General features: G+C 31.0%; 2 protein-coding genes across 23 annotated transcripts; one reads left to right on the top strand and one right to left on the bottom strand.

The window, feature by feature from the left end:
• Nucleotides 1-8553: 8553 nt before the first annotated feature.
• On the top strand, nucleotides 8554-21966 carry LOC143064133 (LIM and SH3 domain protein 1-like). Of its 4 annotated transcripts, none has more exons than XM_076236749.1 (7): nucleotides 8554-8664; nucleotides 12048-12142; nucleotides 12602-12696; nucleotides 13060-13144; nucleotides 14492-14678; nucleotides 21158-21210; nucleotides 21653-21966. In XM_076236749.1, exons 2-7 carry the CDS (start codon nucleotides 12074-12076, stop codon nucleotides 21824-21826), a joined length of 663 nt encoding a protein of 220 aa, XP_076092864.1. In that variant the 5' UTR covers nucleotides 8554-8664; nucleotides 12048-12073; the 3' UTR covers nucleotides 21827-21966. The 4 variants fall into 4 exon arrangements, with proteins under 4 accessions (XP_076092864.1, XP_076092862.1, XP_076092866.1 ...); XM_076236747.1 differs by lacking the exon at nucleotides 8554-8664 and adding an exon at nucleotides 9572-9630; XM_076236751.1 differs by lacking the exon at nucleotides 8554-8664 and adding an exon at nucleotides 9796-9818.
• Nucleotides 21967-26422: 4456 nt separating this feature from the next.
• LOC143064130 (LIM and SH3 domain protein F42H10.3-like) lies at nucleotides 26423-61629 on the bottom strand. Of its 19 annotated transcripts, none has more exons than XM_076236727.1 (16): nucleotides 61442-61626; nucleotides 49931-50025; nucleotides 48630-48714; nucleotides 47202-47306; nucleotides 43365-43469; nucleotides 42613-42717; nucleotides 41171-41345; nucleotides 40506-40565; nucleotides 39943-40005; nucleotides 39610-39672; nucleotides 35608-35739; nucleotides 35149-35205; nucleotides 31132-31221; nucleotides 30613-30710; nucleotides 29928-29972; nucleotides 26423-29132 (listed from the first exon to the last, which is right to left on the bottom strand). In XM_076236727.1, exons 1-16 carry the CDS (start codon nucleotides 61508-61510, stop codon nucleotides 28953-28955), a joined length of 1527 nt encoding a protein of 508 aa, XP_076092842.1. In that variant the 5' UTR covers nucleotides 61511-61626; the 3' UTR covers nucleotides 26423-28952. The 19 variants fall into 19 exon arrangements, with proteins under 19 accessions (XP_076092842.1, XP_076092843.1, XP_076092852.1 ...); XM_076236728.1 differs by lacking the exon at nucleotides 35149-35205 and adding an exon at nucleotides 33647-33661; XM_076236737.1 differs by lacking the exon at nucleotides 61442-61626 and adding an exon at nucleotides 61353-61374.
• Nucleotides 61630-62293: the final 664 nt, after the last annotated feature.

The raw sequence follows: 62293 nt of genomic DNA, 5'->3' as shown, positions 1-62293 counted from the left end.
AAAACTATACAAAGTCAGAGTTATTTGTGATATGACGTATCAATGGAAGGGTTTGTAGTTCCTAAATTTGTCTATGAAACAATCTTTTTTATCACAGAAAACGCCAATTTTTTAGTAAATATCCCATTGTAGAGACTGTAATCGATATTTGTCAAATACGCTTTCGCGCATGCTCAATCTACGTACTGTCCCTTTATGTAACAGTTAATGACATGTCAGCGCCAAACCTAAATCAAACTGATTGAAATATTATGTCTTCGTCATATGAAAATCAAGCACAATCCCTCCCGTTAGTGTACCATAATGATAATAACTTATGTGAGAAGAACATAACCAGTAGCATGTCAACTGGTTTTAGAATAAATGTGTTTATTTCCGATTCAAAGACCCTATGAGTGAATGAATATTGATCCCAAAACATGCCATCTTCAATTCCATTATATTGTCCACTATTTGTGAGCAACAAAAACAAATAGACATAATAGATAAAAGTGTCAAAGATTGTTTCTCTAATTCTATGAAAATATATCCCTTTCCAAACCAATTGTATAAAAACATTTAATCAACGTGTGGTTGCCGGTGATCTCAGAAGATGATTGGCTATGTCAAAGAGTCATAAACTTTCTCAGCTAATTGATCAAAATGTTCTAACAGGTTTTAAAGAAATTGACAACTTCATGGAAATTGTAAGGCGCTCGAAAGGGATTTTGTTTTAGAAAAGAAGAAAATTTATCTTTTAATCTTAAGAGAAACAGATTATCACATAATAACGCACGGATTATCGGATTCATCGAATCTCGATAGTTAAATTATGAATTTTAAAGTCCTCGCCGAGGCTCGGACTTTAAAATTGATAATTTAACTATCTCGATTGGATAAATCCGATAATACACTTGTATCAATGTAATAATCTATATATACATGTACATTGTTTTATAACCTTAATCACCCCAAGTAAATAACTAGGTCAACAAAGAATCAAAATGACGTATACACATTGTATAAACAAACCACATACGCAAAACTGAAAGGCAAGAATAAAAAAAATTACCATAGCACCATATCAATATGTTGTTATCCATTTGTTTGATGTGTTTCATCTTTTGGTTTTGCCATTTGATAATGGACTTTCCTTTTTCAATTTTCCTCAGAGTTGCACATGGTCATGTATTGCTTTTGTTAACTATTTATTCTGGAAAATGAGGATTTATTTATTAATTGTAATTTGATTTTAACGAGTATTCATATGTCGGTACTCTTTATCTTTTGTCTTCTTGTTTGAGTTTTGGTGCTCAAACACTTGAGTGTCATTTTAAATTTCCTTTTTACGTTTTCGCTCATTTTTGTATCAAGTTCTCCTGAGCTAAATGTAATTGAATGAAACACAAACTAATATACGTTGTGTTGATTTATTAGAAATAGGACTTGTATATGAGTTGCATGGGTCTTTTATTTATAAAAATATGCAATGCCTATTGTTTCAAAAGGTTATTGACGTCATAGCCAACTAACCTGTTCATTTACAGAAGTGGGATGGGTTACAATTAACACTTTAAAATTTTGTATCCTTGTTATATCTTTTGTCTTCTTGTTTGAGTTTTGTGTCGTTCTGATAAGTTAAGTCATCTCAAACTGATTTTTTATATGTTTGTGATTATGTTTATATTTCTCAATATATGTTTCGTAATTTCTGGTTATGGTGTTGCTGTATAGAATATACACAAATGTACATGATATTACAGAGGACTCATTTCATTAACGTTAAACAGTGAAAAATAAAAAGACAGATGAGTAAAATTCAAAGGGGGAAGTCCCTTATCAAATGACAACATCAAAAGACCAAACACATCTAACAGAAACAACTGTTATATTACTTGGTACAGGGATATTCTTATGTAGAAAATGGTTATTAAACTAAGTTTATAACTAGCTAACTCTCACTTGTATGACAGTCGCATATAATTTCATTATATTGTCCGAAGTGTGTGAGCAACAATAAAATACAGATATCTTAGGTAAAAATGTCAAAGATTGGGTACAACAGTCGACATTGTGTTATGATTGTAATCAATACAAAAAACAGCTACGTCAAAAATGAAAACCAAAAGGACATATGAACACTGTATAAACCAAACCACATAAGCAAAAATAAAAGACAAGAATAAAAAAAATAACCATAGCACAATAACGCAATGACAGGATATATAAATACTAAACCACGCCAAACGAATATCACCAATACTGAAATAAACAGTAACGGTCAAAGATATAAAAGACAGAACAAAAACTACACATTTTTTTGTGATTTGTGCGTTTTCGTTGATACGCTATTTTTATCACTAAACTTATTTCAAGCAATGCTAACATTTAAGTTGTTAGTCAACGATTTTCCTTCTTTGTTTCTGTATTTAAAGTGTTGTTTGTAAAGGACTATGTGTACATGAAGGATATTTTTTTCTCATTAAAATTCATATAAATGCGATCACAAAATAAACAAATATATATATATTATATATAATTCGTCTAAAGTTATACAATTAAAACATTTCACTTACCAGGTAATGCAGAAGACAGTATTCTGTCGGCAACATGTTGATTTCCTGTGTCTTTCAGTGCTGATATGAAAGTAAGTTCGTGTTGTTTTTTCCACACAACATCTAAAACTTTTTGCACTTGCTCTTTGATTGGGATGTGTGCTTTAAGAATAGAGTCTCTATCACACATTGGAATTACATCTTCTTGAATTAGTATGTCTACAATACCCTCAACATCTGTAGTGTTCTCTTTAATGAAAATCAAGTGCTTGGTCATTTTAAATTTCCTTTTTACATTTTCGCTCATTTTTGTATCAAGTTCTCCTGAGCTAAATGTAATTGAATGAAACACAAACTAATATACGTTGTGTTGATATTTTAGAAATAGGACTTGTATATGAGTTGCATGGGTCTTTTATTTATAAAAATATGCAATGCCTATTGTTTCAAAAGGTTATTGACGTCATAGCCAACTAACCTGTTCATTTACAGAAGTGGGATGGGTTACAATTAACACTTTAAAATTTTGTATCCTTGTTATATGAACGATTTATCTAACCTATGCCAATATAGATATACAGTTGTATGAAAAATATTGGAAGTAATCTAGGTCTATCTAACTTCATGTTAAAGCTCAAAAATGAATGTTAATACTCCTTTTACCCGTATCAAAATGTTTGCCCCCAGATCAACAACCCTCATTCCAATTCCCGATGTTGACAAACGAGATTAACCACATAATGAACACTTGTGCACCATTTTCATTAAAGGTCAAATTAAAAGGATGGATCAATACAGATTCAATTCAGTTGATTTGGTTACTTCCAATTAAAGAATACTTAAACGATTGGGGTTTTTTATAGCAAAGAAATAACACGACGGGTGCCGTATACGGTACAGGAAAGGCTACATTGACAACTTGTATAGGGGAGGGTTGATATTTCACTAATCATGTTTAACCACGCCTCGTTTTTGCGATTGTCCAAAGTCTGGAGCCTCTGGCATTTTTTAAACTAGTAGTTTTTTTTTCAATTTTAGTTCATTTGTATGTTTTGGAGTTTTGTATGACGTCCGTTTTCACTGAACTTGTACACATTTTGCTTATAGAGGACAGCCGAACCCCGCTTCCCTGTGCGGTATTTCCTAGCTGAGTTGATGATCAAATGGGGCCTTGGCTTTTTCTGCTCTGTGGTCGGATTGTAGTCTCTTTGACACATTTCCTTTCTAAGGAATCAGTTTACAACCAGTTTAAGTGTTCTCAATGGATGAAGAGTTGTCTCATTGGTACTCAAACTCAGACCACATCTTCCTATATCTATCAAAACCATTTTTGTCTGAAAATGAATCAAGGGTTAAGTGAATAGTCAGTAGAAAATAGGCGAAATCATTAAAACGTTAATTGGAATTAATGTAGTAAATTTACACTGGTCGATATCTTTCAGTAACATTTACGATTAATTGTTCGTATGATTAGTCAGCATTATCATCATCATCATAATTATCTGTTCATTGAAAAAGTTTTCTTTGACAAAAACATAAAATCATATAATGTGGTTATAAATACTTTGAATTCCCAATTTTTAATCAATTAACGGTCACCATTCTGTTGAATGAACAATTCTGTTCCACCACCGTTTGAAGTTAAAAGAGAATAAGTAAAGAAAACTTCTTACATATACCATTCAGAAAATACTCGTTATTTTGTTTAGACAGTTCTAAGTGTAAACGATTTGTCATAGAATCAAGAGCAAAGAATGTTTTCAAACAATTAATGTCCTTGTGTTAATTCTGTGGAGGTTTTTTTTCAAATGTCATGAATACTGTAAGCAGATATGCAGGACGAGCTTCTTTTACTTCGAATGCATTTTTAACCTCTTTCTTCTATATTCTGTGAATGTAAATTGATATTTGTAAGATTCAAACACAGAAAACGAGCTTATATTTTATGAATAGAAAAAGCTGTAGTTTAAAAAGGAAAAAATGTTCCTGTCAAATCTACAAACTCTATTCTATCTCATATTAAAAATTGACATATAGAATGTGTCTTGACACACTGCAGATATTTACTGATACTTAATTCTATGTAGATTTCTAAAAAGAAGTCATCTACTCACATTAGCTTATTTCAATTCTATGAACTAAATCAAATTCAACAGAACCCGAGGGAAACACACCAACCATATGAGGAAAACAATGAAACAAAAAAAACTATCAGCTGCAACAAAACAAACTGGTGATAATCTTTTGCGTTCATCAGTACTTATGCACCCCTCCAGTTATTTAGCTGTGGTAATCTTTAGTATTCTTGTCTTTCATTTTGCTTATAACAGGCTATTATTTAAAATTGGAATTATTATCAATTATGGAATTTGCATAATTTCTTGTGCTTGAATTTTTTAATAAATTCCATGTTTATTCTGTACTGTAATGTTCTGTGCTGAGCACATCACTTTCTATTATTAAGGAAATAGTAAATTTTCAATATAATGTACTGTGCCGTGCACAGCACTGTCTTAACATAATGCATTGTATGGAAAGTGTTATGAACCGCTCAATACTTATAATACCAAATAAACATGGAATTTATTGAAAATCTCAAGCACAAGAAGTTTTGCAAATTCCATAATTAAAACTAATTCCAAGTTCAAATAATAGCCTGTTTTATGTGCTTTGTTTATATACCGTTTTGTTTTTCTTTGTTCACATATATGTTTGTTTTATGATGAATATGATTATAGAACAACACTACTGTCATACAAGTGAGATGTTTAGATAGCTATATAACAAGGTTCAATCCACAATTTTCTACATCAAATTTAAAGACAATTGTGTGTGAATAATTACAGCATATCGCCTTCAATAATAGTCTTACCCTATGCCATCTGGTAAACTATGAAACCTCCTGGTACGATAAAACTTTGAACAATGATCGTTATTACTACAACAAAGAACGAAGTAAGGGAGTAATCATTTAACTTAAAGCGCTTACATTATTTCTATTTTTTTTCCGACGCTAACAATTTATTTATTTATTTTAAAATTTAACACTATAAGGTATGTGGAAAATCTTGATTCACAATATGTTTCGTCATTTGCTTGACCACAATATTTGTTGGCATCTAATTGGGGATCCGATTTTAATTTTTTTTTAGAAAAAAAAAAACATTCACATTCAACCCCTTTTTGAAGTTTAATTGCCGTTCCTGGCTTGAAATATGCACACACAGAAACGTTTGAAATTTTTATTAAGCTAATATGCTGACATAGTAAATCATGAATTGTTTACAAGTTGTCCAATCACCTTTAAAATCGTGGTGAGTAAAATTATTTGAAGTTGATTGTAATTGTTACATTTTCTAATTATAGGTTAGACAATACTTGGTCATTTTCATAAAACATGACCAAGTATTGTCTGACCAATTTAGAACATATTCACACTTTCGAGTGACCTTACAAAATTATCCTTTCCCATTGTAATTTTCAAACCTAAATAAGAGTTCACATTTTATAATGAACTAAATGTAAAACATAGGTAATCATCATTTCAATGGATGGAATGAAAAAGCTCGGACATAGTTTGTGAGGACAGAATGGATAAATTATTTTTCTTCTGCTACAGGTAAAATTTAATACTTTGTATCTTTAGATTTTTTTATTCTAAAAAGCAACACAATGTTATATAAATCCCTTTTTAAAATTTGACTTTTTTTTATAAATATAAAACTCTCTGTATAAATATTTAAATTCAGACCATTCAACATTAAATGCTTACTTTATATTGATAAATTTACATGTACATGTATTCAGTTTCTCCGAAAAAAAATATTTGCTTTATATATAAGCAGTCTGGCATTGTTTTCTTGAAAGAAAAAAAAATCCCTCAAATGTCAAGTATATAAATTAATTAAGTATTATTTTACCTACATCCTTACCTAAATTGTTTTTGTTTATTTCATATATGTGTAACTTTAGAAAATGTATGAAAATTTGCAAATTTCAAAACTTTTTATTTTAATCTTTGCTCTTTCATCTTTAATCAGTAGGCTCTTTTCCCATGGAAAATGCCTCAGGGGTTGTACATTTCGTTAGTGCAGTTATTAAGAGTTCACTTCCATAATTAACTGACAATGAATAGTCATTCATGTATAGCATTTCATAGTGCACGGAAAACCATGTACTATGAAAATTAGAGGGGGGAAACTGACTTTTCACTGGACGAGAAGGGGTGAGTATGTTCTAATTCGACAGGGTGTATTATTTTGCTGCACGATTAAATTCATAGCTTTTTGTGAACTTTATTTGTCAAACTATTGTCTTCTCAGAGAAGTCACGATTTATCAATATTTTTTTAATTTAACTTCGTTTTTAATGTAGAATTTATATTAATAGATATATCAGACACTCATCATATGAGTATTTATAAATCAACTAGTGATATAAGCATGTCTTTACAGAAACATCACTGCTATACATTTCCAGTATGGCACCTGACCAATCTATATTATTACCCGCTAAACACTCCGTTTAGATAACACAGTTGCTTCTAGCATACAAATCCTGATTGCTGAATACCAATTTATGAATCGCTAAAACAAAAGGTAATATAAGAACAGAATAAGTATTATCTTGTCATCCATATGTATAGAAACAAGACGCTCATATAGAACTTAATCGTTCACCTTGTAAAGATTTTTATCACTAAAATCAAAAGTTGGAGCCCTCTTTCGCATACTTAGTAAATAATTTGTTTTGTTCATTTGTCAATGCTTTGATATTTACGGTTTTCTTTTCCTTCTTTATAGTTCCAATGTATTGAAAAAAAGGAAAATATAAGGTTAAAAAATAGTCAAACAAGGAAATAAACATCATAAAGGAGTTCACATTATAGTGCATGTCACTTATTTGTAGATCTTGATTTGAGGATCAGTTTTTATAAAACAGATTCTCTCAATCAATTACAATTTTCAAGATAATTGTCAAAAACGAACAAAATTGATAAAGTTGTCAAAGGCAAATATTGCTCTATAGATGAAAACTGCAATGAAGACTTATTGGTAAACTAAGGTGTGCTTGTCATTTCTGGTATGCTCGATTTCTATCAATCTATAATAATTTTTTAGAAAATTCCCTAAACCTAGGAATTAGCAAATGTGTCTTTCAATAGGCAAATAACTCGTATTACAATAATAATGATAATCAAGTATGTTCAAGTTCACTTGTAAGCTTGATCTTGCTGATTGGTTTTGATATTTTCAAAATTGTTTTGATAAAATGAACTTTTGTTTATCTATTTATATGCAAAAACATTTTACATTTATTGTCTATATCAAAACAATATATACACAAAAATACCGAACTCCATGGCGGTCATTTCATATGTTACATGACAATGGCGTTTACCATTTAGTAACATACGCTTCAGACAAAATTTGGTTTATAGTCATATGAAACTAGGTGTTTGTAAATATTAGTTTAGCTAAAATTCATGAACCAATGCATGCATATGTATTAAACTTAGTATTACCAAATAATATATCATTTGGTGATTGTTTATCGCAAAGCTAATTAACTTTCGTGTTTGTTGTCGGTGGGGTTTGTGTTGCTTATTCTTTAGTTTTCTATGTTGTGTCAGTTTGTCTATTTTTTTTTTCATTTTTAGCCATGGCGTTGTCAGTTTATTTTCGATGAGTTTGACTGTCCCTTTGGTATCTTTCGTCCCCCTTTTGTCGAAGTTTACCAAGGAACATCGATATACTTTTCCCAGCCTTACTGGATCGTGACATTGATAAACAATCACGACAGGTCGATTGGAGTACGTGAACATAAGTGAATTGATAAAGTCATGAAAAATAATTGTTTAATATTGCCAGGTGTCCTATTTGACAATCTTTTCCTTAACAGCAGTTAAAATGATTTTGTGTATTTAATGTAATTGCTCAATATGTATGTATCGAGAAATAATAATAAAACGACAGTCACGTTAAGGAAGTATTAAGTGAAAAATTCATATTTTATTAGTAAATACCCGTGAAACAACAGGGTGTAAAAGCTTGAGTGTTAAACTTAAGATTAATATCATTTTACATCTTAAGTGGATTAAAATGTTTTAGAAACACACAATTTACATACAGTGAGTATACAAATATTGTACAAATAATATTAATATTGGTCCAGATTTATATGTTTGAGTGTATGAGTTGATTCTATATGGTAGACTCTTTTGGTTTTAATGAGACGTTTCGAGATTTCAAATGTTTGGCTGTGAGAGTTCCTGATGAAGGCAAATCCAGGAAAGCTCTTCGGACGCAAGAAATTATTAAACGTGTTGTTTTCATTTTTTTAGAGTGTAGGTTGCACTTTGTGAATACATTTGTTTCATAAACTACGCCTATTTTAGATGTAGATATAGAATATTCATAGATATTTTGTTTTGTTTAATATGATCTCTATGTTTCATCCCGTAGAAACAAAACTTGGGAATGTTACCAGTATAAGTAAAACATATATTGGCAGCCTTGAATTCTGCGTAGACCCAAAGTGAATGTATGGGTTGTACAGAAATTAAGTTTAAGTTTAAACTTTTATTAGTTCGGTGCATATAAATGTTGAAAATATGACGCACATTCCTATATTTTGAACTTTGAATAAATAGAAGTGCATATAAGCTTTTTACTTTTGGGTATAATTTTTTTCGAAAATTCATAGTAAAGGTGGTACTTAATGGTATATAAAAGATAAAATACATGAGTCGTACGACTTTGTACTCACATTTTCGTTGACCTTTTTTACTAGGCCATAGGGGTTAATGCATATTTTTCTTTTGCTTTCAAATTGTTTATTTTACAAACGAAAACTTGTAGCAAGTTGATCATGTTGTAGATATCTTTGTTTTACCTTAACTGCTAATGAACTTTGAACTCTGCTACAAGGAAATATATTCAATCAAATATCCTCAATTTCAAATAGATGTTTTCAAACATGGTTCACAAAACAAATAAAAAAAAATATCAAGTAGAATGTTAAATTTGACAAAATGTTTTACTTCCTTGGTTGAAATATTTGTCTACCTTTTCTTCCTGAATGCACGAATGTACCGGTAAGTAGGCCTTAGCTTGTGAATTAGGAATACTTCAAATAAAAATAAAAATATATAATGCGAGTTCAAACCCTCATGAAAATAAGTTTGCTTAGGTAATTAATCGATATTCACACTTTTTGCTCGATTTTGGATACTTCTAAATTGATGGACTGTCACGACTGGGTAGATAGATACCCAATGATTATGTAAGTCTTGCTTAAAATTGAGAATGGAAATGGGGAATGTGCTAAAGAGACAACAACCCGACCATTGAAAAAAACAACAGGTCTTCAATGTAGCGAGAAATTCCCGCACCTAGAGGCGTCCTTCAGCTGGCCCCTAAACAAATATATACTAGTTCAGTGATAATGAACGCCATACTAATTTCCAAATTGTACACAAGAAACTAAAATTAAAATAATACAAGACTAACAAAGGCCAGAGGCTCCTGACTTGGGACAGGCGCAAAAATGCGGCGGGGTTAAACATATAGGGGGATGAGATCTCACAAACACCTCTAGCCAATGTAAAAAGTAAACGCATAACAATACGCACATTAAAATTCAGTCCAAGAGAAGTCCGAGTCTGATGTCAGAAGATGTAACCAAAGAAAATAAACAAAATGACAATGATATAAATAACAACAGACTACTAGCAGTTAACTGACATGCCATCTCCAGACTTCAATTAAACTGACTGAAAGATTATGATTTCATCATATGAACATCAGGCACAATCCTTCCCGTTAGGGGTTTAGTATCATACCATCATAACATATATGAGAAGAACATAACCCGTGTCATGCCAACAATTGGTTTTCGAATAAATGTGTTTAGTTCCGATGCAAAGACCCTATAAGTGAATCAATATTAACGCCAAAATATGCAATCTTTAATGACCTGACAACAGTATCGTAATTATATCCCTTCTTAATAAGTCTATTCAAAGGTTTTGTTAGTTTTTGAGGTGAATACTGACACCTTTGTGCTTTATAAAGAATATTTCCATAAAAAATTGGATGTGAAATACCTGAACGTATAAGAAGTCTGCATGTTGAGCTATATTTACGAATGATGTCCTTATACCGATGATAAAATTTAGTAAATGTTTTAACTAGTTTGTGATATCAAAAACCCTGGTGTAATAATTTTTCAGTAATACATAAATTTCTCTCGTTAAAATCTAAAACATTGTTACATACACGAGCGAATCGTACAAGTTGAGATATATAAACACCGTAAGATGGTGACAAGGAAACGTCACCATCTAAAAATGGATAATTAACGATAGGAAATGAAAAATCATCTCTTTTATCATAAATTTTAGTTTTAGGTTCTATTTTTCAAAATGTCATATACATCTTGTAATGCCTAAACTGTTTGTTATGAATGTTACGGTTAATTCAAAATCGTGTCACCAAAGTTTAATCGTAATTCTAATTTTGGTGTTGTCTTCTTTTTTATACCTTATATCGTAAAACTGTAAAAGAAGGCCAAAAGAAACCAGAGGGACAGTCAAACTCATAGATTGAAAATAAACTGACAACGTCATGGCTAAAAAATAAAAAGACAACCAGACAAATCGATTGACTTAATAATTATCAACAGCTTAAGATTAAAAAAATAAGAGCTGTCAATAATGATCAGCAAGACAAACAATTCCTGACACGGTTTCTATTCAACATAAATATTCGTAATGCAAATATATCAGTGTTATGTAATATGCAACGTGAGCGAGACCTTTTTCTTGTCTTTATGTGTATATTACGTTTGTCTTTCATTGTTGAACACTTCTTTGTACATGAGTTGTAATAAACTTGTCTCATATTTTATTGTACGAAATTTCGCTTTATATATCGAGGACATAATCCGTTTTAATCATGTTGTCCTTTCTTGTTATTAATTTTATGTGCGTTTGTGCTTATCATTTATTTAAACTCTCGATCTCATGTTGTAATTTGTCTCGGTTTATTAGGACGGCTAAACGCTTATTAACAGTCTTTTGATAGATTTTTGTCTCATTGGCAATTATCCCTCGTACCAACTCTATTTTACAAGTATGCCTGCTTGAATAGCAATTTCTATTTATTTTGTTGAAACAAAACATTTTGTTTGGATTGCGTAATTTAATTGTTAAAGATATAAACCGTCAATGTATATAACTATTTCAGGATCTTGTTAATAAACGGATACATCTCTAAAGAAATTAAGATTATAAATATTAATCTTGATACCGGATTTGAAAAAGTCCAGTTTTTTTAAAAAGTGTATATCAATATTACCTTGTATTGTTGTATTGTTGTTTTGTTTTTGATAGTTGACAGCAAGTTGGGTAAGTTGATTGAAACGTTTAATTTACAAGAATTTGCATATAAGCAAAATAAGAGCTATTGTTTTCGAAGGTAGTCACTAAATGTTTATTTATTTATTTTTCAGTTAAATTTACAAGAAAGGACATTAAAATGAATCCTCCATGTGCAAAGTGTAAAAAGACTGTTTACCCGGTGGAAAAACTCAACTGTCTAGATAAGGTATGATATTTTTTAATGTGTACTCTAGTAACAACAATTGGACAATTTGTCATAAAAAATGTTATGTAACCTAAAATTTTCTCTCTACCTAATATTTGGACAAAAAGCAAAAATGTCGGACAAAAATCAAAATTTTCGAACAAAAAAGGACTGAAACCAACGGACAAAAGGCAAAAATGACCGAAAGTAACGGACAAAAAGCAAAAAGGACTGAAACCAACGGACAAAAGACAAAAAGGACCGAAAGCAACGGACAAAAAGCAAAATTGTCGGACTAAAAGCAAAATTATCGGACAAAAAGCAAAATCATCGAATATAAAGCCAAAGCGAACAAAAAGCAAATCCCGGACCAAAAGCACCGTATCAAAAGTTGCATCATTCACGATGGATATCGTAAGTATGTCATTATAGATTTATTTTATATGTACAGTATTTAATCATATAACGTGTTTGTTTCAGTACTGGCACAAAGGTTGTTTCAATTGTGAAGTCTGCAGTTTGAAATTAACCATGAAAAACTATAAAGGCTATAACAAGCTACCGTACTGTACAACGTAAGTTAAATAAAGGTTGTGAGATGTTATTTTATAATACATGCAGGTCTAAACTAAATAGATTGGTTTACTGTTTATTCCGGTGCATCGGTCGAATTCTCAGGTTCAGTTGTTTATTTATCCCTTCCCACATTATCTACTCATTTTTTTATTTTTTTTATTTCGAACTAATCCCAGATCAAACGACCGCGTTTTTTTTTATTAACGTACAGTATGCAAATGAATACGGTTTGCATAAAAAAAAAATTAATAAATATTCATATTTTCTTTTTTCTGCAGATCAAGTTTTTCAATTTCGAGATAATTACTTTATTCGGTTCAGTTAACAATCGTGATGTCATCTGTTTCTTTTTATCTAATCAGACATTACCCAACCACAAAGTTTACAGCCGTAGCAGACACACCCGAGAACAAAAGACTTCAACAAAATACGTCAATGCAGAGTAACGTAAGTCATAAATGGGTTTCTATAAAATCAAAATGTCCTTTAATAACGTAAATCGGTTTTATTTGATCTATGAGTCAAAGGTCAACCTACTTGTTAGAATCTTTAAATCGTTTTCACTTGAAACCATACAAGAACAAATGGGTAAAACCTTGTCGCTGCTTTTTACAAAATAAAACACTTTAGGGTTGACAGTCTAATCTATAATGAATGGGAACTCGTGTTTGTAGAAACTACCTTCGTGACACTATGCGTTTGTAAAAATTGGAATATCACAAAAGGTCATGGTAAACTAAGAATCGGGACTCAAATGAACATAAGAGTATTAAAGAATATTGCATCGACTTACGTTTGATTATTTGTATCCTAAGGTTATGTCTTGTTGGTGTTTACCTATTGTCTCTATGAATGATGCACTTAGAAGAATTCATGTTGTGTTTATCTTCCAAAAACAAAGTAAAATTATATTTCCTGTAATGTCGATTCCATGCCACGTTATTGTTCTTCATAATTTGGGAAATGTTTAGCGATGTAAAATGCGTTTTATGTTTGTGTTAAAAAAATAACAATAAATGTAGCACAGATCAAATTTATTCGTTCATAGTGTGTTAATTTACGTTTTTTGATTGAGTTAAGCCTTCCAATTGATATTTTATCGTCTGTTTTTCTATGTTGTGATGTTATGTTATTGTTTCAGAAAAAGGAAGAAGGTTTGGTACTATTGAAAAGTTTAATCCCGCTGCAAATATTTGCACCTGTCCTAAGTCAGGAATCTGATTACAGTATTTGTCGTTTGTTTATGTAATTTATACGTGTTTCTCGTTTGTCGTTTTTTATATAGATTAGACCGTTGGTTTGACAGTTTGAATGGTTTTACACTAGTAATTTTGGGGCCCTTTATAGCTTGTTGTTCGGTGTGAGCCAAGGCTCCATGTTAAGGCCGTACTTTTACCTATAATGGTTAACTTTTATAAATTGTTATTTGGATGGAGAGTTGTCTCGTTGGCACTCACACCGCATCTTCCTATATATATTTAAAGCTGCTGTATAAAACAATATATAAACCTTTTATAACTGGTGACCCTATCATTTTTCTTAAAATATGATTGTCAAAAGATCAATTTACCACGAAGAATTTAATCCTGGTTCGTGTTGGTCTTTGTAGTTTTATGTGTGCTGAAATGTGGGCTTCTCATCTGTTTGTATATTTAGACCCAACATGGTGTCTGCTTTTCTTAGATTTTTAGCTTTCGATTTTCGATCCCCTCGATATTTTATTCCTAATTCAATCCAACTTGTTAAATGAATCAAGTTTTTAATCGTACTAAGTAGAATTCTTTTCATTTTAAGGTTGTATATCATAAAGAGTTTGAAGGACAGAAGGGACAGTTTACTGCAGTCGATGACTCAGGGAAACAGGCGTTTACTGAACAATTACAGAAACCAGCCCAAGTCTCTCCATATCAACTACAATCACAACAACCAGCACAAGTCGATCCACCTCAACAGGAAACTGTTGAATTGAAACGTCCTCATGGTGAGTTATCTAGTGTTTTTTGTTGACCAAATAGGAAGCATGAAGTTCCCATTTACATATTTTATCAAAATCTTTTGAGGAAAGCCTAATGTTTTGTTCGTATGTTTATCTGCATGTTTGTCACAAATGTTGGTTAATGCATAATCTGCTTTGGCTTCATCCGACCTTTAATTATACTACGTTGGTCTCCATTCCTATATTTTACTATCATGTTGATTCTTGAGAAAACAGTCACATTCTTATTTTCACCTTTTTAAGATACAGTTGCCTTGACAATATAGGAGAAACTTATATTATAGTGTCAAAGACAAACTAAACAGATGTACGCGTACCGAGTAAATTTTCGCACTTTTCTCGAAAATTTGTCAAAAGAGTTTAAAAATGATCTTTTATTGCTGTAAACATTTTTCTTTTAGGGTGGCTCCTGGGTACAAAAATTTCAGCAAAAAATTGAACCCTTTATTTTTTTTTATTACAAATTTTATTTATTACACTATTAGTTATTACTTTATGATATCGTAAAAAAATCAACCCAAAAAATCGATTCGGTTTGGCCCCAGATGACTTTTAAAATGTTTATATCATTGAAAAAGCTCCAAATTATCTCCCTTTGGTGCAAAAATGCCATTTTTTTGCCTTAAATTTGAAATATCTTTTTTAACTCATCGGTGACCTATATGTTTTATTATTGTTTTCATATAAGCTGTACATAAACTAAATAATTATAAAATTTAAGCGATTTCTGTACTTAGGTTATTTTTTTATTTCGATATTACCTCTATTTCTCCTATTAGTTCCACAGAAAAAAAACATTAACAAAAATGTATGGTTCTTCCGGAGGCAGATTGATAGCTTAAATGAACGGTGACCCCATTTTTTTAATTCATTTTTCTTTTAAGTATATGATAAAGTTCATTTATAAAAAAAATATAGCGAAATCCTATATTATAAAAAAAATTTGATTTATACCCAGGAGCCCCTTAAGCTAAATGGAAATGTTACGGGTACAACGGATTTGAGTTGTATATCAAAAAACATTTACAATTTTTATCACTGCATATTGAAACTAACTACATAAAAATTGATCGAACCCGGTGATCCTATAAATATTAAAATATTATTAAAACAGATATGCATGGCTATAGCAATAACATAATACAATTTTTATAGAGTGCTGTGGACGCATTTTTCTGAGAGAAAAATCGCAACCTAAAGTGAAAATAAATTTTACGTGCTTACTGTAAATACCTCAACCTATCATGTAAAACAAAGTTATGCTAACGACATTCTATACCAGCATTTCAATCAGCCCGATCATTCCATCGTTTCTATGACAGTTTGCATTATCGAAAAGATATACCATAGCTCTAACAATCCTAATCTTCGGATCAACGACTCTCCGTAGACAAAGAGAGGACTACTGGATTAAACAATTGGGAACTGCGACACCTTATGGTTGCAATGACAAAATTGATGGTATAGGTATTCTATCTAGTCCTTCGTGTAACTCGGTGAATGTGATGAATATTTTCAACTCGACTCTTCGACGTAGACGCAGTCATGGTCATCGCCATTATACATCACCTTCTCTGCATGATGTATCTATTAATGACTTGCTGCCATTTATACAAAAGCCGTTAGGTATTCATCACATTCGCACGAAACTTTATTCATTACCCCTTTCAAAACATCATTCTCTGTTCAATTTATGTTTGGAATCCACTGTTACAAACCCTCATTCAACCCAATACAGCTATAATTTAGGATATTGCAAGTCACAGACTTTTCAAGCCAGTCCGCATTGGCAAAGATGAAAAAGAGAAAAGATCTTTCCTTAATCTTTCCTTTGCCAACAAGGGTATCGATGGCGTCAATTTAGGCAATATCCTTCATAATAAATTAGTTCAATCGAAAATACCTCCTTATTTCAAAGACCAGTCTGTACCAATCATTTCTTATACCTATACCAAACCTATTGCAACTAAAATTTTCAATTACAAACACGTTTTGCAGGATCTCGATATTGACTTCAAGTCTAAACCTCCTGATTGCACTTGTGCTAGTTCCCAATTCACATATAATCCTGCTGGCCACGTTATTACCGGTGACCTCAACATTGTTAATAACACTTCTCTAAGAAATGTGTTATCGAAAGGTCCGAAATATCGTGAGCCTAAATCCATCAATTGGAAATACAACTTTAAAATTTTGATGGATTCAGTTGAGGATTATGCCAGACCCAAATGTTGCAAAACACCTTTTATACCTCCATGACAAATATGTTGTTGTCCTCGCAGATAAAGTCCCAAACAACATCGTTTATGTGTGTAAAACTCATTACATTAACTGCTTGATAAACGAATTAGGTATTGACAATTCACTTGGAACATCAAAAAATCAACATATACCCTCACGACACTTACCAAAGAGGAAATCCTGGATAATCATATGTCTGTTCTGTGTTCCTTTGGAATTTCAACCAAAGATGAAGAACTGGATCTTCCATCACTGTATTGGATACCTAAACTACATAAGCGTCCTTACAAACAACGGTATATTGCTGGGTCTTCCAAATGCATGATCCACGAAATCTCTTTCTAAATTATTAACATCCATTTTATCAGCAATTAAAGACGGGCTTCAAAGTTATTGTGAAACTGCCTATTCTAGAGGGGGCGTGAATCAGATGTGGATACTTAAAAATTCCAAAGATCTTTTAGAGTACATACAATCTAACTCTCTTTCATCTTGTAACAGTATTAAAACATTTGACTTTTCTACTCTTTACACTAGTATTCCACATTCCAAACTAAGAGACAAATTGAAAGAGTTGGTATTTCTTTGCTTTATAAACAAGAATGGCCAACGTAGATACAAGTATCTTGTCTTAGGGAGGGATAAATCCTACTTTGTAAAGGACCACTCTGATTCTAACAAAAAATTCTCTGAAACTGATATTATCAAGATGCTTGATTTCTTGATTGACAACATATTTGTTACGTTCGGAGGATGTGTTTTTCAACAGACTGTCGGCATTCCAATGGAACAAACTGTGCCCCTCTACTTGCCGACTTGTTTCTTTATTATTATGAGGCTGACTTCATGCAGGAACTTCTTAGGAAGAAAGATAAAAAGTTAGCAGTATCCTTTAACTCTACTTTCCGCTATATAGATGATGTTCTTTCACTAAATAATTCAAAATTTGGTGACTATGTGGAACTCATCTATCCCATCGAGCTTGAGATAAAGGATACCACAGATACAGTAACGTCGGCCTCATATCTTGACTTACATCTAGAAATTAACAATGAGGGTCGGTTGAAAACAAAACTTTACGACAAAAGAGATGATTTCAACTTTCCAATTGTGAACTTTCTATTTTTAAGTAGCAACATTCCAACAGCACCTGCATACGGGGTATATATCTCCCAATTGATACGATATTCCCGTGCTTGCATTTCCTATCATGATTTTCTTGATAGAGGGTTGCTGCTCACAAGGGAGCTATTAAACCAAGAGTTCCAAATGGTGAAGTTGAAATCATCCCTTTGTAAATTTTACTGACGTCATCACGAGTTGGTTGACCGCTATGGAATTACCGTTTCACAAATGATATCGGATATGTTCCTTACGTCGTAACTACAATCCCCTTCCCTTTCATGAATGTGACATTCCGAATTAGACTATTTACTGAATTTGATATCACATAAGCAACACGACGGGTGCCACATATGGAGCAGGATCTGCTTACCCTTCCGGAGCACCTGAGATCACCATTAGTTTTTTGGGGGGTTCGTGTTGTTTATTCTTTAGTTTTCTATTTTGTGTCATGTGTGCTGTTTTTTGTTTGTCTTTTTTCATTTTTAGCCATGGCGTTGTCAATTTGTTTTAGATTTATGAGTTTGACTGTCCCTTTGGTATCTTTCGTCCCTCTTTTACTGTATCTTAGAAATTAGCAATGGGACAAATATTGTTTTCGATATTCAGAAGCAGTTCAATGAGTTCGAAAGGCATACAAAATGTCAGGAAAATTGTGCATTTAACGAATTGAATAGGTGATAAAATTATGATCTGAAATGAATAATTTCACCGACATTTTTTTGGACTAGTTAAAATCGTGCATTTGCTAATACAGATATAAAAATGGCAGTGGCTATTCGTCCGGCTAGCCGGACAAATAGCATTTTTACGGTTTTTCGCTATTTGTCCGGTCAAAAATATAATGATGAAGATAAATCATCGTGTTTTGAAGGTTTTAAATAAAGCACGAGTTGTTTTAAAATATATTGTCTAACATCGTTTTATGAAAAAGAACTCATTCTAATAAAAAAAATAAACTATACATTTGATTCAGATTTTTTTAATTCTAATATTCTAAAGGATTTTGGGTATTTTTTTTTTTTTTGGGGGGGGGGGGGTAATGATTTTCTCTTTTGTTGTTCTGTCTATGAATTTTCTGTACGGTAAATAGTCGGGCCAATCATTACTGGCTTCATCTATGATTCCAAAAGATCCCGAATTTATTGTTTCTATGAAGTTTGGTTAAAGTAAGGCCCCTCATATGATTATGCACGATTCTTCATTTAAATTGTTCGACGATTTTTAATTCATAGGAAATTAGAGAAAAGGGCAGGCATGTGTAACCTGTCCCCAAAAATAGGATTGTGTTTTCGTTAAGATGTGTATTAGATACAACAGAAAAAAGGGGGGATACCCCAACCCTGGTGTCTTATTCCCAGTCCAGGCATATCAGTATTTTCATAGATCTCCGTTGTAATATAAATTGAAAATAATGCATCCAAGCAAGTTTAATATAGTATTTTTTCCGAATGCGTTTTGCCTCCATAAGGTAAACGGAGGTAAATCATCAATTTCACTTTGATTTCAGGCTTATTCCTCACAGTTAACATGTATACGCTATTGTTCTGGAATCACTCCTATAGACATTTCTTTAAAGCAATCACATTCTCACTGGTTTTCTCTATGACATCTTTAAATATAAATCACGATCTCCATTTCTCAAAACGTCCATTGCATACGCGCATGTGTTATCCGACACCGCGTGTGTTATCCGACACCTCATCCGGGACGCTTTCCGATTAGCCTGGTGTCCTGGCTAATCTTGTCAGTATAGCCAGGCGTGTATCAATATACTGCCTGTTAATGATTGGTTAATACTTATTTTGTCGCGCAATGTTTGTTTAACAGCTGTATCCAATCAATTCTTGTTTAACATCAATTAGTAAAAATTAGACTGTAATATTTTTCTTTATTAATTGATGTATAGTGTTATCATATCTAATTATTAGTATGGTGATAATTAGTCAGCAGAAAAGGGTTAATTCTTATCAGCAATCGCCTGGTGAGAAAGTTAAAAGTTTAAGATTTCACATAACCAAGGTGTGAATTGGATTTCAATTTTGCTGGTTTACATCAAACATCAAATTTATGCAAATATTTATTCAGCCTCACTTTAGATTCAGAGTCAACTGGCACTGAATCGATCACATGGTATTTGTTCCCCACCTGGCCCTTACGACGTGCAGCTAGATTGGGCCGGATACCAGGCTACTTTCCGATAGGCTATAGGCCGCTAGAGGGCGCAGAATTATTCGAGTTACGTCACATGACATTTTTGTTGCTATTAAAGATTTGCGCATCCGCAGACGAATGGCCGGACGAATAGAGATTTTTAACTATTCGTCCGGCTAGCGGACGAATAGACACTCCGTATAAAAATTGCATCTTCTTTTTTAATACAATGGTGGATAGTTGTCTCATTTGCAAAAATTTCACATCTTTATATTTCAGAGGGTGGTAAAGGGTTATTTTCGTGCAACGTGACCGCCGCTTTTTATTTCACGTTTAACGTGTTTTTATTTTATTATTTGACGTTCAGTCGTGCAAGACGGGTGCCTCGTTCAACGTGTTCTGCTTATTTAATTTTACGTGCATCGTGATTTTCAGTCTTATTTTGCGTGCTCGGCATTTTTCAAATAAGATTCAAACACTAGACAGGGATCGTCAAGAAATACTTTTTTTTTAAAGCCGTAAACCAATTATATCATAAATGTGTATACTAAATCGGGAATATCAAGTAAAACAAAGAGTTAATATATACAAGAAGGCAGCACCTCAGTCACAAAAGGTTCAAATTAAAGTATTTATTTTTCGTGCAACGTTCATTACAGAAATTATTTCACGTTCAACGTGAAATTATGTCTTATTTCACGTTTTTATCGTGCAAGCACACACACACCCTTTTACCACCCGCGTTTCATATTGATTAGATATAGTAAGATGTGGTATGAGTGCCAATGAGATAACTCTCCATCCAAGTAACAATTTATAAAAGTAAACTATTATATGTCATAGTACTGACTTCAACAATATACTATTGTACATCAGATTCCTGACTTAGGACAGGTGCAAACATTTACAGCGGGATTGTTTTGATTGATTGTTTTGATTTATTCTAGCACCAGAACCAGAGCCAGAACCCACACAAGACATTCAATCTGCCGATGATGACGTAAGTTATTTAATGATAATTTTTTATAGTTTAGTTTATAGCAATAAAAAAAGAGAGAAAGAGATATATACTACAATTCAAATAGAGCTGAAGACAATATTGTTTGAAAAATTTAGGAATATTTGATGGATGTTAGCAAACTTCCATGGACCGCTATGTATCGTTAAACTTAATGAGAAAAGACGTAGGGAACGACCATTTAACATCAAGGGGGATGTTAAGGGGAGGGGTTATGTTTTTTTAAAGTAAAAATAATATTCTGATACTCGATTTGATGAAGAAAAAAATATTATGGTCAACCAGAAGACAAAACAATGTAATCTGAATCCAGATTTGCCCATAGCTTATAGTGTTTAATTTTAAAAAAAAATAATTTGATTGATCGAAAAACTAACAAAAAAATATTTGGAAAGCTGATTCTTGTTCTCTATCTTAACTTCAGGCTATATATCGTGCTCTTTATGATTACGCAGCAGCCGATGATGACGAGGTTAGCTTTAGTGAGGGAGATATCATTACAGATTGTGAAATTATAGATGATTCTTGGATGACAGGTACAGTGATGGCTACTGGAGAACAGGGAATGATGCCATCGAATTATCTGGAAAAGATTTAACAAACGTTACCTTAACAGATTTTTATTTGTGTTCAGACTTTAATTCAGTAGTTATTTGTTAACCTATTTTACAGTTCAAAAGTATTTTTGTCCTATGTCCACAGCAAAAAAATGTGCTTCAAAGATAAATGTTATGAGAGCTTTTGTAGTCTCAGATAATTTTTGTTGACATCAGCCAATCTTAGCTTCAATTTTTCTTGGATGACATATTGCTTTTTAACAACTGAAAGTATTTTCACGTTATTATATCAATAGCAAGAAATATCTAATTGCACAATATTGCGCAATAGCAAGAAATTTTCAATTGCGCAGTTTTTATGACATATTCTTTAAAAATTGCGCAGTTTTTATGACATATTCTTTGAAAATTGGAGTTATCTTTCTTTGTCTAGAATAGTAGTTGAATCAACTTAAATCATTGTTTTATACAATATACAATGTATAATATATTCACTTTTACTACCAACTAATAGATTAAAACAATCTTTACCATTCAGTGATTATAAACACTTTTTTTATATTTTACGATGTATTTAAATGAGTAGTTATTGTTGCAAACTCCATTAGAAATTTGAATAGAGATCAGTTTTGGAATAAGGGAAAGGGGGATGTGAAAAAAAATTGGAGGGGGTTCAATTTTTCTCATTTAAGATTTAATAAATTAAAACGAAAATTTCTTCAAACATTTTTTGGAGAGGATTAATATTCAACAGCATAGTGAATTGCTCAAAGGCAAAAAAAAAAATTTTAAGTTCATTAGACCACATTCATTCTGTGTCAGAAACCTATGCTGTGTCAACTATTCAATCACAATCCAAATTTAGAGCTGAATCCAGCTTGAATGTTGTGTCCATACTTGCCCCAACCGTTCAGGGTTCAACCTCTGCGGTCGTATAAAGCTGTGCCCTGCGGAGCATCTGGTTGGCTCATATATCTAAACCCGAAGCATTTCGAGCAAATCTTTCACAAAACAAAATTGTTCTTTAGGTCAAGATCTCTCTGGCTTTAAATTTTCAGACCATTCAGACAACCCGTTGTTGGGTTGCTGCCAAGGTGAGTGACACAGGCTCTTTGGAGCCTTTAGTTTCAATTTTTCACCAAAACAGTTAGTATGTCCTAACTAGAGACCCTTAAGAGCCTGTGTCGCTCACCTTGGTCTATATGCATATTAAACAAAGGACACAGATGGATTCATGACAAAATTGTGTTTTGGTGATGGTGATGTGTTTGTAGATCTTACTTTACTGAACATTCGTGCTACTTACAATTTTCTCTATCTATAATTAAGTTGGCCGTTTGGTAACAGAGTAAAATATTTTGTAAAAATTTACAAAAATTTGTCAAATTAATGAAAATTGTTAAAAGTCGACTATAAAGGGCAATAACTTATAATGGGTCAACAGACGATTTTGGTCATGTTGACTTATTTGTAGATCTTACTTTGCTGAACATTATTGATGTTTACAGTTTATCTCTATCTATAAAAGTATTCAATATAATAACCAAAAACGGCAAAATTTCTTTAAAAAATTACCAATTGGGGGGGGGGGGGGGGGGGGTAGCACCAGTTGTCCAATTTATCTGATTATCTAAATATTTCAGGGAAGATATATATTGACTTGATAAACTATTAAACCCCTTGTCCGATTTGCTCTAAATGCTAGGTTTTCAGAGTTATAAGCCAAAATCTACATTTTACCCCTATGTTCTATGTTTAGCCATGGCGGCCTACTTGGTTTATTTGCTGGTCACCACACACATTTTTTAAACTAGATACCCAAATAATGATTGTGGCTAAGTTTGGTTAAATTGGCCGAGTAATTTCAGACAAGAAGATTTTTGTAAATGATTACCAAAATTTACGAAAAATTGGTAAAAAGTGACTAACCAGAGGCTCTAAAGAGCCTGTGTCGCTCACCTTGGTCTTGTGTATTGTAAACAATGGACATGGATAAATTCATGACATAATTGTGTTTTGGTGATAGTGATGTGTTTGTAGATCTACTTTACTGAACATTCTTGTTGCTACAATTATCTCTATCTATAATGAACTTGGCCCAGTAATTACAGTGGAAAATATTTTCTAAAAATTTACAAAAATTTATGAAAAATGTTAAAAATAAACTATAAAGGGCAATAACTCCTTAAGGGGTCAATTGACTATTTTAGTCATGTAAACTTATTTGTAGATCTTATTTTGTTGAACATTATTGCTGTATACAGTTTATCTCTATCTATAATAATATTCAAGATAATAACCAAAAACAGCAAAATTTCCTTAAAATTACCAATTCAGGGGCAGCAACCCAACAACAGGTTGTTCGATTCATCTGAAAATTTCAGGACAGATAGATCTTGACCTGATAAACACTTTTACCACATGTCAGATTTGCTCTAAATGCTTTGGTTTTTGAGTTATAAGCCAAAAACTGCATTTTACCCCTATGTTCTATTTTTAGCCATGGCGGCCATCTTGGTTGGTTGGCTGGGTCACGCCACACATTTTTTAAACTAGATATCCCAAAGATGATTGTGGCCAAGTTTGGATTAATTTGGCCCAGTAGTTTCAGAGGAGAAGATTTTTGTAAAAGATTACTAAGATTTACGAAAAATGGTTAAAAATTGACTATAAAGGTCAATAACTCCTAAAGGGGTCAACTGACCATTTTGTTCATGTTGACTTATTTGTAAATATTACTTTGCTGAACATTATTGCTGTTTACAGTTTATCTCTATCTATAATAATATTCAAGATAATAGCCAAAAACAGCAAAAATTCCCCAAAATTACCAGTTCAGGGGCAGCAACCCAATAACGAGTTGTCGGATTCATCTGAAAATTTGAGGGCAGATAGATCTTGACCTGATTTTTTCCAGTTTTTTCAAGAAATTTTTTTTTTTAAATTTTTTATGAAAAAGGAAAGTTGCTGATAGAAATATTGTTTAATTGTAATTGATATGAAATAGTGCATTTATACATGTAAAACTACATAAAAAGTACAGCTCTAAAAATGCGTTGATGAATATTTAACTAAAGCATGTTTTGATGTGAATGGAATGTTTTCTTTCTTGCCTATCATCGTGAGATATAGTAATCCTGCATTCTCTTGTCAACATTATCAAAATTAACAACAGTTTGCTTAAAAGATTTTAAGACATCAAAATAATGGATATAACCCCGATTTCATGGAGAACTCTGTACATCTGTACATAGAAATGTGATAGTAGGGGGAAACAAGAGGCTTCTAAGAGCTCGAATCGCTCACCTGTAATGTTTTGCTTAAATCTTTCATCAATGATTATTTTTGCTTTTCAATATATATTAACGAGTGGCTTAAGAATTCCATTCAAATGTTCCTTGTACATGTCATAATTTCTTGAAAAGCAAAAATAAATGCCATTTACCCCTATGTTTCATTTTGACTATAGTGGCTATGTTTCTTGACGTACAAGGAAATAAAATACAAAATTTATTCTAGATACTCTGAAACTCATTCAGCCAAAGTTTGGCTGAAATTGATTCAGCAGTTCCAAAGAAGATTTATTTTGAGTAAACAAACTAGATGAATAAATTGTGAAGAATTGCATTTCAAGGGCAATAACTCTTTAAGTGCACATTCTCAGGCTAAGACTTTTGATCAAAAGGTAAAATCACAAAAATACTCTGAGGAAAATTCAACGGTAAAGTCCCTAATCACATAGCAAAATCAAATGACAAAACACATCAAACAAATGGACAACTGCCATATTCCTGACTTGGTACAGGAATTTTCAAATGTAGAAAATGGTGAATTTAACCTGGTTTAATAGTGCTAAATCTCTCACTTTTATAAGTCTCATCAAATTCTGTTATATTTACAACGATGCATGAACAAAACAGACATAATAAATAAGTGTTGTGGTGATGTTTTGATCACATCAACTTGAAACTTGGAACGCATATTCACTGTGTGTTGCAGTCAGTGAAATATTGTAATGTTTATTAAAAATTACTTCCATTGATCAGTAAAATACAGATATATAAAAGACTCTATCTAAGATGTCTAAAAAATATTTTTCCACAACTGAAGGTTACAAAATGTAGAATCTTTATATCTCCTTTCCCCAATATAAATGTTGCAAGTTTGACAAAAATGTTGACCAATAAAACTATTCTTAGTTTATCAATTCAATCATGAGTGAGTTTATAACAAAATCTTATATGGCAACTGACTATAAAATTTAAGAATAGACGACTTGAAACAATACTAAATATGTACTTTCACAGTAGTACAATCTGTCAATATCTATATTTTGGCTTTGATAAGGTCATGATTTTCTCTGACTGTGATGACGTCTTAACACTAAATTGTAAATTGTTTAAATTATAATTTAGTCAGTTGATTTTTTTCAATTGAATTGTTTCATATTTTTCATGTTGGGGCCTCTTAAAGCTGACTATATGGTTTTGGTTTTTCTCATTATTGAAGGCCGGATGGTTACCAATAATTGCTTACATCCACTTCATTTGAACTTTAGTGAAGAGCAATCTCATTGGCAATGATACCATATCTTATATCTAAATTTGCAGTAAAGACATAAAAGAAAAGATATTAAATCTAGGATAACAATATAACTTTATTTGCAGTACAGTTGACTACACTGCTATAATACAATAAGCTTATTTACACAGTCCAGTTATCCTGTCAAAAGCTGTTAAACGTGCACATTTTTACCAGATAATAATTCTGAAATTTAAAAGTAAATTGGATTTTTCAATATCTTTAAAGCAATTTCTAAATTACCACTTTAAAATTCAAATATACCAAACAATTTGTTCGAAAATTTGGTTTTGACTAAAATCATCGACATTTTTATGACACAATCAACACCAGTCTGTAGAGGTGACATATTAATCCTAATGTGAATTTAGGCTTTTTTTCTTTCCATAAAACGCATTCAATATGATGCACATTAATGCAACTCAGCGAATATATAAACTGGTTCAAATAACTCTGCTTTTATATAATTTATAATTACACAAATTGGTGTGTTTTGCTTACAAATGCAGTATTTCATTCTAAACTCTACTAAACAATCTAACATGAAAAAATTAAAAATTCAAATAAAAACACTATAAACGTCGTCCTATATCCTTATCACAAAAGTAACTGATAGAAGATTAATTAAAATGTAAATAGAGGTTTGGATATAAAGACCACTAAAGAAAATGAAACGAAAATGATAATGCTTATATCCCTATATTTAATCTAAAGCAAGGCAATGAAAATGAGAAGAAAAAAAATTGCCCGACGCTTCAAATATTTATAAATTAATTAAATGTATGGCATCTTTGAAACAACCTGTAATGAATATTAAAATCTAATGAATAACGAAATTTGAAAGTTTTTGGAATTGGAATATGCTTTCTTCAAAAAAAAATATCTAAGAAAAAATAATAGTTTATTTCACTGAAAGTATGTGATAAATGTCAAGCACAGTTTGTGAATGTAGGACATGGCTGGCTTAATAATCGCTCAAGTGATCAAGGCAGCTTTAACTATTAGGAAGCAAAGCTCATAAACTGATATGTTACCTATTAATAAATTATGTGGTACTAGTACTCTTAAGCCTCTCTATAAACCAAATAAATGCGCTACATATTTTTTAAGATTATACTTGTAAAAATTAATAACAGACAATGAATTTTCAAAATCATTATATATGTCATTCTGTTAAGATTTAAATTTCAGAATTTTAATTTTAATTATTTTTTTTTTCCTTGATTTTTTTTTTATCTCTGCATTCATTCTGAATGTCTTGCTCCAGTAATAAAATTACTTATTTCTTTAATGGTGTAACTTAAAATCCATACATTTACTGGCTTTGTTTACAACATTAAAATCTCAATATAAAACATTAAAAATTCTAAAAAAAAAACCACTGAAAAACAGTAAAATTGTGTGAAAAGGACAAGAAAATGTGAAACTACAACTATTCACCAGTTCATCAAAACAAGAGTATTTTCTTCCGGGTATACTTCTTAAGTTTAAAACATAGATATCAATCACATTGTTTTAAGATATAATTACTCTTTCCATAAAATTGTTAGTTAGAAAACCAATGAAAAAGTATTATATTTTTTCTAACATATGCATCACACTATGAATCTGAACTAAGACAGAGACATTATTTGTTTACTCTATATACTAAACACCATATCATAATATTATAATAATTAACTATAACTTCAGGTTTTACTGTAAGAATGAATCACAATTATTTATTTTTTCAAATAAATGGGATTCTTTAAAAATATTTAATAAACAAAATGTTTCTGGTTATGACTTGAATAAACTATTTCTACTTTTATACAAATAAAACCATACATACAACCCAGAGATAACACATAACCATTCAATCTCTATAAATTACGATTGTCCAAATATTATCATATGACCTGAATGCCCATAAAGAAAGTGGCCTAAATCCAAGCAGCAAGCTTTGCAAAAGCTTCAACAAAAAGAAGACAATTTGATTCCAAATTTATCTACAATACTGAATTTCATATTGCACAGTTATTATCCCATGCTAAAGCAGTAACATACCACTAAAGAGAACATTCTTTTCCTTTTTAAGCTTTTATCTTTCAAAAGAAGTGTAACAGCGAAAAAACAAGAATCTAGCTCTACAAGAATACTGATTGATATTACTATGTATCTATATATCTACTTGGAAACATGATAATGAATTCTTTTTTTTAAGAATTATAAAATTGTAGGACTAACAGCAATATGAACCATGCTATTTTTTTGATTTATTTTTTTTCATTTATCCACTATAAATTCAAACATGCAAGAGTCTTGAAAGGCTATGTGTACACTCACTATGTATAGTAAATCTCTAATTTTGATCATGTTAACTTTCAGTTGACAAACATATTTTCTTACAAATTAATACATATCTGACTTCCTCCCTTTTATCAAAGCACCTAAATAAAATATGCAATAGTTATAATGAGCTATATTTAAAATATCTGAAACGGACAAACAGACAATCAATATACACAAAAATAACATGATAAAGCATAACAGGGGAGGTAACTCAAAATTTTATAAATGTTTAGCTAGAAATAAGTCATCTGTGTACTACTTTTTGACAGTCTCCACATAATTTGATGGGAGCATTCCACGTCTTCCTGTTGCTTCCACTGTACCCTCCATCCATCCAGCATCAATTGGTTGACAAAATATGATGTGGTCTCCCTCGTTAAAACTAACTTCATCATCATCGGCGGCCACGTAATCATACGCTGCACGACAAACCATCTAAAATTTACAAATAAAGAAAACAAATGTTACTTGATTAAAGTTCAAGGATTAAATGATAATACATCACATTAAGTTAACATTATCAATGATATATATATATGTGAATGAGTTCACAGTCAAATGTATCCAGCCAGATGGACAAAATTTATACAAAAAAACAATAATTTTTAATAACATATACCGGTACACAAAAAAGAGATTACTATAAGCTCAAGGCTGGTCTTATGCTATAAAGCATTGGATTTTTTTTAATGGTGCACATAACCTAAGAAAAAATAATCTCATTTGAACGTGAGTGCTTGATGGGTATACACAAAATACCTGGAATGCTTTACAGTGCTCAATGGTCATAAAAAAGATTTACAAAATTTTCTTCAAAGTTACTTTTATAGTTTCCAAGCTTAATTCAATATGTGCTTTTCAATAATATTGAGCTAGATGACACACAATAAATAATGATACTGTGCAGTTTCTGGTGGATAGCCTACAAGTATGTTAGGATAAAGGTATATTGTACTACTTCATTTGAAATCATTGCTGAAGATCATTATTCATTAATAAATTAATAACATTTGATACCATGAATGAATTATGGATAGAAAATATTTATTTCAGGCTTTGGCAACTAAGGCAGTGGTCTTTTATCTCGTTTACTTGAACCTTTGAAAAAATCTATGACTATTATCAAAGGACAGTACAAAAAATATGGAGTATATATGAAAATGTTGACAAAACTCTGGGGATGGCAATGTGTAAATATAAAAGCGTGCTTAGGATGGCCCCTGTACTTACACCTTTGCCCGTGGTATCAAAAGACAATTCACTTTCATCTTGTTCCTGTAATGTTATATATCCAAACCAGATATGATAATTCACACATTCAATGTTGTGGGTTTTATTGTTCAGGGCATAAATACATCAGTGATGACCACACGAAACAAATCAATCATCTTTGGGGTTTTTATTATATGTAATAAATTTCGAAAATTCTATGGTATAAGTAAATTGGGACAATCATTGAAAACTTGCCTACTGTGACCCTTCAAGTTTTATGTTAAATGTTTTCGTTATCTATGTTTACTCTATCATTTTAATATAATTTTTAGGCTTATGTCAGTGGAAATTTTTTCCACTGAACACTATAACTGTACGGTAATTTGTATAGATATATACATCTGCAAAATGAATTGGTATATGTATACACATCTCCCCAAGTAATCAATATAGTTATACTGAGCGTTACTGTTATGTTTTGGAGTTAAGTATGATGTCTATGTTCACTGTACTAGTACACTTATTCATTTAGAGGCCAGCTGAAGCCTGCCTTTGGGTGTGGGATTTTCTTGCTGTGTTGAAGACACATCGGTGGCCTTTGGTTGTTATCTGCTCTTTGGTCTTTGACATGTTCTCCATTTCCATTCTCAATTTTATACACATTTCCCCAAGTAATTTGAATAGTTATCTAACTGTAACTTACTCCTTTTCCAGAAAATCTATCTGCTTCTTGTGGTGGTGGTGGTTGGGCATACTGTTGTGGTGGGGGTGGTTGGTTTCTTGGTTGTTGGGTTCCTGCAGCTGTTTAAACAGAATGTTCATTAAAGATGATAAATAAATGAAATGCAAATTATCAAATAAATGTTTGATTTTTAAATAAATCTATTACAGTGTTCTTGATCACACATTTTTTAAAACTTTTTTGTTGTTGTTTTATCAAACATTTTTGTCAACGACCTTGAAAAGAGAATTTAATCATGCTTATTGAGACAGTAAGGAGTAAGCGAACTGCCATAATATTAAATAAAGCTATTAAAGAAGTTATGATGCAGCAATATTAATCAATAGGAAAGAAAGAAAAGTACTGCATTAAATTTCAATGAAAATTATATTTAGTTGTTATCAAAATTAACCCTCAACTTGAGTAAAACACATTTTCTTCAAAAGTTCATACTCAATGTCAACTACAATCAATGCAATTAATTTAAAACGACAAACATACAATACTGTCCTGTTACTGATCCCCATCTGTCGTTTATTGGGTCATAATCCGAAATGGAACCAACTTTTCTTTGTGAAGCGGGATTTTCCACTGAAATTTTATACACAACATAATAATTAATTGGTTCCTCTGATGAAATTTTTCAATGTGAATGAAAACTGAATGTGGCATTCAAAATATATCAATAAAGTGTGATTATACAAACTAGGTTAAGAACAACACAACATGATACTAAAACAACAAGTACAGTACATACAAACAAATCTTTTAATGGTACATCTTACTTAACTACATATCAACAATTTATTTCAAGAATTTTCCCATCAAAACAATCAAGGACAAGAACATGTATATAATTTTCTGACTCGTACGTTTGAAGACATTAAGTTACGAGAGCTTCTAAAACAGGGTGATACGAGATCTGTTTTCATCCAAACAAAACATATAACTTTAATTTAAGACTTTCATTTTTGAATTATGTTAAAATTGGGATAATTTTAAACAAACTCAAATCATAAGTAAACTGAAAAAAAAATGTATATTTGGAAGTAGAAAAAAATATTTTAGTCTTTCAAATCTCCCTGAACACTTGTGTTTTAACTTTGAAGAACTTACAGTTAACAAACTTTCAAATACCTATAATTTCCTTTTTACAAAACAAAATCTTACACACAAATTTGGCAGGCCAAATATGCCCTTTATAACACCTCCACCTTTGCAAAAAGTGGGTCTACAAACTTCCACCTTGAATACAAACATGTTGTTCAACTGTATACAATTTCCCCAACAGAAATAGGACTACTAGATTGGTGTTCATGCAAATATTGTATAGACGAAAAAAGTGCTTGTAAAAATAGGACATTCACTTTTTCATTTCCTACATGTGTATTGTCAATCAAACTTTAATAAGTTATAGATAGAAGGCACTAGTATTAATGAGTATGCAAGAGAAGCAACTGAAATAAGATAAGCTGATTGGTCAGTACTAAAAATAATGTTTAATATCAATATTAAATAATACTATTTGCAACAACATGTACCAAAATGTCTGCTGTTCACATCATATTATTTTGGTAGTTTATGGTAACCATGGTGTTCTATGCTGATATCTTTTTTGTGTTGTGGGTATCATTGCCCAGAAACCAGTTCTTCAGAAAGGATTATTTTGAGAAGAAATCTCTCTCATAAAAATAGGCAATTTTGACCAAGTAGCAAGGGCTATCTCATAAGCATATACCCAACTTCCATCTCTTATAACATTAAATCAACACTATACTTCAGCTTTAAGTTTCATATTGGTGTATTTCATTGCATTATAAAAGATTTCTAATCATTCACTTTTAGCATTATTATTACTGATGAAGTTAATAAATAACATATGCAGTATGCTACATTTAATTATGTTATGTTTAAATATCTATTAGAAGTGCCTTTGATCCACTACACCCAATACCATGGTTTTACCTAGCATTTAAACATGCAAATTGTTTAAGTTCACCACAGTGATCTTAAAATAAATTCATAATAAGAATACACCAGGAATCAAATTTTCTGTTTAATTTGTTAAGTTTCTTTTATTAAAAACATGTTTTTATGCACTAAACTTTACAATATTTAATCTAAACAACTGCCACCCTTAATAATGAAGGCTTAATAAGAAAAACAGCTGAGCAGTAACTGACATGGTTCACTGAAAAGTTTTAAAAGCTTTAATGATATTAAACAATTATTATTCTTTTATCATGTGATCAAATATCCTCCCCTTTTAGTTATTTCCCTTGATTGACTTAAATACCTTTATTTACAAATGCAAGAAATAATGGATAAGAAACAAATCCAGCTGACAACTTTTTTATATGGAAACCCTGAACCATATACTATCAGGCTGCTTAGAAGAAAAGGAGAGTATACATCAACCAAAAGAAAATGCATTATAATTTTGAAGCAAAGTCAAAGAAATTTAAAAAAAATTATTCTGCTAAAATGATAAACATTTGTACCAAACTGTATCAAGTTGATATAAAAATATAAGAAGAAGCAAACATATTACAGTGAAAATCCTTGATGAGTCAGATTTTAGAAGACCACATCAGCATCCTACATTAATTCTAAGCCTTTGTTAACAAACACCTTTAGTGTTATCATAATTTTAGGTTGGTCTTTTTATTATCAAAAATAGTTTCTAAACCATAATTTCTATAAAAAAAAAAAAAAGGAAAAAGAAAAAAGAAAAGAAAAAAAACAATGTTTTCAATACTTTTTTAATTTTTTTTTTTTTTTTTTTATTTGAATTATTTTTTTAGGTAACAACTGTAGATTCATGAGATAGATGAATAAAGAAAATATTTCATATATTTCTACACTGAGTTACGCGAGAACTATATTTATCTTTGTACTTGAATGATGCTGATGTTAAAATAAAAAAAAAACACAAAAAAACATGACCACATTTAATCAAACAAGTCCACTGTAAAAGTTGGAAAAAAGCAAAAATAAAAAGTACTGAATTATTTACCTGAACCTTCACCATCTATAGAAATCAATTTTGTTTTCATTATATTTCATGTCATTAAACCTGTCAACATCTTGGTTAACCAATAATAACATAGATAAGATTTTATACTTTGGTACTTTGATTATATAGCTCTTCCAACTGTTTCAGTTTTGATGAATTATGGACTTCCAAATATTTAGCTTTGAGCGTTCCTGATGAAGGTAAATCCAGAAAAATGCATCGAACACATTTAAATTTATATCTTCTTTTCATTTTTTGATTGCATTTATGTAATCAGAGGTTTCTGTAATACCCATTGGACAGCTTTTATTTTTTTAAAAAGACATGCTTTAATATAAAATACTGGTAATACAATTAAGAAGTAAAAAATATTAAGTTGGTAACAACATGAACACGAACTAGATTAAAAGATAAATAATTATAAAAACCTAAAATAAAAAACAATTAGTGAAAAAACATGCCAAAACATTTCACTGGTCAGATGTATCAGTAACAATAATGTTCAACATACTCATTAAATTCTGTATAAGAATAGTGAAGTATTTAATATTTCACAAATAATATATTAAGCAACATACCCAATAACAACTTATAAACAAGGAATAATTTTAATCTGGAATTATTTTGAATTCTGGAAAATTGTTTAGAAATGTATGATGAAAACTAACCTAATTAAACAGGGTTAGTTAGCTATGCACGCATGGTATAAGGTTTATTTCACTTTCACTGAATTATTCTAATATGAACTAACTAACCCCATCATGGCTTACCCTATTTAGTTGGGTTAGTTTTCATCATTTGTATTTATCAATTTTCCACAATTCCAAAATTATTCCAGATTTAAACAATTCCTGGTTTTTACATATTTTTACACATAGATTTCAAATGTTAGGGAGAAAAAATTGTTCACCTAATTTGCCTTAGACAAATGGATACTTTATCATTGCCAAAAAGCAATTCTACATAAGTCATGTCTGATTAAAAAAACTTTAAAAGTCAATAGTAATAGGATATTTCTTCTAATTTCTCATAGATGTATATTGTAGCATCACTCTACCAGCTTGCCTTAAAACTTGTTCCCTTAAAGTTTGTTTTTACCTATTTCTCCATCTAGATTAAGCTGTGTAAAGATTATCTAAATTTGGTGTAAATCCTAAACTATAAATGGGGTCTATTTTTGCATACATGTTTACCAAATATCTTCTCAATATCAATCTACTTATGTTCTAATGAATAGAGCATATAAAATAAAACAATTGATAAAACAGGATTACTACTGGTTATTCAGAAATTGCTTTCAAACAGAAAATCAAACATGGCAAACAAGTTATCATTCTATCTATCAATAAAACAATAAACAAAAATAAGGAATGCAAATAACTTTCAAACTGTCCAACTAAACAGTGTTAAGACTATAGTCCAAGAACTGTCAAACTATACAGCCCTTTAAACATAGTCCTAGAACTGTCTCAAAACTTTAATGGCATTCCAACTTTACTCACTATTATCATGATGTAGAGAGAAAGGCTGCACCTTGGCATTAAAATTTTTATCTAGTCCTGTATATATACATTTAACATCAAATCAAATTGTAGTCAAACAATTGAGTTATCTCCCTTTGACAACAAAAAAACTCATAATAACAAATAATGTGCAATATTTTTCTGTACCTTTCTTTTGACTGATGTGTTTTTGATCGGTATTATTCCTTTGTACTTCTTTTGGAAACATGTGAGTGGTGTGCAACAATTGACTGTCATACAATTATTTCAAATACAAATGCAGACTTTCAGAAATAGCCTTAAAGATTTACCTAGGGTAAACTATATGATAAGAAAACATCACTTTTAAAGAGTTGTCAAACAATGCTCAGATATCTTCCATACTTGGTCTCTTATCAGAACATTTTCTTATTTTTTGCCATAATAAAAGGTTTCATATATAATTGTCCAATAACCCACCTCTTCCTGTGTTAGAATCATAGACCACAGCTCCAGAGTTCCTGGATGAGTATGGTGTTCCTTGGTTTTGTTGTTGGTCTCTAACTGGGTCATAGTTATGAATACTTCCAGGATTTGGGCGTACACGAACATCTATAAAAATAAAATAATACTTCTACTTTTACTTTTAATTGAGTAATACACTGCTTAAGAGATTATAAAAAATTCATGAAACAGAATAATATACTAGTATGTGCTGGAAAGTCTAGAACAAAATCTGTCTTGACTATGTTCAGAATGAAATGTTTACTTAATTATAGATTGAAATAAATTTCTAAAAATGCTTTTTCTTTAATCAAAATGAGAGAGAGAGAGAGAGAGAGAGAGAGAAATAAGAAAAGTCTTGCTTTTTATAGTGATAGACTGTATCATTAATCTAATTTATTCTTTCATTGTGTGTTAATTTGTGTTACTACGTTTCATGTTTTAATTGAGTAAAGCCATTCCAATTGATATTTTATAGTGAGTCTATGTTGTGATGTTACACTATTGTTTCTGCTTTCAGATCAAGGAGAGGGTTTGGTACCATAAAAACATTTAATCCCGCTGCAATTGTTTGAACCTGTCCTCTAAGTCAGAAATCTGATGTTCATAGGTTGTCTTTTGTTTGTGGGGTTCATAAGTGTTTATCGTTTCTTGTTTTTTATATAGATTAGACCGTTGGTTTTCTCATTTGAATGGTTTTACACTAGTAATTTTATTGGGTCCTTTATAGCTTGCTGTTTTCAGTGTGAGTCAAGGCTCTGTGTTGAAGACTGTACCTTTACCTATAATAATGGTTTACTTTTATAAATTGTCACTTTGATGGAGGGTTGTCTCATTGGCTCTCATACCACATGTTTCTATATCTATATAGAGACGGAGAAACTTTTAGACGGAGAAACTTTTAGCATGGTTAATCACTGGTTTTTAAAATTATACACAAGTATATGAATTAGATCAGACAACAAAAGAAAGTGTTATCGTTTCTCTTTTTATGCATTAATTATATATAATCAGGATATCCACTAAGGGAAGTTCTTTCCTGTTTCTAAACACGGTATTTAATTATCTACTACTTTAACACTTCAGATAGACATCTGAATTCAAATAGCCACTATATAACATACTTTTTAAATAACTTACAATGAGCATATAATATCATGTATAGAAACTTAAATCAATTCTTAGATCAAATCAAAGTAAAAAAAATCAAAGAAAAAAAAAAAAAAAAAAAAAAAATCATATATTTAATATAGAATATATAATATGGCATATTTTCACAATTTAGCTTTGGTTCTGAATCTGTTAATATTTCCTGTGGTCTATTTTGTATGATAGCTTTGATACATTAGAAAGAAAATGAAAGTTATAATAGCTATAGCTTACCTGATGTTTCAAGACTAATAATTGTTGAAAGCAATTGTAATTTGTAACTAAACTTACTTTGGAAAGAAATACCATAACCAGGTTATACAATATATCATTAATTGATTGATTGATGGATTTATTAATAGATTAATTGATCATAATTGCTTTACATCTAGTGACAATCAATTAATTGATGATACAAGAATATAATTCAATATATAATATACATATATAATATACATATAAATGTATATTGAAATATAGGTTTGACTATAATATATACTAAATCTGATTGTTAGCAATAAAAAGCTTTTTCTTTGCCAAAAATATAAATATGAAATGGCAATCTGCCTAGCTGTATATATCATGCTGGTGATGTTAACATGAAGATAAAAAATATTATAACTGACATAAAATTAATCATTTACAAGATAGAGGAGGAAAGGGTGTACCTTTTGATGAAATTTTTTTTAACCTTTCATGCAAGATATAATCATGTTTTTACTTCCTAATGGCTTTAAATAACAAGTCCTTGGAAATGTCATTTTCTTAAAATTCTTTATACCATATTGATATATATGTCTGCATAAGTCCTCTTCCTAACTTATTTGATTTTATAAAATAAAAAGTCATACCATATCTTTTTAAATAAAAATACAATTGCAATGCAAGTTTTACTAATACATGTTAATGCAACCAGTCACACGAGGTATTGATTAACCTAAATCTTAAGTTAACAGTAAAACAATGGAGAGGTTAGGTTTCCTGTTAAAAACTGATTCAACCCTCAGTTTTCCATTGTAAGTGTCTATAGCGCAGTACTTATTCATTACCTTGACAGCCATTTTTGGTTGTTCTGCCAAATTATCTTGTTGTTGTTGGAGATCAAAAATTTATACAAGACCAACACCTTGTCTAGTCTTATGTCACAGACATTGGAATTTAGGTATCATCCATACTGATGCATAAGTGATCCTTCCAAAAAATTATTGAAGCAAAGAAACTTTGATGAAAATTGCCTTGTACAATGAGTGTTGTTAATATTTCAACTATTGGCCAACTTTTCATGAACTACCTTTTTTTCCAAATCTCCATCTTGTGCAGATTGAAATGAAAGAAGTGTCTGACATACTATATAATGCACCATCAATTTGTTTCTACAGATCATGTTTTATCTGACAACCACAGAGTTTTATCCTAGAAATATCAAAACAAGTATACCAACCACTATGATCTAACCTTGAAGAAATTACATTCAGCTGTTTCAGAATAAAATTGCTTTTCTAAAGCATAAATAATTTTATACAAAAATTTTGATGCCTTAAAATTTATTTCCAGAAAACTGAAAAGGAGCATGCATAAAGGTTTTTAAAAACGTTGTTAAAAAATATCTTATGATGGTTTATCAAGACAACCTTTTTTCAAATATTTGATATCTTAGAACTATCAAATTAAAAGCAAACTTCTACCAAGCTCCATGATTTGATCAATGCATATAACCTAGCTTTTTGAATTTCTAAACACAACTGAAAAATCCAAGTTTTTTTCTTTTTTAGTTCCCCAATTGTCAACATACATCTGTATGAATTCAGCAAAAAATCCCGTCAAAGAATAACTGAAGAGAACAGCTTTCAAATGTGTCAATGCCTCTCTGTAATATTCATGGGATAACAATTTTCATGGATTTAGTGGGCATATAAAAATCATGAATTTAAATGTTCAACTGAAGTACACATTTTCTTCAGGCTGTAAATGTTGGTAAAACCATGAAAACAAATATCCATGAAATGGTCCCAACAGAAATAAACAAATTGACTGAACTGATGGACAGTTTATGGCACAAAAAATTAATCTTCATAACTGCATGACATACAATTCATGAATGATCTAGGATTTTCTTTTCAACAAAAAGAATCTCACACGTACAGCAGTCTGTGTCAAACTTTTAAGTGTTTGTCTGATGAAAAAATGAATTTGAACTTTTCTACTATAGATACATTCAACCAAAAAATCTTAAAAGTTCCGTAGACTGAATGATTTTTTGCCTGACATTTTGTTGGTCAGACAGAGTTTGGGTTACACTGTGAACAGACTGGAATTAATACATAAATCTATTAGTCCAATGTCCATGTACAAACATGTACAGTGTACAGCATTAATATCCCATTTCAGAGTTCACTTTTAAACACTATCAGTATGATTACAAGTTCCCTGCAGATTCATTCTTCATATCCCTTCAGCTATCTTCTAAATGGAATGCAATTAAACCATACTAATTCCTATCCTCACTTTAACAACTTTTATAACTTCTGAAGCATTCTTTGTTATTCATGCAATATAAGTTTTTAGTAAAAGTAAAGCATTACAGTTATATAATTGTGCATTATATTAGTGAGCCATTACCTATCTCTGACCAATATATATTTTCAGATTAGTAAGGATATGATAAAATCTTGATTCATCCATTATAATAATTAAATTGAAGAGGAAGGGTTTGTTACATTTTATAAATACTATGATAATTAACATCATAATATTTTTGGGGCCTTTCAATTTATTTTTCAAGATTTTATCAGTGTTAATAATAACTAAAGGAAATATTGAATGAGATACCTTCTTGATAGTCCCTATTATATCCTGGTGATTGTGGGGGACTGGTGGCACTAGTACGCCTAACTATAAACCAAGGATTCATGTAAAGTTTATGTTGCAGCTTAACCAAAGCAACGGCCAAATGAATTATCATTTAAATATTTATCTCAAATTAAGATATCATTTGATATGTTATTCATATAAATTACACATGTTATTTCACCAATTAAGCTTGAGAATACAGCATTGTGTTATGTCACTTTTTATGAGTTACTTGAATCAAATTCACTAAATTACGGAAAATTAATAGTTATTCAAATAACAAAAAATATAGAAATGCTGACTGTTGGATACCTTCTTGTTGGTCCCTATATCCAGGTGAGTGAGGAGGGCTTGCTGCACTGACACGCTGCTTAACTATAATGAATTAGTAAAATAGAAAACACCAAAATGAGATATAAAAAAAATCCTTAAAGGTTTAATTTTATAGTAATTATATAGTCTTCAAAACTCTCCAATGAATTTCGTTCCTACACTTATACTTATGCAATGATTACATAATAATAGATTTAGGTTATATATTCATTTTTACAAAAAGTACTGCTTGTCATAAAAACATCTTTAGGCTTTTAATAATGTGATAAATTACAGAAATATTTACTTCCAACAACATAAGGAGCCTCTTGAACCGTCATGAATACTAAGAATAAACAGTGTATACCTTTCTTTTTTGATTTACTTGCTGTATGTAGTAAATTCATACATTTAATCTCAATTTAAACCTACATTCATATTCATAGTTTTTTAATTTCAAAATTATACATGTACAGAAGTAGTACATGGTTAATAAAATGATTGGTTGAAGTTTGAATCAGATAGAGACTATATAAGTTAGATATATTTTGATTGGTCAATACCTTCATGTTGAAATCCTGGTGATTGTGGTGGACTAGAGTGATGAGAACTTCTACTACGAACTAAAATCAATGAAAGTTATGTGAAAAATAGCATGCCTTATTTGATGTTTCATGAAAAAAACTTGACCTTCAAGACATAATAAAGTCTTTCAACTTTTGTTCATGTGACCTTCATCTTAAGTCATACAATCCTTTTGTCTAGAGTCAATATGGCTTTATGTCAATCACTCATAATCTGAGAATTGACTGTGGAAAGTGCAGGTACATGTTATCCCACTAGTCACCCTAACAATGTAAACGCTAGCAAAAAACTAAAGAAAAATAGACTTTGTTTGCTATATTTCAAATGTTGCTTTTTTAAATCCAATGTAACTCCATATAAATATCGTAGATGCACTTGATATTGCTTTATTCATTCCCATGCATAAAAATTAAACTGTTAAAACTAAATGCTAACAAAATATTTGCTTAACTAAAAATAAAGTTTTGTTACATTTTAAATCATACACATTCTGTATAGTATTAAAAACAATGGGTAAAAGTATTCCAAAAAAATACTCAATGCAGTTATTATAAAAACCAAAATAATAATAGCCAACGAGCATACATGGCAATAAAATAGACTTAAACCAAAATGACATGATATAGGTTATAGAAATGGTTACCATTGACTTGCTCTGCTGGTCTTTTGTACTCCATGTCTCTAAGTTGATCTTTATGTCCAGAATATGTCACCTGACTGAAGTTCTGTGTGTTCTGTCGTACACGCTGAGTCTCAGGGTCATCAACAACTGTCATCTTCTTTCCTTTCTGTCTTTCGAAATCTTCATGGTATTTAACCTGAAATTACACACAATTCTTATTTATTAATTCCTTTATCTAAAATTATCATGTCAGTTATACTTTTAAACAAGTACCTAAAATCTTATTTTAGCTTGAATAATATCAATTGTTAAACATACAGTGCACTAAAAAGGCATGCTCATATCTGACTTTATGATTGCAAATTACATAAATTCATATCAAATATGACTGTTTCATCCTCACATCTCTAAGCTCATTAAAAATTACAAACATGAAACAGAATACAGAAATTGAGCATTAGAAATGATGAATATGGTCATCCATTGAAATTTACACATTTTTTTAATGAATTCCATGATTTGTAGATGTAAACAAATGCACTTTATAAAATAGATTATGATTTCCACCTGAAAGTTAAAGAAATATTAGACAGTTTGAATCCTTATTAAAAAAAGTTTGCTATGGCGTATGGGTTAAATAATGTAACAGACGATTTCAACGAATGTGTTGGTAAAGGTAATGTCTTTGGTTAGCTTGCTTTGCTTGCTAGCTTAACCATGAAGTCATTATTAGGTAAGGTATACTACCCTCCTTTCAAGGTAGTCTAGTCCTATGGACAGATAGATTTGTTATCTGCTGGACTAGTCTACTCTTAAATCTAATAATGACTACACGGTTCAGCTAGTAAACCAAAGATATTACCTTTGCCTACACACTCATTGCAATCGGCTGTAAAGCATCTTAAGACAAGGAAGTTATTTAACAGTATGAGGATAGTACATGTACTGTACATAACATTGCTGTTCTGCTTCTTGAAATTTATTAAAAGGTAGGTTACATTGAGGTAAACAAACATTGTATACCCTTCTGCAATTCATACTTTGCTTTGATAGGTTAAAAATAAAAAATATCAAAGGTACTTAGTAATCCAAATTCTTTGAAACAAGACATGCACTGTAAACAAACAGGGATTGTCTAGATTAGACATCAAAAATGTTTCACATGAAAAGAAAGAAAGGTCTTGCAAATTCCTCTGAAAGGAACAAGGGGAAATAATTCTTGCACATCAATAATTCAGTCAACAATAACTGTTAACAAAAATGCATGGAATTCTTGGGGAAAATTAACCTGGTGTATTCTTATTTAGACCACCAATTATTTTGACAATATGACAGTTTTTCTTTCAATAAATCCATGCAGAATTATAACCAGGTGAAAGGGGAAGTAACTCTTATAGAAGCCCATGCCACAGTTATACAACAGTTGATTTTTGTGCATGGGCTGCCACACCATGCATCATTACCAAACTGAAATTTTCAACATTTTTCTTATGTCGTTGCATTTCCACTGTGTCTGGAACTTGCATTATAGCTCCTTTGGACCTCTCAAACTCTTCATGATACTTAATCTATAGGCAATTAGTAAAAAGCAATTTGATTAAAACTTCAGTTACTGTAAAAACAAATCCATGTAGTCACTAGCTGTATTCAAAGTAAGAAAACTAATCATATCCATTAAGTTAATTGGTAATAACAAGCTGTTGAAAATTCAATACTAAAAAACACATTATTGTTGATATGTTAGAATATAAACAGTCTAAATGTTATGTTTACTTTTCTATGTCAACTAGCAACTACATAGTACACATTTTCTATGCATTTATAATAACAAATTTACACTGCACATCAGTTCATTTAAAAACTATCAATTCATAGATGCATTTATACTTATAATATGAGAAAAGCATTTACATGATTTAAAAGACTGACAAAAAAATATACAAATCTATATTGCCATCTCCTTCAGTTAAAAGTTTTTGTGGTTTATCAGTTTATCGAATATTTTTTTCAAGGTATCAACATATGAAAAATACTTAATAAATATTTATAAATAAACTATATACATTGTTTAACGCATATTTCAAATATAAAAAATACGCCTCTTCGAATTTATTCATTGCAAAATTCATTTTCAAGTTTTTTTTAAATTTTATAAATGTACTTGCAACCCAAAAGTATGGTTGTTGCTGGTCTATAGCAGACTGGTAAGAATTACCAAGCTAATGTTTTCCTGGTTTTTCATATTCTGTTTCATCTCAACAGGATCTTCAATTTGTATGTACTTCCCTTTTCCTTCTTCAAAATCCTTATGATATGCTATCTAGCACATAAGAAAATAATTATTTTATAAAAAATATCTAAGGATGATGTTAAAAAAGGTAAAAGGTATTCATGTATCGATAAAATGTTCATATTTGTGTATTGAATCTTCAGAAGTTTAACATTTTCATTTTGGTATTCATAAATCTATAAATTTCATATTGCATTTTCAGGAGTTTGATGGGTATTCATGTATCAATAAAATGCTCAAATTTTTATATTAACTTATTCATTTTATGAGAACAGTTCTTTCTTTCATGCACATACATTTAATGGATTTAAAACAAGACAAAATTCTTTATCAAATTGACAAATATAATGTTTATTTTCTCTTATACCACTTCAAACCATGATGCATATGATATGTGTTTCAATACCACAGAAGTCTACATACACACATGGACTGACTGTCTGTTTCTAAATTACACAACTTTGTATCAGATTTCCACTTAGATTAATCATTTACTTATACTAGGTAGATATGCCATTAACTATTAAGGTTATGTCTACTAAAACATGCAACATTTCTTCAGAACAGACACTGGAAATTTTTTCCAGTAACGTATGTAATATTACAGTCTCACAATGAACATATGATAATACATGTACATGTATGAAATCAAGCTAATATTATTGCTGCCACAAGGGATTACATTACAGACAGAATGAAAAGGATATTAATTTTACATATTTTCTCTTCTCATCAAACAATCAATGCCAATAAATATTAGCATGCCTTATATCATAAATGTATATTATACTAATCATAGATTTTCAGCATCAGTATTTCAAATCAATATTGTTTTAGCAAATTAAATGAATAGTCTATTTACATTAAATCATACTGATGTTCAAATACACAGAAAAGTTAAAGCTGAAGCACTACAAAAAGGAAAAAAAATAAGGATCACTGGATATATTTATTGAAGAAAGACAGAAAAAGTGTTCAAAATCCAATATCCCAAACTAAAAAATACAATTTACTATGGTAATGTGTTGTGATGTATTCTTCTACAGTGAAGTATTAAACATTACTTTCCGTGTTTTTTGACATGTATCCAAATACCTGACTTTTATTATTTTTTATTGATAGTTACATGTTATGAAGCATGTTATTGCGACAGCTTTATCATCAGGAAGTTACCCCTCATCTCAAATGTACTACATGTACTATTTATATTTTACTGTTTTGGGGTCAAGTACTTTATAGAAAAAATATGAAACTTACAAAAGAAGATAAAAATCTTTAACATTATCTTTTTATAAAACAATGGCATGAATGGAATGGGTGTGACTGAATTTTCATACAATACTTCATGCCTTATCCTGTTAAATTCACCATACAGTTGCAGTTTAATTTTACATGACTTGCTTGCATTAACTCTATTAGATATTTCATATAAAGGACTCCCTTCAATCCACTTATAAATCCCTTCATACAGAAATATTTTAATCCAACATAGACTAATTTAATATAGAAATCTATAAACTAATTATTCCTAAAAAAAAATAAGTTGGAACCAAAATCTACTTTACTCCATCTCACTGACTTTTAAACTTTGCTTTCATCTTCCATTAAGAATTTTAAAGGAATGTTTTTTTTTATTACCAAAGTTTATTGTCCTTTAACAATGTTATATCAGTAAAAGATGTTGAATTATTTATGATGAGAAAGAACGGTTTATAAATGGTCATGTTGATCAATGGAGCAGAAGACATTTTTGTACTTAAGCACGTTTATCTGCAATACAAATTTACAACAGACATTTTTTAAATAATGGAGTTGTATGTGCTTCTTGAATACCTGATAAGGTTTATCAAATTAATTAAACTTAGAAGCCATAAAAAAATAATGTATACATGGTTTGACATATTACTTATAAGTGGGTCAATGACCCAAATGGCCAGATTATAATACGCTCATGGTTTTTAAGTTAAAATAATATAAACAATAACGACTTTTGTGTTTCATGCATGTATGTTTTATAGAAAAACCTTTTGGAATACAAGTTAAACTTTTAGAAAGATGATGTACCCTGATTTCTACAAACTGGTGCTGGAAGCCTTTTGACATTTAACATCTTTGAGTCCACAACATGCACTAACATTGCACAACAATCTAGGAATAAATTTTATATCTTCTCCAAACTCACAAGTTAATTCTAAAATTCACTTTATGCAGGAAGGTACACAAGAAGTCCATTCAAATTTATGCTGAGATTCTCATGTACAATCAAGAACCCAGCCATTTTGATATATATATTTTCATGTACAAACAAGAACCTAGCCATTTTGATATATATATTCTCAATGTACAATCAAGAACCTAGCCATTTTGATATACATCTATGTAAAAATTGGGAACACACAAAATTTTTAATGAATGTTTTTTTGTAGATAAGTTACTGTGGCTTCATCTTTATAGTGGGTACCAATTTACTGGATGGAGGAGAACTTGCATTATAGTGGGTACCAATTTACTGGATGGAGGAGAACTTGCATTATAGTGGATACCAATTTACTGAACTTGCTTTTTAATTGATGTTTTTTTGTAGATAAGTTACTGTGGCTTCATCTTTATAGTGGATACCAATTTACTGGATGGAGGAGAACTTGCATTATAGTGGATACCAATTTACTGGATGGAGGAGAACTTGCATTATAGTGGATACCAATTTACTGGATGGAGGAGAACTTGCATTATAGTGGGTACCAATTTACTGGATGGAGGAGAACTTGCATTATAGTGGATACCAATTTACTGGATGGAGGAGAAGTTGCATTATAGTGGATACCAATTTACTGGATGGAGGAGAACTTGCATTATAGTGGATACCAATTTACTGGATGGAGGAGAACTTGCATTATAGTGGATACCAATTTACTGAACTTGCTTTTTAATTGATGTTTTTTTGTAGATAAGTTACTGTGGCTTCATCTTTATAGTGGATACCAATTTACTGGATGGAGGAGAACTTGCATTATAGTGGATACCAATTTACTGGATGGAGGAGAACTTGCATTATAGTGGATACCAATTTACTGGATGGAGGAGAACTTGCATTATAGTGGGTACCAATTTACTGGATGGAGGAGAACTTGCATTATAGTGGATACCAATTTACTGGATGGAGGAGAAGTTGCATTATAGTGGATACCAATTTACTGGATGGAGGAGAACTTGCATTATAGTGGATACCAATTTACTGGATGGAGGAGAACTTGCATTATAGTGGATACCAATTTACTGGATGGAGGAGAACTTGCATTATAGTGGATACCAATTTACTGGATGGAGGAGAACTTGCATTATAGTGGATACCAATTTACTGGATGGAGGAGAACTTGCATTTTAGTAAATATTTGATTTCATGGTTTTGCAGTAGTCTATAGTACATATAGGTATATAGGAAATTTGTAATTCTATGAACGTTTGAATTTGTGGTTCATGGCCTGTTCCCATGAAATCCACTAAAACTGGTATCAAACAAATAAGGATGAATCAACAGTAGTTCAAAGGTCACTGGTTAGATCACAACAATCATTGAAAACAATCATAGACGAATAATTATAACATCATTCAACATGTTCAACATGTTCAAAATACACATTTTTATGAAAGTAATGAAACCATAGAAGCAACTGCAAAATTTGATTAGAGCATATTCAAACACATTCTTGTATCAGTTTTCACATCAACTGCCTAACTCATGCCATAAAAATGCTTCAATACCATACTAATATTATTGGTGTTGACTTGGTGCTGTTTTAAGTCTAGTCGATCAGAGACTTGAGTGTAGGAACCTTTGGCTTTCTCAAAATCACTGTGATATTGTACCTAAATACAGTTAGTATAAAGAGAAAAAAAGCAAAACAAAACCGTGTTACTTTAGCATTAAACTGAATACAGCCTTATTCAAATAACAAATCATAATATACATGATAAATATATACAAACTAAAAGAAAGGCACACACAAAATGTAAAATCAATCAAGAAAAAAGTGTTTTATGTTAGAAATGGCAAATGAAATCTAGAAAATGTGACTGGGACTACATATAGATCAGCAGAGATACAATTTTGTGGGAACAGGATTTTTCAGTCCTTTTTAGCAATACCTACTAGGACTTACTTTAGTTGGTTCAGATCAACTAAGTAGTTCATACTGCACTGAATTTTATAATTAATATTTAAGAAGGAATAAAAGTTCCAACTGTTCATATCTTAATTTAAGAATTTCATACAAAAAATGAAAATGTTAACTTTAGTTTATATATAATATTAAATGAACATTTCAAATTTTTATATTTTTTCAAATAATAAATCGGAGACAACAAACATTTCATGTAAAGCTTAATTTAGTAATTCATGTACTGGAGAGAAACCTAAATAGACAAGATTCACCTATTAACTATATTCACCTTTTTAGTTACACATCCATTTCATCAAGTTTCAAAAGATGTTGGGTACAACTATGGCTTTGGGCTAATTTATTTTAACATTACAGATAACCCAGAATCTGCCTTTTCAGAATCTAAAAGACCACAGATTTACTGGTTGAAACTGTATTTTTTATTGGGAGTCCCCGAAAATTAATACAATGTCACAACATTGGCTACATTTCTAGGATTTAGGTTACGAACCAAGTACAACATTTTGATGATAATTTAATTATGGTAAATGACTCACTTTCCACTATCTGTGTGTTGTGGATTTTACCATATTTAACAAGTTTAATAAAATTTGGATGAGGCAAACATAAGTGAGAGTGCAGAAACTAAATAATTTGCAATTTTCCATGTTATAGAAAGGAGCAAACTAACATGACTAAAGTTACAAAGTGGAAACAAAAATGGGACAAATAATATGATTGTAAAATACAACAGAAAATTCATGTAATCCAATTAATTCTAAAATGTTCATGATTATTCAATATCTGAGTATCTAAAGCAGTTGATACAGTACTTCATTTCTACCGTGGTCTACACTAAAGCAAACTTATCTGCAAAAATCTCTTTCATATTTTTACCATTAAAATCTGATAACCAAATAATAATTGGGTAATATATAACTAACACATTGTAACATATACGACAGAAGCTTCTATATTGTACAATTTATATGTATATTTTGTACTTTTTCAGGTAAGGGAGACAACTTACATTACTTTGTATTTTGGTATTATCTGCTATTCGTCTGTTCTCTGGTGTATCAGCTACTTGTGTGGGTTTTGTGGTTGGATAATGTCTGAAAATATTGAGTTAATAGATTAACACCAATGCAATTTCCTTTCAAAAACTTCTCTGTATATTAATTTTAAACTCATCTAGTTCAATCTTATAGCTCTGTTAAAAAAAAAAACTGGTGAGGCTTTTATTTATTTAAAACATCTCTATTGATGTATGATCATTTTTCTGAGTTGTCAAAATACAAGTACACTATTACAGACTCAGTTATTTCGGAAATTTTAACTAGTTTTTCTTTTAACAATATATATAATGGCAAAAATTGCAACATGATAGGTTTCGCAAAGATTGACCTTGCATTCTTAATTGAGATAATACTATTTGTATGCAGCAGTTACTGAAAAAAGAACTTTTCTCCACCCATGTTTGTTTAAAAATGGTATAAATAATAATATCATGCTGAATTGGTTCAATTAATTTAATGTATTTGTATTAATTTTTTTTCTTAAGGTGGTACCTAACACTACAGGGAGATAACTCTGTAATATCAGCTAAACGTTTTAATTACGTTGCTATATAACCAGTGTAATTTTTCTGATAAAACGCTTGGTTCAAATTATTTTAATTTTTTACATTTTTGTAAAAGGGTCAAAGTAAATACTTTGTCAAAATTTTATGAAAATTAAACGAGCCAAATTAATTTTAGTGCAAGTGTTGGGTACAACCTTAAAAGACATCTTTCATGTCTGTAACATCAATAAATGGGATTTTACATCCACCAGTCAATTGTAAATTATAAAGTTCTGTTTTTTTTCTAACCATTGATCTAAGAGGGGTCAGACTCACTGATTAAGCATCCAAATTTTAATCATGCATAAGTGCTCTTTTTTTATATAAAAATTAGACCGTTGGTTTTCCATTGTTTTCAGGTCTATATGATTTACACTACTGTAGTCAGTTTGGGACCCTTTATAGCTTGATCTTTGGTGTGAGCTAAGGCTGTACTTGGTTTATAATTTTTATTTTTTATACATTGTGACTTGAATGAAGAGTTGTCTCCTTGGCACTAATATCACATCTTATCTATATTGACCCTGAAAACCACCCCGAAATTTATTTTTTAAATTTAAATGGTTATACAACTTGTTCAAGCTATCAGAAAATATGTAATGGCTCTTTGTTTGTGGAAAAAGACCCTTTCTTTTCTTGGAGATAATAATATATAAATAAAATGAAAACATAGCCTAAGCAATCCTACATGTCCCAAAAGTACTTACGCATTGCAGTACGGAAATTTGTTGTAACCCTTGTAGTTTTTCATATTTAATGTCATGTTGCACGACTGACATTTGAAGCATCCTTTGTGCCATATCTGAAAAAAAAAAATTATGCCTCATTAAAAAGTTATTAAAAACAAATAAAAAATAATAGTTTTTTTTTAAGAAGTAAACAAATTATACCAGTGTACTCTATGGTTTTATAACCTTATTTCAAACATATATTTTAGAAATATAGTTTTTTAGAACATCATTTGTCTGTCTTTTAATTTTTGTTTCTCCCTAAAATACTTCTACAATTCTTTTTTAAATCTAGCATATTTGAACATGTTTTAAAACATTTCTTGAATAAAGCATGTACTGTTTGGACATACAAATACAATATCAGTATAACTATAAATGTACGCATACTGGACATAAATATTTAGTTACTGATATTATTTCCAATATAACTCTTTGATAATGCAGTCACTATACACTCTGGATATATCTGTTCATCAAATCAGCTTTAGAGATATCAGGTGGTTAATGTTTCTATTGATAGAAATAACATTCCAATACTACTTATCTCAAACAGAGGGACCATCTCAATATACAAAAGGATATACATTTACTGATAACCATCTTCAAGGTAACATGAAGAGTAGTACAAAAATCTCACTCATAAAAATAAATAATGGTTTATTTTATGTTTCAAACCAAGGGGGTATTTAACAAAAGTTACATTCAGCAAGAATGTATAACTATTTTAACAAATTTAAAAGTACAAAAAAATGTAGTATTAACTGCATACATTTGTACCTTTGGTATTAAATTAAATGATTATGCACACATGCATTTTCCCTTTATCAAAGCACCTGTTCCAAAGCAGAAAATAAGCTTATAGGTAATCAGAAACTTCATAATATACATATAAAACATTGGGGTGAGAGAATAAATGAGTTTTTTCCTCCTCCAACAAAAGATACTACATGTATAAACTTATGTGTACCGGTAGTAATTAAGAACATGGGATGACAGGTATTATAATTGAGTCAGCAATCCAACATTTTAAACAAAGAAACTATAAACAAATAGAGTGACCATTTGGTCAACCATGAATCTACTGGGTCAAGTTAAGTAATAGATGCAATGAAGTATATCTTTTTGCCCTTATCAAAAACATATTGATGGTTAAAATGACACCCATAAACAAACATAAATGTTATGATCCAGGTTTATCTAGTTAAGGTGTGGATCTACAAGTATTAATTATCATTTTATCTTTTAACATTTATCCACAGGGTCCTACATACCAGTATCACAAACATAACCTTAAGGCGTGTGTCACACCTGAGAAAACTTACAGGTGAATTCAGTGTGAGTTTACGATTTTTTGTAGCATTATATTTGTAAATAGGAAAATAACATAGATAAGCATTTCATTTGTCAACTCCCATGTCAAATGTTTGTGTTTTATGGTAATTTTCAATGTACACCATGTTTACATTAATATATATATATTTTATCTCTTGAGTTGAGGATATTCATTCAACATGAAGAATAGATAAATCTGATGTATACCTGTTACCATTACCGTATATAAATCCCTTCATAATGAACAAATAGAAATTTAATAATACATGTACTTCTTTTCTTTAAGCACACCTATATATGGTTTTGACTACTAACACACTGCACTAGACTAGTAGTACTGCAAGGCTGCTTTGTAAATGAACAACCTAACTGGTCTTGGCAGATCTGTTTGGGTTCATGAACGAGTCGTGACCTGATTTTCAAGTGCTAATCAGGTGAACACAAGAGAATTTAAAAGAAAGGAACAATGGTTAGAACTCTGGATGGTTTGGGGATGTGGATAATCAGGATTTATGCTGGTGCCAACTCTAAATGTTTGGGGGAATATTAAGACATACATATACAATCAAGCATTCAATTTTAATGAAATTCAAAAATAAAACTTTTTCACTTGGAATATCATTTCACTAGATGTCTGATTATACATAAAATTGAGAATAGAAATGGGGAATGTGTCAAAGAGACAGCAACCTGACCAAAGAACAGAAAACAGCCCCAGGCCACCAATTGGTCTTCAACATAGCTAGAAAATCCCACAATTAAAGGCAGTCTCCAGCTGGCCCTCAAACAAAAATGTGTACTAGAAACTTTCAGTGAAAATGGAAGCCACAATAGACTCTGAAATATGTATATAATGATTTATACTACTTCAAATACAAATTTTCCAATAAAGCTAAGAAACCAATTATCCATGATGATATTATGACTTTTTGTCTGGTGCTGGTAAATATAACTACATCAGTAATAACATGTAGGTGTACATACACACAGCAGATGTAGACACTTAGGAATGACTTAATCATACTCAATGAAAGTTATGTAGGATTTCACAAGTACAAATGTTTGAAATTGCATACGAAAAAAGAAAAAAAACTTTTTGGTTTGGAATACAATGAACAACAAAACAATTGCCTCACAACAGCTTTATTTTAAGGTTGAGGTGCATTTTGAATTATGCTCCTTCCAGTCTGGGCATCCCATTTAAAAAAGAAGTACTGGTACACATTCCAAACCAAAATTAACCTCTGCATGACAACTATTTCATTCAATCTCAACCATGTCAACATTTACAAGCTTTCTTAGTCTTTTTTTCAACATTGGCTAGAGGTATAGGGGAGGGTTGAGATCTCATTAACATGTTTAACCCTGCCATTTTAAAAAGGGGGGGTTCCCAACCCAGAGTAAAGGGGGGGTTCCAACTATATGCTCCCATTCAAATGCATTGATCGGACAAAAAAAAAGGGAGGGTTCCAACCCACGGAACCCCCGCCCCCCCCCTGGATCCGCCACTGCATTTTTACACATGTCCTAAGTCAGGAGCCTCTGGCCTTTGTTAGTCTTGTATTATTTTCAATTTTAGTTTCTTGTGTATAATTTGGAGTTTAGTATGGCGTTCATTATCGACATTATCACTAAACTAGTACATATATTTGTTTAGGGGCCAGCTGAAGGACACCTACTGGTGCAGGAATTTCTCGCTGCATTGAAGACCTATTGGTGACCTTCTGCTGTTTGTTCTATGGTTGGGCTGTTGTCTCTTTGTCACATTCCCCATTTCCATTCTCAATTTTATTTAAAAGATGAAATCTAATTCTTCATTCACCTACAATGTATACAATCAGTCACAGGCAAATACCAAATACAGAAGTATGAGTTAAATTGTTCCTTAAAAAATAAAATTTATGAATAAACATCACATTACTATATATGATCAATGATCATGTATATTAAAGAAGAAAATTGAATAGGAATGTGATGTTTAATTAGTTTTCCATTCATAAGACCTTTACAACTGTACAAAGACAAACATAGATGTTGACCTTAATGACAAATTTTCCCTCTAGTCTTATAGCAAAATATGTTATTAATCTATCAAGTATTTTGGTGGGATTTTGTAAACAACACTTCTAAGTAGTTTAGCTTGTATATAAAACAAACTTTATGGGAAGCTTGTAAAAATCATGTATAGTAATTAATACATTATAGCAAACGATAATTTACTTTGAGATTTTTTATCTAGGAAAAGACATTATACATTTAAATCACCAATCCTGAACCTCTACAATGTACTTATTTTGCCTCCATGAAATTACACCCGATTAATATGTCTAAATTTTGACCTTCAAAATTGGTACCAGCAGCATATCTGTGTATATGACTATATCTTTATATACTAGGAAGAGACCCCCTGTCAAAATCTGCTCTAAATTGTACAAATGGAACAAAACTGAATTAAACCTTGGTGGTAAGATGAGGGATGCTTTTCATGCTTTTCAAACATACAAGATAAATAACCAAAATGAAATTACTCAGACTGGCTTGAGTACTGTTTAAATCTTATCTTAAGTCACTGTGCACTTGAACCCAAATTTTAATCTTTTAAAAATTTAATTCCTGAAATTTTGATACAATTTGAATTTCATTATCTTTTTACGATACATGCTGCCAAATCAACCAAAATGTATGGGCAAATGTAAATGTAGGTACAGAAAACTCTTGTTTGGTTCTATATGTCAGCCATGGTGAATACTATCCTGTATCATGAAAACTAAGGAATGGCATCCTGGAATCATCCCTTTGTACACAATTAGCTTACACATTGTTGTGATAATAATTAGTATTGTATAATTGGAGATCCCAACAAAAATATGTAATTTAGGATTCTGGACTCCTCATGATGATCAGCATAGAGGTCATGGAGGTACAACTATCATACCTAAGTAACCACCTGCCACTCAGACCTCCCAATAATCCAGTTGCTATTCAAAGGCATGTTCATTTGTTACTTTTATCTATATTATATATTAATAAACAGTTTGATTCAGTCTGGCTCGGTGATTTATCAATCAACAGATACTATAACTATTTGATGTTACCAACAAATGAGAAAATATTTTATATAGATGTGTAGGTGGAAATACCAAAATAACTCATTATCTCTACTTATCTTGTTATTATTAAAACCATGAAAAATAAGGAATGGCATCTTGATTGCACATGTGATGATCAGTATACATTGTACATGTAAGTACACATGTACAAAAAAATGTACAATGTGTACATGATAAAATATATACAGGAAAAATAGTACATATAGAGAAGAATCTTGTACAAATGTACATGGACATGCTAAATCTTACATGATGATAATGTTTTCCATTTATTGATTATTAGTATTCAAAAACCTTTATGTTGTAAGCTAGTCAATTAGACTTGATAAAAAAAGAAATATACCCTTAAAATTGATCATTTTCATTAAAACTTTTACAAATGTCTTATTCAAAACATTTTTTTAAGCAAGTTCTGAAATGGATCTTCATGTACATATGACATTATTATGTACATATATGACTTTGGTTATATAGTCTGATACAGTGTATTTTCTAGAACAGGGACGTAGCTACCTAAGGCTCGACTAGGCACGTGCCTATACAAAATTTGAATTCTAATGCATATTATTATTTATACATAACCCACCTGTATTCAAATCCCGATACTAGTATCCTGGTTAAGTATGATAACTTGTGCATAGGTAAACAAAATTTCAACATGGATAAATTTGTTGTTCGTTCGAAACGAAAGAAAGATGAAGAGAGATCAAGAGAGTCCAAATTGTCAGACTAGGACAGCAACTGACGATAGTGGAGAATCATCTAAGACTGAAGCTTCTCCGACAAGTAATACATCGTCATGTACACAACACCATCCCCCTTACCCAGATATCGGGTCTTTACAACACTGACCAACAAACAATACCAGACTTCTTGGTGTCCTTTCGACTTTCAAATCTACCTCTTCTTCATATACACCGACACCTCAATGTTGATGTTGATGTGAGTATAACTAATTTTATCGGCAGAAAAAAACGTCGACTTGACTTTGAGTAAATGTATCATTGTCTTTGTGTATGAAACTGGATCTGAAAGTTATCAGTCATAAAAGTTCAGAAGTATTAGATTTGTTTAACCAATTTTTGCCCTAATTTGAGATTTTAAAAGATTCGTTCAAAAAAGTTGACAATCTTTTCCTTTGACCCTCTGTGGGACTTAATCTAAAACTAGTCTGATCTACACTGGGCATATTGTAATATTTTTTTTTCTTTCAGATTTTTGATTGTACACTACTACGTTAATTCAGGTGTTAATGTAAAATTTCATAATTCTTCGAACTTTTCTTCATGAATATTGTCATGATAAAAACCAGTAAATACGATATTTTTGTACACAAAATTATGCAACGAAAATGCTGAAAACCGTTTTCCATCGGGGGGGCTTTGCCCCCTGAACCCCCTTCCAGGGCTCTGCCCTGGACCTGCAGGGGGCCTTGAGCGGCCCCTAGACCCCCTGCCGATTTGTGCCTACAGTTGATTTGATACCTAGCTACACCCCTGTAGAAGAATTTTGATATTTAATTAAACAATGCCTAAATCAATTAATGTACATATTTATTTTGATTGTCTCCTTTTGTGCATATACATGTATGTGAAAAAAGGGGGTAATGGGTATTCTATCAACATTGGCACATTTTTCTTTCTTCAAATGTAAAATGGGTTAAACATGTAGGTTTGTTTTAAGAGGTGATAAATATACATGTACAATGTACATGTTACATGTACATACTCAAAACCAAAACAAAACAAGAAAACCCATTTTAAAAAGAGGGGGAGGGACATAAAGACTTATGGTTCATGTGTTTTTTTCAAATAATTTCAACCAAAAATCAATCAATCAAACAAATAATTTCTGAATCACAATATCATAAATGTGTAGAACAGGCATGACATTACATGCAAAAGTTTATTCAAATTTATATCTGTAAGTATGTGCTGTACATACGTTATAAAGATAAAATCAGGTCAAGGGAATTAAATTCTAAAAGTAAACAGATAAAATATAATTATATAATTTTGTCAAGCATGTCAAGTATTTAAAAAATAGAACATCTGTAAACATATATATATAAAAAAATATGGCGGTAATAACTACTTGCAAATGCTTATAAGAGCTTACTGGTCTGTGCATATACAAAATTAATTTAAAATAGAAATGAACATTTTTTACATGCCTTTTTTTAATGAACAATTTTTACATGCCTTTTTTTAACTAAAATAAATTGGAAAATGAATGTAATATTTAAAGGATCAATGACATGTCACCATTCATAGTTAAAAACCATTTATTCATGACAAAACTTGCAAGTTTAAATGTGGTACTATGCTAGCATACATACTCCATGGCGTGCACACTGGACATACATGTACATGTAGCACAAAATGTACATACAATATATATATACATTTGTACTTGTACACTAGTACATGTACATGTACTTATACAGGTACATTTATAGTGAAGCTACATTGTACCAAAAGCAATATTACCTGCACATGTTTATATAAAAAAAAAATGCACCTGCACATTTTGGAAATAGGACACCATTCCCAGCTGGCACTTAGACATTTTATTTTGTAATTTGGCATTTATTTTAAACCATTCAACTTCACTGTGCACTATATTTTATGTTGATGTGGCCATAAACTTTGACCTACCTTAGACCAAACTTTATTAACCGACGAACACAGAGACAAGACCACATACGTACATGTAATGCCATTTAACTATTAGTGGGGCATCATAAATTGTCAAACACAAATATGTGTCAACAGGGCACCGTGCTACGAGTTTTGAGTTTCATGTTGCCGAAGGTGTAACCACAACATGTTGGTTACCTATTCATACATTTTACATCGTTTAAAACATTGTTGCCTCAGATCCCAACTACCTGCCGCCATTGGCTGGGCAATAATCAAGACATATAGCTTCATGCTTTAATGACATTATGTGACCAAAAAATGTATACATGTATATGTCTTTTTGGTTGAGTTAAGCCTTCCAATTGATATTTTATTGTGTGTTTTCTATGTTGTGATGTTATACTATTGTTTCAGAAAAAGGGAACATTTGGTAACATTAAAACGTTAAATCCCGCTGCAAATGTTTGCACCTGTCCTAAGTCAGAAATCTGATGTACAATAGTTGTCGTTTGTTTACGTAATTTATACATGTTTCTTGTTTTTTTATCTATAGATTATATTAGACCGTTGGTTTTTCCATTTGAATGGTTTTACACTAGTCATTTTGGGGCCCTTTATAGCTTGATGTTCGATGTGAGCCAAGGCTTCGAGTTGAAGGCCCTACCTTGACTTATTATGGTTTACTTATATAAATTGTCATTTGGATGGAGAGTTGTCGTCTCATTGGCACTCATACCACATCTTCCTACATATCTGTTTAGGGTTACCTGACCATCCTTAATTTCAAATCTATTTATAAATCACAAACCCTAAGCTATTTTATTTCCGTTAAAGGAAGAGATTAACTGAACTTGTCTTAAAGATGTTCAACATACAACAGTGATCGGGAAGGACGTGCGCCCTGCGCCTATAGCGCATATCGACCAGAAATGGCGCATAGAGTGACTTATGTAAGTGCCCACGTGGCGCACAAAATTTTTCACTTCGTTTCGATACGTTTAGATATCGTCAAATGGATTTCCGATCGTGTTCCGTGCCGCCATGTGTGTGTACACAATTGTGTAATGTTCCTCCAATGATTGGAGCACCTATACATATTTGGGACGTCTCGGGTGTTTTATATATATGGAAATAATAGAACCACGGGGTGTAACTGAATACCCAAAAAACGTAATTAACCATCATTCATGATATGATTTTTTACAACTTTAAATTTGTGAAATTTGGATAGTACAAACGACATTTGTCTCTAATTAATATCTTTTACGTTAATTCAGCTTGCTATTATTTCAATTGAAAAACCCCAAAGCCTTTTTATGAATATAGTTTTGTCTCCATAAAAGGCGACTAACTGTCCTTGTCACTTTTTGGTCTTTGGCTTGTTTTGACATTTTGTAAACATGACTTCAGCGAATTGTTGTTTTGTTTTGTTTTATCAATTAATAATACTCTCTACTGTTTTTGTTGTCATCGTGATGAAGAAATAATAATACAAGAAGATCAGAGGAAATGCCAGAAACGTCCTCTAATACGGAACGTCGGGGATAAGTATGGTATCGACGAAGACCCAAATTTAATGTAAAATCAAAGAGCTGATAGCTCTGAAGTGGAAGAAGGTGAATAAAAGGTAACTTGAATTACCATAAAAGCAGCCCCACTTACCCAGGCTGCTTTGTTCCATTATCGTTAAAATGTATTTTTTTTCTTCAAACAAGAAAAGGTCATAAGTACATGGATTTCCCATCCGTACAATCATTTTCTATGTTCAGTTGACTATGAAAATTAGGTATAATCTTTAATTTGGCAGTAATTAAGAAGATCATATCAAGAGGAACACATGTGTACTAAGTTTCAAGTTGATTGGATTTCAACTTCATCAAAAACTACCTCGACCATAAACTTTATAACCAGAAGCAGGACGGACGGACAGACTAGAAAACATATTGCCCATAAATGGAGCATAAAAATAGTAAGACTTGTTACATACCTGCCAACTTTTGAAAGTTCCCATATGGGTTTTTACTGCACAACAACAAAATTAAAGGTTACAATTTTTAGCAATGTATTTTGCAAGATCTGGATTGTCTAGAAAAAGTGTCATATTTGTATGAACTTACATGACTTACATGCCTTTTCCTTAAGTCTGTTTGCATAATTCTAGTTATATATTAAATCGGTAGAAACATTATACATGAAGCTAGCAGAAGCTAAGTCTATTAGCCTAGTTGCACATATTGTATGTTGACTTTTAACCAGTTATAAACAAATTTAATATATAAACTTCAATTTAATCCTTGAAAGAAGGTCTAAATTAATAAAATAATTTATAAATTTTAATTTTTTTATTTGTCCAAAATCATTTAAATTCATTTAATCAACATCCTTTTATGATTATTTGATTAAAATATTAATCATTTATAGTCTTTTTACCATTTACATTTTTAAAAGCAAAATAACTGAAAACAGGATAAAACAAAGGGAAGTAACAAAAAAGTATTTCAATATTCCCAATACACATCGTTTTGATAACACAACGGCAGTTAGCCGGAGGTAAACATCGTTGATTACCAGTATGTTTGACACCCAAGCTGTCAAGTGAAGCCATATAATTATACATCTTCTTTGATGTTCAGGTAAAATTTAACACAGGTGTCAATTACACCCGTACAGTAGTAAGAAATGATCAAATATGGCGTCTGAAAAATTTCATACACGGGAGTTTTTTCTCCTAAACGGGAGGTTCACATGTATGTTACGAAGGGCATCTAATTCACATGACAAAGGAAACCCATGAATAAAGATAACACTTTATATATCCTTTTTATTTATATAAAAATAAAATCTTCTTGTCTGCAGGATTGCAAATTCGTAACTTCAAGGGCGAACTTGTAAACAGGGCGAGTTGTACCGATACCAAATTCACGCATGCGTGATACAAATATCTACAGTTAAAACATCCTGTTACAAGTAAACAAATTACGTTCATGTGGATGAGATGAAATCTAATAATTTACATAAATAAAAGGGTCATATTTACGATAGTGATTGTTTTACAATCATAATTTACAAATTAAATGATTCAGATGCCCAATCATGTGTAAAAATCGGTGTCAGGAATCTAAGTTGTTTTGAAATTGTAATACACGAAATGAATGCGGCATACGGAGACTCAAAGCCAATGGTCGGCCCCTTAAGTCTTCAGAAGACTTGACGTCTTCTTCCACTAAAAAACATGAACATGAACAAGACAACAGTACCAGTAGAAACATTGTAAATAAAGGTTATCTTAAATATTGTCTGGTTTGGAAGAAATTATTTTACTTTCTTTGAAATTGAAATAACAAAATCACAGGCACAGTATCCATGATATTATTTAGAATCATAAAGGTAAGTACCTCCATCTCTTTGCCGAGATATACACTTTTATTTTTTCCACTGTAGTCAATTCAAATGGCCCATTCAGTTGACAACATGGCCCATTATTTTTTAAAATGGCCCCATGAATATAATTTTGAGGGGCCCTGGGCCCATAGAGAAAAAATCCTTCCAGATCACTGATACAAATGTATGTAGTTAAACATCCAATGTTTACTATTGTGCTCAACATACAAATGTAGCTGTTTTTAAGGAAACTGGCAACTAGCTACATGTACATGTACACTGTACATACAGTAATACATGTATGAACAAAAAATCATTTTATTTCCCACAAAAATCAAGGGAAATAGTCCAATATTATTTTAAAATATGGCCCATTGAAAATGAACCACATATATACAGATATAAATATATTTTAAACTCAAAATCATGTTGCAAAAACCTATTAAAAATGTAAAATAAAAAATAAAAGTGCCGACCTAGCTACCCCAATTTTTTTGGATGAGGAATTAACCATAGCGCATGTTAACCCTAAACTGAAAATCTAAATCCTGAAACTGATGTATTCTTAAATACATTGTGCACTGAAAGCGGTACAGTATCTGTATTATACTATAATTAATAAATTAGTATAAATCTTGAACGTGGCCATAGGTGTCTAGTTTGAAGATGAAAGCTGTGACCTATGTACATATCATGTTTAACTGTAAGAACTGTGCAGTAAATTGCTTTGTTAAACAAATATTTCGTTAAAACACAATGGTTTTTTTTTAAACTTTTCAATTTGACACAGCAATATTATACAAAATCAAAGGACAAGGTCAACGTGTGCCCCTCCCACCAATACAACTGAGAATAACTATATTAAACACTACCTATATTATCCATGATTCTATCTTAATGATAATAATAATAGCATTTGGGTCACATAAATACCTTTTCAACATGAACCCAATGACCTACAAGTGGCTAACCAGTGGCAAACTATGTGCAGCGGTTAGAAAAAATGTCAGCGCCCCTGTTACCTTGTCCAAACAATTCAGTTTTTCTGTTGGATAAACAATCTTGGTACATTTTGCACACGGAGGATTCATTTTGTGTTAGTCTTTCATATATCCACAATTAAAAGAAGAGCTAGTGATTATATCATAAACACACAAACGACATCGAATTCCTCGAGTGTTGATTTTCGAATTCACACGGAAGTAATGAGGGAAACAGCTAACAACCAAAACCATGTTTAACTGATGAGCTATCTACAATGGTCTTCTGACCTAATTATTCATACAGAAAAACTTAATACCACATGGCTATGTTTAAGCCAAAACATTTTATGTATTTTTCCACCAAAATTTGTTATTGAAACTTGCATTTATGTTATTTATTACACAGTTTATGACGTCCGCGAATCCTTTTTTATTCTCCTCTATACCTACTTTGGTTTTGGGATTTGTCGATCCCAATTCTAAAGTTGGCGGGCACGTGCCATTTTGAATAAATCAGGGGCGCGTCTCAAAACAAAACAACATCCCAATGGATTTTCTTAATTAATTTTTTGGATTGTCATTTAAATTAATCGTTTTTTATTACTTTTGATTCATTATTACTTATGAAGTATCATAATATTATAAAACAGTGTAACATATAGTAATTTCGTGTGTAGCAATTTTATCTGAAGTTATTCTGAGATCATCCAACACCATGCACGTGTGTTCCTACTATATACGGTAATCAGTATGCATTTCATCGAGGATTTGCATAAACAGATTGCATACAGTAAAAGCATTAATTATTCAAGAAACCAAAAAAGCTAGTCTAGTTAAACAATGATTATAACCTGAACGTGGAAAGTAGACTAATTACAGCCAAGTTTAAAT

The sequence above is a fragment of the Mytilus galloprovincialis genome, chromosome 2 (assembly GCF_965363235.1).
Source record: "Mytilus galloprovincialis chromosome 2, xbMytGall1.hap1.1, whole genome shotgun sequence".
In the NCBI taxonomy this organism is placed as follows: domain Eukaryota; kingdom Metazoa; phylum Mollusca; class Bivalvia; order Mytilida; family Mytilidae; genus Mytilus; species Mytilus galloprovincialis.
The sequence above is the reverse complement of the archived record's forward strand: the minus strand, read 5'-3'. Positions and strand labels throughout refer to the sequence as shown.

Coding starts and splice junctions, on each gene's coding strand:
- LOC143064133 (XM_076236747.1), top strand. Junction 12,143..12,601: donor AACTCAACTGTCTAGATAAG/GTATGATATTTT, acceptor TGTTTGTTTCAG/TACTGGCACAAAGGTTGTTT. Junction 21,211..21,652: donor TTCAATCTGCCGATGATGAC/GTAAGTTATTTA, acceptor TCTTAACTTCAG/GCTATATATCGTGCTCTTTA.
- LOC143064130 (XM_076236727.1), bottom strand. CDS start 61,510: ATGAATCCTCCGTGTGCAAAATGTACCAAGATTGTTTATCCAACAGAA. Junction 43,470..47,201: donor ACACCAATAATATTAGTATG/GTATTGAAGCAT, acceptor CTTATGTGCTAG/ATAGCATATCATAAGGATTT. Junction 29,973..30,612: donor ATAGATTTTCTGGAAAAGGA/GTAAGTTACAGT, acceptor ATAACATTACAG/GAACAAGATGAAAGTGAATT.